Source organism: Canis lupus, chromosome 18, assembly GCF_011100685.1.
Source record: "Canis lupus familiaris isolate Mischka breed German Shepherd chromosome 18, alternate assembly UU_Cfam_GSD_1.0, whole genome shotgun sequence".
Classification (NCBI taxonomy): Eukaryota; Metazoa; Chordata; class Mammalia; order Carnivora; family Canidae; genus Canis; species Canis lupus.
Window position 1 is genome coordinate 10035259 of NC_049239.1, and position 60948 is coordinate 10096206.

The 60948-nt window shown below is 41.5% G+C and overlaps 1 long non-coding RNA gene and 2 pseudogenes across 3 annotated transcripts; 2 read left to right on the top strand and 1 right to left on the bottom strand.

Moving 5' to 3' along the window:
• The first annotated feature begins 23467 nt into the window (after window positions 1-23467).
• LOC102153278 lies at window positions 23468-42000 on the top strand. Of its 3 annotated transcripts, XR_005373120.1 has the most exons (9): window positions 23468-23626; window positions 25392-25477; window positions 26638-26765; window positions 28700-28810; window positions 30216-30729; window positions 32611-32764; window positions 39028-39166; window positions 39570-41484; window positions 41775-42000. It is a non-coding gene; the product is annotated as an uncharacterized LOC102153278 (long non-coding RNA). The 3 variants fall into 3 exon arrangements; XR_005373119.1 differs by lacking the exon at window positions 39028-39166; XR_005373121.1 differs by lacking the exon at window positions 39028-39166 and having other exon boundaries at window positions 30407-30729.
• Window positions 42001-44995: 2995 nt separating this feature from the next.
• LOC100682752 lies at window positions 44996-45512 on the top strand (annotated as a pseudogene).
• Window positions 45513-48723: 3211 nt separating this feature from the next.
• On the bottom strand, window positions 48724-49027 carry LOC100682904 (annotated as a pseudogene).
• Between the last annotated feature and the right edge of the window lie 11921 nt (window positions 49028-60948).

Genomic DNA, 60948 nt, shown 5'->3' on the forward strand with positions numbered 1-60948 from the left:
AATATATGATAGGGTTATTGTTATTTTAAATGAATACTTTTTTATTGTCTCCACTTTTACTTATAATATCAATAGATATAAGTAACATAAACAGAAACTCTGTGGTCCTCAAAATTTTTTAAGAGTATAGAAGGATCTTAGGACCAAAACCCTGGAGTACACAAAATCATTAAAATTCTGTTTCTCTGCTTCATTCATGCTTCTAATGATTTCTGCAGTATCTTTCAACCCTGTTCCTCTTCTGGAGAGGTTGATGGTTTGAGTTTCAATTAGGTTTTTCTCCACCTTGAAAAAAATTAAGCTCTTCTTATGTCAATCCACTACTCTTGATCATAAGGAAGATTATCAGCATATTATTGTTAGAAGGAAAAGCTGAAACAATGGAACAAAGTAGTGGCTACATTTACCTGAGCACTTGCTATGTATCAGGCCCTGTGCTAAGTGCTTTATTTTTTCATTTAATCCTCTCATCAGTATCTGTACCATAGTTCTGGGCTTATGCCACTTGTTCAAGCATGATTATTAATATTATCCCCTTTCCAGCACATTAAAGTTTTCCAGTTTGGACATAAATTATCTTATTCTACTTGTAAAAATTATTATCCACAGTTTACAAATGAGGAAACCAAGGCATCGATAGATTGAATGTCTTGCTCAAAGTACATAACTAGTAAATATAAGGGATCTGGGATCCTAACCCAAGTCTGTCTAGCTTTGTAGTCCAGTCTTTTAAGAATTACAAGATGTTGGGGATCCCTGGGTGGCTCAGGGATTTAGTGCCTGCCTTTGGCCCAGGGCGCAATCGTGGAGTCCCGGGAACGAGTCCTGCGTCGGGCTTCCTGCATGGAGCCTGCTTATCCCTCTGCTATGTCTGCCAATCTCTCTCTCACACACTCTCTCTCTATATCATAAATAAATTTTTTTTAAATCTTTTTAAAAAAAGAAGAATTACAAGATGTTTCTGGGGCACCTGAGTTGCTCTGTTGGTTAAGTGTCTGACTTGATTTTGCCTCAAGTCATGATCTCATGGGTTGTGAGATTGGACTCCTCCCTAGGCATGGAGTCTGCTTGGGATTCTCTCTTCCTATCCCTCGACCTTCTACCTCTCTAAGAAAAAAAAAAAGATTTACATGATGTTTCACAGTGATCTCAGTCCTGAGATTTATGTTGAACACAACTACAGTAATAAATTCCCCAATACAAGTATAACACAAGATTCATGATAAAATTTTAAGATCAATTTCACTAGTAAAATTCAGAAATGAAAGGTATGCCTCTCCCATGCCCATCTTTCACACAGTTCAGAACCCATACTGGCTGTCAATCCGTTGCAGAAGAGCAATGCTGCCTCTGTGTGAGTGCATGTGGGGATTTGGAGAGGGGTGTAGAATTCTTGCTGGTTCAATAAAGCTGAAGGAAGGGATCCCTGGGTGGCTCAGCGGTTTGGCACCTGCCTTTGGCCCGGGGCGCGATCCTGGAGTCCCAGGATCAAGTCCCACGTTGGGCCCCAGCATGGAGCCTGCTTCTGCCTCTCTCTCTCTCTCTCTCTCACTCTCTCTCTCTGTCTATCATGAATAAATAAATAAATCTTTAAAAAAATTTAAAAAATAAAGCTGAAGTACCTACTCATAGAACAGGAATTGTGGACTAAACTGCTAGAGGCCTTCCTATATTGGCTTCTCCCTGATTGTAAGTAACAGAACACTGGTTTTGTAGGGGGTATAAATATGCCCAGCTAAAAACTACATCCCCCAGCACTCCTTGCAGATGAAGGACACACACATATTTATGCAGTTCTGGCCAATGAAATGCAAGTGGAAATTCTTGGATGAGGCTTCTGTAAATGCTTCTTAAAATGAAGAGCAAATTTAAATGACCTGTGCCTTTTGCTCTTCACCCTTATTTTTCTTTACTACTGGAATTCAAATGCAATACTGGAGTTTGAGCAGCCGTCTTGTGACTACAAGGGAACAAGTGTGTGCTAAGGATTACTAGGTGAAGCAACGCCAGAGAGGCCTGTCTTCCTGAGGACACTGTGCATGTATCAAACCAAACCTTAGACAAAAAAGGCATAAAGGTGGTGATATGATAAAGCTACTGCTTTTTCCGATTTTATTACAGCCCCACTAAATTCCTAAATATTGCGGCATGACACCATGTTCATCCCACTTCCATGATGAATATCATTAATTAATTGGCAACAGCATTCCTTCCTGCACATTCTAAATATAACCTCAGGCTCCATCTCAAAATAAGTGCCTGAAACTCACACTAGAGTAGATCAGCCACATTGCCCAGCAGTTCCGGCTTAAGAAGGACATGGTCCAAGTGTGGTTCTGCAGCCCTCATCAGAAGGGCAAACGATTTAGCAGGAGCTATTCAGGATGAGAGGATTTTGAGGCTCCAAGTCTCCTATCAGGGCACCAGTATCCTTCTCTGTGGCACCAGGGCTTTATTTTGGTAGGCTAAGTCCCTCACTCCGCTAGGCTGTACTCCTTGATTCCTTTCCCTGAGTGTAAACCCTCTCCCTGTGTGTCTAACACTCTGGGCTCCCCCATATTCAAATTGAGGTGCCTGCCCCCTCCCGAGGACTGGGAGGAAAAGAGAGGGGAGAGCTAAGGAAAGAGAAAGCCGGGGTTTATACCAGGGCTTTTGGGAGTAAGTTCTTCATTCACTAAGAAAAAAATTGGAAACACAAAGTGTATGGGGACAGAGAATTTTGGGGAATTGGTTAGAGGGAAGGTGAAGTTCAGTGATACTCCTGAATTTAACCCATACATCACTCATCACTTTGTTCTGCGAGAGAGAGAGAGAGAGAGGTAATGTATTTCAGAATAAAAGGAAGTACAATGCAAAATTTGTGACATAATTTCAAGCTGAATTTCACTAGTAAAACTCTGAAGTGATAGATGCGCTGCTCTCATGCTCATCTTTTACATGGTTCAGAGACCCATTACCAATAGGTCAGAGAGATACTAGCAATTAAATCATTTTTTATGCCTGTCCTATAGCAACTTTTGTAATTATTTGAGGAATTGGTCTGAAAACTAGGATTCATACTTTGGCATAAAACTATGAACATTACAGTTATCTTATACCAGCTATGCCTTAGTTACATAGATGTGCTGCTCCCATGCTCATCTTTTACATGGTTATCTAGTTACATAGATAAATCAAATTTATACATTGAATTATGTCAGAATTTAAAGGGGACATAACTTACTGGATTTTTTGTTAATATTTACTCTCATAAGAATGTAGTCTTAGGAGATATTCAGGAATATTTGGAAGTTCAAGTACAGAACAAGAATACTTTTAAGTTTCTAATTACATCAACTAAGTTAATGGAGAAAGTATAAACAAACATGAACAATTCATCTATGTTGTGTTAAAAGTTCTCGTTAATGAGGTCATTATAATCTTAAAATACACCATTGGTGATAGAGGTCAAATGAAATTATTTCTCTTTTTTTTTAAGATTTTATTTATTTGTGCATTAGAAACACAGAGAGAGAGGGGCAGAGACACAGGCAGAGGGAGAAGCAGGCTCCATCCAGGAAGCCCAATGTGGGACTCGATCCCGGGACTCTGGGATCATGCCCTGAGCCAAAGGCAGATGCTCAACCGTTGAGCCACCCAGGTGTCCCAAAATGAAATGATTTCTACCAGAACTTTTTAACTGACAACATAAATCTCATTTTGTTCTCAGAGCATTACGATAAAAGTATTAGACTCAGAATTTAAGAATTGATTTACTTTTATATTTACGGTCAGATAGTTTTCAACAGGGGTGCCAAAACAATTCAGCCTTGGGGTGGGTAAGAATAGTCTTTTCAACAAAGGGTGATAGGATAACCAAATAGCCATATACGAAGGAATATAGATATACCCCAACCTCATCCCATATAAAAAATTAACACAAAATGGATCAGAGACCTAACATAAAAGATAAAACTATAAAACTCTGAGAGGTAAGCATAGGAATAAATATTTGCAATGTGGGTTACACAAAATGTCAGATGACATACCCAAGAGCACAAATAACAACAGGAAAATAATAAAGTTGTTCTTATCAGAATTAGAAAGCTTTGTGTTTCAAATGACAACATCAACAAAGTGAAACAGCCTATAAATATTTGTAAATACATATATGTTAAGGGACTTGTATCTAGAATATATAAGGAACTCCTACAATTCAATAGTGGAATGAAAATACCCAGTTTTAAGATGGTTAAAGATCTGAATAGACTTATCTCCAAAGAGCTAAAAAGGACATGAAACATCATTACTGATTAGGGAAATTCAGATAAAATGCACAATGAGATACCACTTCAAACACCAGGATAGCTATAATCAATAGACAAGTTTTGTTGAAAAATGTGAGGAAAATAGACCTCTCCTACATTGCTGATAAGAATGTGAAAATGGTATAGCTGCTTTGGAAAACAGTTTGGCAGTTCCTCAAAACGTTAAACGTAAAATTTCAATGTAACCTAGCAATTCTACCCCTAAGTATATATGCTTGAATTGTGAGAACATATTTCCATGGAAAAACTTGTACATGAATGTTTGTAGCAGCATAATTCATAATAGCCAAAGAATAGAAAGAGCCCAAATGTCCATCAATAGATGAACAGATAAACAACATGTTACATATCCATACAAAATAGTATTTGTCAGCAATAAAAGGGAATGCATTTCTCCCACAGCGAATATCATTTTCAATGGGGAAAAACTGAAAGCTTTTCCCCTAAAGTCAGGAACATGGCAGGGATGTCCATTCTCACCACTGTTGTTCAACATGGAACTAGAAGTCCTAGTCTCAGCAATCAGACAACAAAAAGAAATAAAAGGCACCCAAATCAGCAAAGAAGAACTCAAACTCTCACTCTTTGCAGACGACATGATATTCTACATGAAAAACCTGTAAAATACCTAGGAATAAACCTAACCAAAGAAGCAAAAAATCTGTACGCAGAAAACTGCAAAACACTCATGAAAGAAATTGAGGAAGATACAAAGAAATGGAAAAATATTCCATGCTCATGGATTGGAAGAACAAATAGTATTAAAATGTCTATGCAACCTAGATCAATCTATACATTTAGTGCAATCCTATCCAATTTGTTCCCATAATTTGTATAGAACCAGAAAAAGATCCTGAATAGTCAAAGGAATGTTGAAAAAGAATACCAAAAGTGGTGGCATCACAATGCTGGACCTCAAGCTGTATTATAAAGCTGTAATCAGGGGATCCCTGGATGGCTCAGCGGTTTCGCGCCTGCCTTTGGCCCAGGGCGCGATCCTGGAGTCCCGGGATCGAGTCCCGCGACGGGTTCTCGGCATGGAGCCTGCTTCTCCCTCTGCCTGTGCCTCTGCCTCTCTCTCTCTCTCTCTCTCTCTCTCTCTATGTCTATCATAAATAAATAAAAATAAATCTTTAAAAAAAAAGCTGTAATCATCAAATCAGTAAGGTACTGGCAAAAAAAAAAAAAAACCCACATAGATCAATGGAACAGAATAGAGGGTCTCAGTAGCTGTCTATCTTCGGCTCAGATCATGATCCTGAGTCCTGGGATCGAGCACCACATCGGGCTCCCTGCTCAGTGGGAAGCCTGTTTCTCCCTCTCCTCCCCTCTCGCAATATCTCTATCGCTATCTCTGTCTCTCTTTCAAATAAATAAGTAAAATCTTTTTTAAAAAAATAGAACAGAATTGAAAATCCAGAAATGGACTCACAACTATACAGTCAACTGATCTTCAACAAAGCAGGAAAAAATATCCGATAGAAAAAAGACAGCCTCTTCAACAAATGATGTTGGAAAATTCGGACAGCCACATGCAGAAGAATGAAACCAGACCATTTCCTCACACCACACACAAAAATAGACTCAAATTGGAGGAAAGATCCAAATGTGAGACAGGAACCCATCAAAATCCCAGAGAAGAACACAGGCAGCAACCTCTTTGACCTCAGCCACAGTAACTTCTTCCTAGACACCCCTCCAAAGGCAAGGGAAACAAAGGCAAAAATGAATTATTGGGACTTCATCCAGATAAAAAGCTTTTGCACAGCAAAGGAAACAGTTGACAAAACCAAAAGACAATTGACAGAATGGGAGAAGATATTTGCAAATGACCTATCAGATAGAGCTAGTATCCAAAATCTATAAAGAACTTATCAAACTCAACACCCAAAGAACAAATAATCCAAGAAATGGGCAAATGAACAGACATTTCTCCAAAGACATGCAAATGCCCAACAGACATATGAAAAAGATGCAACATCATTCAGCATCAGTGAAACAGAGATACCACCTCACACCAGTCAGAATGGCTAAGATGAACAAGTCAGGAAACCACAGATGTTGGCAAGGGTGCAGAAAAAGGGGAACCCTCATACACCGTTTGTGAGAATGCAAGCTGGTGCAGCCACTCTGGAAAACAGTATGGAGGTTCCTCAAAAAGTTGAAAATAGAGCTACCCTACAGCCCAGCAATTGCACTACTGGGTATTTACCCCAAAGATACAAATGTAGTGATCTGAAGGGGCACCTGCACCTGAATGTTTCTAGCAGCAATGTCCACAATAGCCAAACTGTGGAAAGAACCCAGATGTCCATTGACAGATGAATGGGTAAAGAAGATATGTGTATGTAGAATGGACTACTACTCAGCCATCAAAAAAATGAAGTCTTGCCATTTACAAGAACATCGATGGAACTAAAGGATATTATGAGAAGCAAGATAAGTCAATCAGTGAAAGATAATTATCATATGATCTCACTCAGACGTGGAATTTAAGAAACAAAACACAAGATCATAGGGGAAAAGAGGAAAAATAAAACAAGATAAAAATCAGAGAAGGAAACAAACCATAAGAGACTCTTAATCATAGGAAACAAACTGAGGATCGTTAGAGGGGAGGGGGGTGGGGGAACAAGGTAACTGGTGATGGACATTAAGAAGGGCATGTGATATAATGAGCACTGGGTAGTGTATAAGTCTGATGAATCACTGACCTCTACCTCTGAGCTCAATTATATAGCATATGTTAATTACTTGAATTTAAATAATTTTTTTAAAAAAGGAATGGATTTCTGATACATGCTACAACTGCAGGAATTTCATAAACATTAAGCCCAAATAAGCCTTAGTTTCTGTCTTTTAGTTGTCACTCAAATTACAAAGTAGATATATATATATATATATATATATATATATATATTATATATTTTTTTTTGTATTTAAGTAATCTCTACACCCAATGTGGAGCTTGAATTTACAACCCTGAGATCAAGAGTTGCATGCTCTATGGGCTCAGCCAGTCAGGGGTCCCAAGGTAGACAGTATTATTCTCATTTAACAGTTAAGGGAAGTACAGCCAAAAAGATTAAGTTGTCTATAGCCACATAAACAATAATGGGAAACTGGAATGTTTATGGAAAATGTAGTCTTTTTTTTTTTTTTAGATGTATTTACTTATTTGAGAGAGAGAGAGATGGAGCACGTGCATGGGGCGGGCAGGGGCAGAGGGAGAGGGAGCATCTCAAGCAGACTCCTCACTGTCAGGGGAGACAGAAGTGGGGCTCGATCTCACAGACCCATAAGATGCCAACCTAAGCCAAAATAAAGAGACCAAAGGTCAATCGACTGAGCCCTACAGCGAAATGTATTCTAAACACAAATAAAAACGCTCCTTAGGAAGTGTTTCTTGATGTATAGCCACATAATTCTTTCCTTTTCCTTTACCATGTACTCAGTGACCACAAATGTCATCCACCTCTTCTTCCTCCCCCCTGTTGGTGCCTGGCCTTCTTCTCAGTGACCTGATCATAGCTAAAAACTTCTAATGGAAATCAGGAGATTGAGGAGCTGGAAAGAATCTTTAAAGTTGAACTCAATCCCACGCCTTCCCCTCACTCTATTGAGAGAAACAGATTTACACAGGGACACTCTGGGTGGCTGGGTAGTTGAGGGCCTGCCTTTGGTTCAGGTCGTGATCCCAGGGTCCTGAGATCGAGTCCCACATCGGGCTCCCCATAGGGAGCCTGTCCCTCTGCCTGTGCCTCTGCCTCTCTCTGTGTGTCTCATGAAAAATAAATAAAATCTAAAAAAGAAAAAGAAACAGATTTACACAAATGAAATGTCTTGTTTAAGATCCTACTACTACTTTGTGTAAGAAATCAGTTTGTTTGTTTGTTTGTTTGTTTGTTTGTTTGTTTTGTCTCCCATCCAGTGCTCTTTTTACATTAGACTCACAGTTTTCAAACTCACTAGTGGAACTCAGAGACATTCCAAGGGGCACATAATGCTGGGAAAGGTTTGAGAAATTAGCGTTCAGATCCTTAACTTCCATACTTCTAAAATTGATCTGCTGGAGAATGTTCTTGTGGTCAAAGGTATCTTGCAGGTTCTCTTCCTCCCACTTTCCAGAAAAAAGATAACAACACTCACTCGTTCTCTAATCTTAATGACACATTTTCCAAAAGTGTGAGAATAAAGACAAACTAAGCCACAAATCAAAGCACTAGTGTGAGGAAGGCTTTTTAAATCCAGACAATAAATAAATAAATAAATAAATAAATAAATAAATAAATAAATAAATAAATAAATAAATAAAATTCAGACAAGCTGGGATGCCTGGGTGGCTCAGTGGTTGAGTGTCTGCTCAGGGTGTGATCCTGGGGTCCCCAGATAGATTCCCACATTGGGCTCCCCTCCAGGAGCCTGCCTTTCCCTCTACCTATGTCTCTGCCTCTCTGTGTGTGCCTCTCATGAATAAATAAATAAAATCTTTAAAAATAAATAAATAAATTCAGACAACCCGTCTCATGATAGTACATATTTCTGTGGACACAGAATTAATAGGGGGCATATGAACTAATGTCTAAAAATGATTAATCCAAACATGAAATATTTTTGCTGTTTTGATCAATTATATGTTAATGATAGTTGAAATTTAGCCTCACACTAGGAAAGAAATTTTAACATTCATAAATTTCCACTTATATACATATTTTTAGAGCAGCATGTGAGATAAGGTGACCAACTAAAGACTTTAAAGCAAAAATGTATGTTAGCATATTACACAAGGATAAAATTATGTGAGAAAAGTTGAATGCAAATAGAAATTTATAGAGAAAGGACCACTGTAAAATTCTGCCTATTGAAGGTTGATGTCATTTTTCTAAAAGAACAGGCGTGGGGGTGGCAACTGGCTGGCCTGCAACTCTTGATCTCAGGGTTGTAAATTCCAGCCCCACATTGGGTGTAAAGATTACTTGAAAATCTTACAAAACAAAGAAAGAAAAGAATGATAGTGGGTATCATATAGCTCCCGTTTGAGAGTCTTTTGGACACACACAAAGTGATCTAACAGTTTTATTTTTAAATATTAATATTTATAGGGGTGCCTGGGTGGCTTAGTCAGTTGAGCCTGACTCCTGGTTTCGGCTCAGGTCATGATCTCAGGGTCGTGAGATCAAGCAGCAGTTTGGACTCATGCTAGCGGGGAATCTGCTTGGGATTCTCTCTCTCCCTCTCCCTTTGCCTCTCTCCCCCCATCTCTCTCTCTTTCTTTCTTTCTCAAATAAATAAATCTTAAAAAATAAATAATTTTTATAATACAACAGAAAATTGCCTCCTTTGCAAGTATTTTAATTTATAATGAAGAGAATCTTAAATGTTAATATTAAAATGTGCAAAGGTGGGACTCCTGGGTGACTCATTGATTGAGCATCTGCCTTCAGCTCAGGGCATGATCCCGGGATCCTGAGATAGAGTCCTACACCAGGCTCCCCACAGGGAGCCTACTTCTCCCTCTGCCTATGACTCTGCTTCTCTCTCTGTGTCTCATGAAAAATAAAATATTTAAAAATAAATAAAATGTGCAAAAGTATTTATAGGCTTTCAAAATTATTTTAGGAAGTAGCAGAAAACCTGAAGGCTACTGTTTTAGACAATCTTCTATAGAATGTTGATGACATGTAAAAATCTATTACTATTATGGAGAAATTTCTCAATAAATCTGTCTGCTAGTTTCTAACTCCGTTTTATTATTTCCACACATAAAAGAAAGCACAGTAGCATTGGTCTTAAAAGAAAAAAAAGTTTTTGAAGTCTTGAAATAACAGAGATTTTTTTTGCTCCCACCCCTAAATTTTGCAACCTTTTCTTACACAATATTCCCAGGCAACGAGGCAGCAGGTAGCTATTGTATAATGAGATTTCTGCTTAAAACTCTTCTCCTTAAGACATACCGCTTATATGAGAAGGTGCTAACACTTTCATGGGATTCATATTACTTTTCATGATCTGAGTGCCATTTACTCCATATTTATCTTTTTATTTCTGTGCAGACTCTCCGCTTCAGTCACATATGCTTCTTCTCAGCTCTCTGAAGGTCCTGTAACTCTCTCAACTCTGGGCCTTCTCATGGGCTCTCCCCTCTATTTGGCATACTCACCCCACCTCCTATCTTTTAAGTGTCTCATGTTTACATATTCAAATTTCAATTTAAATATCCCTTGAAGCTTTCTCTGACAACCCCCTGCCACTACAATAACTAAGGTTGGATTCAGTGCTCCACGTTTGGGGTACCTGAATGGCTCAGTTGGTTAAGAAATCTGCCTTTGGCTCAGGGCATGATCTCAGAGTCCTGGGACTGAGTCCCACGTCAGGCACCCACCAGGAAGCCTGCTTCTCTTTCTGATATGTCTCTGCCCCTCTCATAAAAAAATAATAAATCTTTAAATAAAAATAACTCCACTGAAAATTAACAGTTACTCTACAAATCTTAAGTAAAAAAGGAACTTATTGGAGTTATGTAAAGGGCTCATGAATTGGCAGGAAGCTGTAATACCAGGGCTTGAAAAATAGGTAAAAGACCCAGGTAAGTCCAGATAGCAAGAAAACTGGAAAATGTTAGCAGGTATAGCTGAGGCAGGACACAACTACCTTTGTTGTAGGGCACTGCTGTTTGGCGATAATCTCCCTGCTGCTATGAATTAAGTCTCATCCCTTCTTTATCTTTGCAGTCAGTTGGTCAAGATTCAAATTTCTGAAAACAAATGGTCATTGGCTAAGCATCATGTGCCCATGCAGGCTGCTAGGGGCTATGGCCCCTTCCACGACCAGAGTGGGAAGGACAGCATGCCTCCCAACAAGACAGTAGGGGACTTCCCTCAAACAGGAAGAAGGGATGGTTACGGGGCAGCCAAGAAAGTCCAGCTGTCCATTACAGCTGTCTAGAACTAAAGCAAAGTATGTGTTCCCTCCCATACAGAGCAGTTTGTTTTGGTGCCATGTGTGAATTGAGGGCCTCTAGAATAGCTTAAAAAGTGATAAAACACATGAATCAAGCATAATGTTTTCAGAGAAAAAAATCTTTATTCTGTTGTCAAATGGAAAATTCAGTAATTCAGATGTGTTTATGCTAGAAGTTTTATTGAATGAAGAGCTCATTTAAGGATAAAAAGAGAAATTACAAAATAGACATTTAAAACATCAACTGCAAAGAACTTAAAATACTTTGGGTGGCATTATACATAAGTTATTTACAGCTACCTTCTCAGTTGTAGCACACAGTTCTACCTTTCTGGGGAAATAGGCATGAGCCCAGAAATCCAAAGGATTTTGGAAAATTGCTCAGCAAAATTAAAGATGTCTGTCTGAATTTTGAGGAAAACTTGCAGTAATTAATATTTACTGAGAACCAACCAGAATTCAGGCTCATTTAAACAAGATGAATGGCTTTTCTCAGATACAATGGAAACGAACCACTGAAGGAAAAAAAAAAAAACTTAGCATAAACCTGAAGAACCAGGGATGAAAAAGAAATATAAGTCCACACAAAACCCCGCACATCAGTATTTATAAGCAGCTTTATTCATAATTTCCAAAATTTGGAAGCAACTGAGACGTCCTTCAAAATGTGAATGGACAAACCAACTGTGGTACATCCATAAATAGAACATTACTCAGCAATGAAAAGAATTGAGTTATCAAGCTACAAAAGACATGAAGGAAACACAGGTGCATATAATTAAGTGAAAAAAGCCAATTTGAAAAAAGCTACCTAGGGGCACCTGAGTGGCTCAGTCAGTTAAGTGTCTACTTTCAGCTCAGGTCATGATCTCGAGGTCCTTGCATTGAGCCCCACATCAGGCTCTCTGCTCAGTGGGGAGTCTGCTTCTCCCTCTGCCTCTATATTCTCTTGCTTGTTCATAAATAAATAAATAAATAAATAAATAAATAAATAAACAAATAAATATTTAAAAAAGAAAGAAGGAAAAGGCTACCTATTGTAGGATTCTAACTATATGGCATTCTGGGAAAGACAAAACTAGAGATAGTAAAAAGATCAGAAGTTCTTGGGGGTGGGTGGCATGTAGATGGAGCAAGGAATATTTTTAAGAAAGTGAATATTGTGTCAAACTGAAAAGGTGTCATTATACATTTGTCAAAATCTGTAGATTGCAAACTATGAACTTCAGTTAATAATGAATCCATACTGCCTCACTAATTGTAATGAACATACCACAGAAATGCAAGATGTTAATAGAAGACGGTAGGAAGTGAAGAGTATATAGGAACTCTCTGTCTTGCTCAATTTTTCTGCTCAAAAAAAAAAAAACTCTAAAAGAGTTGCATACAATTGTAACTTTGAAATACTATAAATGTCTTATTATGTTTATTACAGTATCTATCATACTAATAAAAATTAACAGGTATTTTCCTCACAAGTGGCAGGTGAAACAAGCTAAGGAATATAGATGAACATAAACATACAAGAAAGTATTTACTGGGGCACCTGGGTGGCTCAGCTGTTAAGCGTCTGCCTTCGGCTCAGGTTGTGATCCTGGAGTCCTGGGATCAAGCCCCGAGTTGGGGTCCCTGTTCAGCGTAGTGTCTGCTTCTCCCTCTCCCTTCGCCCCTCCACCCTAGTCATGCTCTCTATTGATATCTCTCAAATAAATAAATAAAATCTAAAAAAAAAAGGAAAGAAAGTATTTACTTATGGAGTTAGCCAGCCCCCAAGATGAACCCCAATGATCCTTGGGTCCTTTTTGTTGTGGTTTCAAGCCCCCGAATTTTGCAACATTTGTTATGCTACAAGAGATAACAAATACAATGCATTTCAACTAGGATTAAATCAAAGGTACACATCACAGAGTAAAAATCCTAAGAACACATGAACAACTCTGGAATTGTAGGGTTTTGGAGAGGTTTCAGACTTGGGTATAGAAGTATTATAGAAGGAAAGAAAGAAGTGAGGCAGAATCAGAATGATCTCAAGGTGTATAAGGAACAGACTAGCTGTGAAAGAGAGTAGTTGCCAGCCAAGTGATTATACCTGGAGGTTGGGGAGGACAAGAGAATTCCTTTCTAGAGAATTGCCTAGAGAGAATTGGGGTTGCTAGGAAGGAGTCAGTACAGTAGAGAAAAGCTCTTCCTTCCGGCATGGGAAAAGTTTCCATCATAAAAACCAGCCTGTACTATCTGTACTCTCGAGGGAGCCCTATTAATTGAGAATCTCCTTCTTTGTGTCAAATCATCCCATCAGTCTTACTGTTGCCTCTTTAAAAAAAAAATTAAAAAACTTTATTATCAAATCAATTTAGACATGATATAGCGGCAAATGTATAAGGCATGTAACCACCACACAAAGAATATTTCATTCACAAAAACCAGAAAGTCCCTCCTGTCTCTTTGCAGTCAATCCCCATTACCACTACCACCACCCTGCTCCAGACAATGAATTTTCATTTCTAGAATTTCTGATGAATTGAATCATAAAGTATGCAGTATTGGCTTCTCTTGGAGATGTAATGTTTTAAGATTTGTCATGTTGTAGCTTCTATCAGTAACTTGTTTCCTCACATATCTACTCCTAGGCCTCATATAGAATGGCTTCACGGCCCTAAAAAATCTCCCATGATTCATCTATTTGAATCATTCCCTCTCAAGCCTCTGGCCACTCATGGATCTTTTTAACATTAATTTACCTTTTCCATAACATAATTATAAGTGTAATTATGCAGTAGTCTTTTCAGACAGGCATCTTGCACTCAATAGTATGTATTTAAGATTCATGTCTTAAATGTCTCTTTGTGCCTTGATAGCTCATTTCTTTTTATCACTGAAAAATATTCCAGTGTATGGATGTGCCACAATTTGCTTGTCTATTCACCTGTGAAAAGATATCTTTGTTGCTTCTGATTTTTAGTGATTATGAATAAAGCTGATGTTTGTGTGCAGGTTTCTATATAGACATAATTTTTCAAATCAATTGATTAAAAACTTAAGAGTACAATTGCTGGGCCATATAACAATAATATGTCTAGATTATTTTTAGCTTTAAGAAACTGTGAAAGCATTTGTACCATTTTCCATTTCCACTGGCAATGAATGAGTGTTCCTGTTCTGCACGTGCTCACCAGCAACAGGTATTATTAGTTTTTGGATTTTAGCAATTCTTTTTATTTATTTTTTAAAGATTTTTATTTATTTATTCATGAGAGACATAGAGAGGCAGAGACACAGGCCGAGAGAGAAGCAGGCTCCATGCAGGGAGCCCGATGTGGGACTTGATGCTGGGACTTGAGGATCACGCCCTGGGCCGAAGGCAGCCACCCAGGTGTCCCAGGATTTTAGCAATCTATTAACAAGCATATAGTAGTATCTCGTTTTAATTTGAAGATCCCTTATGTCAAATGCTACTGAGCATTTTTGGTATGCTTATTTGCCATCTTCTTTGATGTGTGTGGGGTTTTGTTTTGTTTTGCTTTTTAGATCAGGAGCACATTTTTATAGTTTGAGTTGTTATTGTTGATCTTTAAGCATTCTTTGTATATTTTTCATACAAGTCTTTTTATCAGATATATGTTTTCCAAATAATTTCTGCCCGTCTGAGGCTTGTCTTTTGATTATCTTCCCAGGACAGATGTTCTTAATTTTTGTAAAGTACAACTTATCAAATTCTCCTCTTATGGGTCATGCTTTTGATGTATCAAAAAATTCATCACCGGGATCCCTGGGTGGCGCAGTGGTTTGGCGCCTGCCTTTGGCCCAGGGCATGATCCTGGAGACCCGGGATCGAATCCCACATCGGGCTCCCGGTGCATGGAGCCTGCTTCTCCCTCTGCCTGTGTCTCTGCCTCTCTCTCTCTGTGACTATCATAAATAAATAAAAATTAAAAAAATTTAAAAAAAAAAAAAAAAAAAAATTCATCACCAAACCCAAGGTCAAATATATTTTCTCCTATGTTCCAACAGGAAATTTTATAGCTTTGCATTTTAATACTTGGTTTGTAATCCATTTTTAATTCTCATGAGAGATCTATAAAATGTTTTTAATATTGCATTTTCTTCAATTTATTACTAGTATTTAGAATTACAGCTGGTTTTGGCATATTGGCCTGCTATACTTTCAGCTTGCTCAATTCACATATTCTATTCAGTTTGTAGGTTCTTTAGGATTTTCCACAGATATGATTATGCTATCACTAATTAAGTGTTTTACTTCTTCCTTTTCCATCTACATTGGTTTTTATTGCCTTTTCTTATGTTTTTTAATAGGCTTGGACCTCTAGTTTTGAACAGAAGTGGTAAGAGCCAACTCATTACCTTGTTTCCCATCTTAGGTAAAAAAAAAAAATTCAGTCTTTCACTTAATTAATTCATTAATTTGTGATGTTAGATGTATATTTTTCACAGATATTCTTTATATTTTGGGTGAGGCTCAATTTTAATCCTGAGTTGATACATGTTTTTTGTGATTAATGAGTGCAAAGTTTCTCAATACTTTTTCTGCATTTATTGACAGAATGATGTGCTTTTTATCATTAATTTCATTAACATGGTGAAATACAGTGAGATAATCATACAGTTTTTCTTTTTTAGTCTGTTAATATGGTGAATTGTATTAGTTGCTCTTCAAATGGTAAACCAACCTTGCATTCCTTGAATAAACCCTGTTTGATCAGCATACATTATCATTTTTATGTATTATTATTTGACTTGCTAGTATTTATTTTATTTTTTATTAAAAAACATTTTTTTTTTTTGCTTGCTAGTATTTTCTTAAGGATTTTTGCACCTAGGATTGCCTGGGTCATGCTCAGAGCGTGACCCTGGGGTCCTGGAGACTGAGGATTGAGTCCCCACACTGAGCTTCCCATAGGGAGCCTGCCTCTCTCTCTGCCTATGTCTCCACATCTCTCTGGGTCTCTCATGAATAAATAACTAAAATCATTAAAGAATAAAAGGATTTTTTGCACCTAAGTAAATGAGGGATATTGGTCTATAAATTTATTTTTTTAATGTCTTTTTAGGTTTTGGTATATATGCCCTACCTTCTAAAGTGAGAGGAATTAACCCTCATTCTCCATTTTGGGAACTTGTATTATTTTTTTCCTTAAATGTTTGCAAAGGATTGCAATTGCTAATTGACTAGTGAAGTCATCTGGAACTAGAGCTTTTTTATGGGAATTTTTTAAATTACAAATTCAATTTCTTTATTTGTATTTATTTATTTATTCATAAGAGACATAGAGAGGCAGAGAGACATAGGAGAGAGTCACAGGCTCCCTGTGGGGAGCATGATTCAGGACTTGATCCTAGGACTCCAGGATCATGATCTGAGCCAAAGGCAGGTGCTCAACCACTGAGCCACCCAGGCTCCCCAAAATTCTATTTCTTTAATAGTTATTCTTATGCCAATTTTGGTTATTTTGTCCTTCAAGGAATTTGGCCATTTCATCTGAGTTGTAGGATTTATTGGCATAAAGTTTTTTATAGTATCATATTATTATCTTTCAGCATGTATGGTGATCTCCCCTATTTTCATCTTGTTATTTTTAATTTATGTCTTTTTTTAAAAAAAATCTGTTTAGCTGGTAAGCTTATTATTTTTATTGATATTTTACAAAGAGCCAGCTTTGGGTTATTCATATTTGTTTATCCATTTTCTATTTCATTGACTTCTACTCTTTACTATTTCTTTCCTTCTCCTTAACTTGGATTTAATTTACTCCTTTTTTACTAACTTCTTTTTTTTTATTTTTATTTATTTGTGATAGTCACAGAGAGAGAGAGAGAGAGGCAGAGACATAGGCAGAGGAAGAAGCAGGCTCCATGCACCGGGAGCCCAACGTGGAATTCGATCCAGGGTCTCCAGGATCGCGCCCGGGGCCAAAGGCAGGCGCTAAACCGCTGCACCACCCAGGGATCCCTTTTTTTACTAACTTCTTGAGATGAAGCATAGATTCTTGATTTTAGACTTCGTTTTTAAAAATATAAGCACTTAGGGGCATCTCGGCGGCTCAGTGATTGAGCGTCTGCCTTTGGCTCAGGTTGTGATCATGAGTCCTGTATCAGGCTCCCACAAGGAGCCTACTTCTCCCTCTGCCGATGTCTCTAACTCTCTCTATGTCTCTCATGAGTAAATAAATAAAATCTTAAAATATATATATATATATTATATATATATATATGCTTATATATATGTAAGCATTTAAGACTACACATTTTCTCCTAAGCTCTGCATTAGCTGCATCCCACAAATTTCATTATGTTGCAGTTTTATCAGTTCATTCAAAACATTTTAAAATTCCTTCTGTGATTTATTTTTTAATCCAGAAGTTAATGACAAAAGTGTTGATAATTCAGATAATTAGACTCTTATATATCCTTTGACTACTGGTTTCTAATTTAGTTCCATTATGGTCAGAGAACCTACTCACTATGATTTCAATATACCTGAAATGATCAAAACTTGTTTTGTGATCCTTTATATGGCCTATTTTACTGATTATTTTTAGTCTGTTGAAAAGAATGTGTATTCTGTTGTTGGGTAGAGTGTTCTATGATAAGGAAAAAGCTTTCTAAAACTGTCAATGGGTCAATGTGGCTTAGCGGTTTTGTATATACTTACTAGTTAATCTATTAATTACTGAGCTGAGTGAAACCTTTCAACTGCAATTATGGATTGTTATATTTCTCCTTTAATTCTATCAATTTGTGCTTTGTGTATTTTGAAATGCTGTTATTAGCTGCATATACATTTAGAAATTATATCATCCTGATGAATTTAACCCCCCTACCCTTTTTCATATTTTTATATGAAAATTTTTATATCATATTTATATCTGGCATATTTGTTGTTCTGATGTTTACCTTTTTCTTACTAGAGCCATTCTAGCTTTCTCATGATTATTTTTTGTATGTTTTATCTTTTTCTATCCTTTTGACCTATATGTGTCTTTATATTTAAAGCAAGTTTCTTCTATATAGCGTCTACTTTAGACTTGCTTTTTAAAAAATCCAGTTCAACAATCCTTCCTTTTTAGAGTGTTCAGTCTATTTCTATTCCATTTCTATTTCTATTTCATCACTATTCCATTTTATCTTCATTATTTACATGTTAACTATACCTCTTTTGTGTATGTGTGTGTTCTTCCTCTAGGGCTTACAATCTGCGCCTTTAACTTAGCAGAAGCTACCTTCAAATAATATTATACTACTTCAAGTTTATTGTAAGAACCACAAGGGGCAGCTGGGTGGCTCAATTGGTTAAATGTCTGCCTTCAGCTCATGTCATGATCCCTGGGTCCTGGAATCAAGTCCCATGTCTAGCTCCCTGCTCAGTGGGGAGTCTGCTTCTCCCTCTGCCCCTCCCCCTGCTTGTGCTCTCACTCTCTCTCTCTCTCTCTCAAATAAATAAATAAAATGTTTAAAAAGAAAAGTGTTCTCTTGTCACTGGTATCAGCAATTTAATTATCATGTGATTTGCGATTATTTTCTTTGTGTTTTCTGGCTCGACTCTCATTTATTTTTTTGGATCCCTGGAATTTTAATAATTTTAATCATATTTGGAAATGTTTTGACTATTACTTCAGATATTTTCTCCACATCTTTATTCTCCTCTGGGACCTCAATTGCATGTGTTTGGCTTCTTAAAATTGTCTCAAAGGTCATTGAGGCTCCATAAATTATTTTTCAGTTTTTTCCTACATATTTTTCCATACAGATGATTTCTATTGCTGTGTCTTCAAGGTCACTGATCTTTCCATCTGCAGTATTTAAACTGCTATTAAGTTCATCTAGTGAAATTTCCAATTCACATATTGTATTTTGTCTGTGGAAGTTTCCATTTAGTTCTTTTTATAGATTCCATTTTTCTTTATTTTTCTTCTCCTTTAAACATTTGAACATTTTTATAACAGCTGTTTTTAATTCCTTGCCTATTAATTCCATCACACCTGTCATTTCTGAGTCTGGAAATAGACAGCAGATCTTAGAAACTGGCTTAGGGGTACCTGGGTGGCTCAGTCAGTTAAGTGTTTTGACTCATGATTTTGGCTCAGTCATGATCTCATGAGTTGTGGGATCAAGCCTCACATCATGCTCCACATTCAGCCCAGAGTCTGCTTGTCCCTCTCCCTCTGCTCCTCCCCCTGCTCTCTCTCTCTCTTTCTGTCTCAAATAAATAATAGATGAAATCTTAAATTTTTTTTTCTTCTGGTTAAAGGTCATATTTTTACCTTCTTCACCTGTCTAGTGATTTTTGACTAGAAGCTGAACATCATGAGTATTATGATATTGAATATTAGTGTTCTGTTGTTTTCTTTTAATGAATGTTAAATTTCCTTGGAAGGCAATTTAGTTACTTGAGGATCAGCTTAATTATTTCAAGACCTCATTTAAAGCTTTGTTAAGGCAGATATAAAGTAATTTTTATTCTGGAGTGCCTGTGTGACTTGGTTGAGTGTCTGACTCTTGGTTTCAGCTAAGGTCATGCTATCGGGATTGTGGGATCAAGGATCATCTGCTTGGGGACTGTCTCCCTCTGTCCTTCCCCTCACTAGTGTTCTTTCCCAAATAAACAAGTCTTTAAAAAAACTGGCTTTTATCCTAATGCTTATTTAGTCCCTGTACAAAATATAACACTTCTTGGTTCTCTATCGAATGCATCAGGTTTTTCAGGTGTTTTCTTCACATAGTTAGGAGGCAATAAAGTGTCTCTTTGCCCCATTTGAGCTTCAAGACTTGCTTAGCTCCCAGCTCCCAGGTGGTGTTCTTTGCTTAGCACAAATGTAGTTTCACTTTACATAGGTTCAGATTACTATTCTAGCAAATAATAAGGGAATCTCCATGCAGGTTTTGGATCTCTTTCTCTGTATATTTCCTCCTTTGATATTCTGCCCCACAGAATGCAGCCATCCCACCCTCCCCAGGTCCTTATGTCTGGATCAGCAACTCAGGGGGATCATCTAGTGATGTGTGGGTTTTGCCTCCCAGGGCCAATTGTCCAAAAACTGCCTCCAGGGAGAAAGCTGTAACAATCAAAAGACACACCTTGTTGGTTTCCTTTCTTTCCATGACTGAAAATAAGTGGCTTCAAACATTTATGTCAGACATTTTGCTCAGTTTTCTGAGCAACAGAAATGTTTACAACAGGATGGCAAGCCCCATACTTGTGACCCCATCAAGAACAGAAGCTGAAGTCTGTTGCCCATTCTTAAATATGAATAGATAACTCTATTCATAGATCAACAAACGTTTGAGAAACATAGAACATAAGATAACTTTATGAGTAAAATATGAATGCTACAACATTGAATATGTATGTATATATATATAAATTATATATATGGTAATAATTTGTTAGGGCTGCTGTAACAAAGTACCACAAATTGGGGATCTAAATTTAGACAACAAATTTATTGTCTTACAGTTCTGAAGACTAGAAATTGGAGATCAAGATGTCAGCAGTGTTGGTTCCTTCTGAGGGCTGTGAAGGAGAATCTTTTCCATGCCTCTCCCCTAGATTCTGATGGTGTGCTGGCTGGCTTTGGCATTCCTTAGCTCCTGCTGTATCACCCCAATCTCTGCCTTCATCTTGACCTGGCATTCTCCCTGTGGATATGTCTGCCTCCAAATTTCCCCTTTTTAAGGACATCAGTCATATTGGATTAGGTACCCACCCTATTCAGTATGATCTCATCTTACCTAATTCTATTTCCAATCACCCTATCTCCAAATAAGGTCACATTCTTATTTACTGGGGATTAGAACCCCAGCATATGAATTGGCAGGGGGGCAAGCACAATTCAACTCATAACAGTAATTAAGGTGCTTCTGACAAATTCTGTGAAATGGAAAGGGAATAGAAGAGAAAGAGGAAAGTGGGAGAAACCTAGTATGTTGGTCTTACAAAACAAGAAGGGAGCTGTGAGATAGTGACAAAAACTTATGAACCATGAAATAGGAGTTTTGGTATATAATTTAAAAGTCATAGGCAGCCCGGGTGGCTCAGTTTAGCACCGCCTTCAGCCCAGGGCCTGATCCTGGAGACCCGGGATCGAGTCCTGCGTCGGGCTCCCTGCATGGAGCCTGCTTCTCCCTCTGCCTTTGTCTCTGCCTCTCTCTCTCTCTCTCTCTCTCTGTGTGTCTCTCATGAATAAATAAAATCTTAAAAAAATAAATAAACAAAGACATTAAAAAATAAAAGTCATAAAGGCAGGATGCCTGGGTGGCTCAGTGGTTGAGCATCTGCCTTTGGCTCAGGTTGTGATCCTGGGGTCCTGGGTCCCACATCAGGCTCCCTACAGGGAGCCTGTTTCTCCCTCTGCCTATGTCTCTGCCTCTCTGTGTGTCTCATGAATAAATAAATAAATAAAATCTTTTAAAAATAATAAAATTAAAAGTCATAAAGGGGGGTGCCTGACTGGCTCAGCTGGTTGAGCATGCAACTCTTGATCTCAGGATCACGAGTTCAAGCCCCCCGTTCGTCATGGAGCCTACCTAAAAATAGATAGATAGATAGATAGATAGATAGATAGATAGATAGATGATAGATAGATAGATAGATAGATAGATAGATAGATAGATAGAAGCTGTAAAGATAAGCAGTTGCAGTTAGTCAGCAGATGTTTACAGGAGCAAAGCAGGTAACATAAATGAGAGCCAGGGCTCAGGTATTGGTGTAAGGATTTATGTCATAGATGTGACGAGAGTTTTGGCATACTAGTGCATGCTTGCCCCACCTGGAGAGTTCAGCCACTGGACCAGCCTTGGTCAGTTCTTAGGACAGGGGGATATATGCCATGTACTGGGCTCGTGCCCCATCCCCCAAATTTGTGTCCTCTGGAACCTGAGAATGTGATCTTACTTGGAAATAGTGTCTTTGCAGATGTGATTAGTCAAGGTGAGGATCAGAGTGGGTCCTAAATCCAATGGCTGGTATTGTCACAAGAATGGGAGATTTGGACAAAGAGACTCAGACACAGAGAGAGGACAGCCACATGAAGACAGAGGCAGAAATTTGAGTGATAGACCTACAAACCAAGGAATCCCAAGGTTTGCTGGCATTTCCAGAAGCTCTGGAAGAGTCAAAGAAGGATTCCTTCCTAGGGCTTTCAGAGAGATTATGGCCCATGCCAACACCTTGATTCCAGACTTCTCACTTCCAGAACAGTGCGAAAATAAATTTCTGTTGTTTTAGGTCACCTAGTTTGTGATACTCTTTTGCAGCTGCCCTAGGAAACTAAAACATACCCCATCTGACTTTTTGTGAGAAGCTAAACATTTGGATTTTTTTTAATGTTAAATCTTCACAATTTTTCAATGCTGTGTTCTTTCTTTCTTCGCTTTTAGCTAATGGGAATCCAAACAAAACACATCAATGGTCAGATCAAGCCTCCAGGCCACCCATTTGTACCTCTGCAATAAAGAAACTAAACACAGTAAAGGGATATGACTAACAAGCATGAGAAGGGAGGTAAATGAACTGAGATGTAGCATAAAAGAGCTGAATCTTCATCTATCATAGCAGGAAATAATTGGAAAATGTCTAAAGTTGATAAATCAGGAAATGGTAAGAACACGATTCAAAGTAGTGGCTTCTGGAAAATGTACAGGAGTTTGGGCAGGTAACTTTTACTTTTCGTTATAAGTTCTTTTATATTCTTTGATTTTAAAAGGTTGATATTAGGAAGTTGGTCTAGAAGTGAGGGAATAAATTGTTCTGCCAGGAATAATAGAAGATGCCACTGGCTGAGAGATGTTTGGAGCTGTAACTAAATGCACCACCTCTCTCTGGAGAAAAATAGGTTCTAGTACTTTCGAAAGAATGGACAGAGTGTGTAGGTTTCCACACTTTTCTGGTTCCCAGAATATCTTTATGAAGATCACGAGCATCCTTCATCCCAAGCATGCTTTGAACTATGGAAATGAAACCACTGAGTAATGTAATCTGTTACATTTTACAATATTGGGAAACTAAATAATTAAAAATATATTCTGATTTTATTTTTAAAAACACTTATCTATTTATTTTATTTTATTTTTATCTATTTATTTTAGAGAGAGAGTGAGTGAGTTGGGTGAGCGGCAGAGGGAGAAGGAGAGAGAGAATCCACAAGCAAACTCCCCACTGAGTGCAGAGCCTGAGTAAGCTCAGATCCAGATCCACAGGGCTCCATCCCAGGACCCTGAGATCACAGACCTGAGTGGAAACCAAGAATCAGCTGCTCTACTGACTGAGCCACCCAGGCACCCCATTCTGATTTCATTTTTGAAATCACCTCTGAAAAACCTTGGAAGAACCATCTGTGTTTCATGTAAGTGTTTGTGCCCTTCAAGGAGGGAATATAGATCCCTAATTATACAACCATTCGTGACATCTGACATGACTAATGATTTTAAATGATAAGCCATAGAGATTGCACAAGGGGAAAATCATCTCCAGAACTACACCCAGCTTACCTTGAAATTCTTGTTTCTATGAAAACCTACCAACACATCAGCAGTGTATATTTATATGAAGTTTGCAAATTGAATTTATATATTCAGGTAGTTATTTGAGATCACTGGGTTGCTTCTCAGAACAACATTAAGAAATTAAAATTATATTAAACTTGAGAAACAGGTTTATTATGTCACTTTCTTCCCTCTGAAATACTGCAGGAAAAGTGGGCCAATAGCCACAATATGTCCATCTGTTCACACTAGACCCGAAGGTCCTTACTCAAAGGCAAATCTGCTTAAGGCCTTCCCCCAACCTAAATCCTTCACTGAATCTCCACCGCCTTCATGACTGTTAAGGTCTTTCATGATCTGACCTCTGCTCATCTTCCTGGCCTCATCCCTTAGCTCTCCAACCGCCCTGATGTGGAGGTTGCTAGTCCTTGGATCTGAACTCCTGGGCATACATAGTTCCTTCTTTCTCAGTCCTTTTTCCTATGGCTAACTCCTACTTATTCATGAAAGTTCAAGTTAGATCTATCCCTCCTCCAAGAAGAGGTCTTCTTCATCGCGTCACAGCTGGGTTGTATGCTATCCTGGATATTTCCACAGGATCTTATTGGATAATTCATCACAGCTTGACATGCTCACTCATTCTCTCCTGGCCCCAATTTTACTGGTGGACTTGTAACTTTATGACCATAAAAGTTGGGTTTAATGAGGAAGTTTCTTCTTTTGTTTCTAAATAACGGCTTCAGTTCTTAGTTCATGTGTAAAAAAGACAAATCTCAAGCCAGAGGAATAACCCAGTCCCTGCCTGTTCTGCCTAATCCGACCCCTAGATCCCTTCACTTCCAATTGTCCTCTTCCCACTCCCCACAGGGGGTATCCTAGTTTAATACCAGAATTATACAAATTCAAAGGGAAAAAAATAATAGACAAGAAAGAAAAAGAAAGAGCATTGTTTTTTCATAGTATAATGAATGCATTCATAATCAACTCTCCTGACTTTTCTTTTGAATGATTTGAATATAAGTTTCCTAGAGGTTTGAATCATGTCCTGTTGTATAGCATATTTGCATTAAATAGGAGAAAAATCACTAAATATTTATTGCTGATGACAATCTTGCAAATGACCTGATTTCCATCAATCTCTGGACTTATTAGCAGAAACATTGCATGAGGTTTTTTTTCTTGTACAAAATTCTAATTGAGAAAGACAGGATTCATGAAAGGTAAACAGTTTGCCCCATTTTACAAAAAAAAAAAAGTATAAAACAGATGATAAGAATGTATCAACTTAGAGCCAGACGGAAGCAGAAATTCTGCAGGAATTTTTTTCCTGATGACTTTTTGATATTTGCTCCAAAAATAATCCAGATGTATGAAGGTCTTTGATTTCAACAAAATTTTCCAAAAACAAAAGAAAACTCAAACTGCCCATATTTCAGCAAAAGCAGAACTAGCCTAAATCCGAGAAAAGTTTTTGGTCCTATGTCATTGACTTTCCTCAAAAGTACTTCCCAAAATCTCCTGCTCTAGTCTCTTTTCCTGCTGATATTCACATCAGAGTCCGAAGAGAAATTTTTATATCATCGGTAAAACTTAACTGTCATTTTTGCATGTTTGTTAATCCAATAGTGCTGTGAACAGCTACAGTGCAGAAGCATCCTTCTAAGGACATTCACAGACAATAGCTCATTCATTTTTCAGAACACTTCTGGGAGGTAGGTGTTATTTTTATTATTATTGTTATTGTTATTATTATGATTATAATTAGCATCCCTGCTTCACAAATGTAGAAATGTAAGATCAGAGAAATTATGTCATTTTCTCAACATCACACATCCAGCAAAGAGCAGAGCCTTAAGTGACATTTGTAAACACTGGATAAAAGAGAGATGAAATGAGAATTCGTTGAAAGAGGACAAATAGTTTTGAAGCATTTTTTTTTCACAGCTGTTTGTGAAATGACAGTGGGTTAATGCCTCACAAGATAATGTGAAGTCAAAGTGTACATGTTTTCGTCCCCTGACCACTGAGCAGGAAAGGCCAGAACAGGTTTTTAATTACTTTGGAAAGCCCAGGACAGTTTTTTTTTTTTTCCATCAGGCCTTTTTTTAATACCTGCATTGATGACAAAGATTTGTTGACTCCTCCTGTATCCCTGGAAGACCCCATTCTCGACCCAAAGCTGACTTGTTTTTTTCTCTGACAGCACACTTTCCATTTCTTCTGGTGGAAGGTTGATTTGAAATCTGTTTACAAAGCATTCTAGCACCCCCCAATACCCCCAATATAGTGGAGTTGAGACTCTTCTTCATTGTCACTAAAAAAGCCATTGCACCTTTTGCCTCTGTCACTTTCTGGCCTCAGGCTAAGGATGTAAGTGGGAGATGCAGAGTCCCTATTTGTCTCTCTCAGGATGGGGAGTCCCTAGGTGTCTAGGACACCTGACTCAGTCTCATATCTGCATGACCTTCTCATCCCTTCCAGCAATAGCTTCTCAGAGCAAGAACATGAGCTAACAGGCACCAATTTCTGTTTCCCTGGCCTTATGAACTCCATACAATGCACAGGAAAAGTCTTCCATTATGAAAGGGCCCATCTCTGCTGTGTGCTTCAGGGAACGGGCAGGGTTCTTTAAGGGCTCCGACTAGCTCCATCACATTAACGTCACTCCCGTATCACTTTTCTCAGAGAATTTGAAGGCTGGAAAGCAGTAACCCTGTTTTTAAGAGAGTCTTGACTTCCCTCTGTGTTTACATAAAGTGCAAAAAATGAAACAGTTCACAGCTCACGGTCATTGTTGGGTTTTACCCATAACAGCCTGGAGGATTTGTGCACAATTAATCTCCCCTCTGGTTTTCTTTGCCTTGGAACTAAGATCTGCAAGAGGTTTGCTGTGGTGGGAGCTGTGTGGCTGAGGCTCTAACAGTCTGAGAGGGCAGCTGGATCCAAGGGATTAGAGGTCATGATAGCTGAGCCTGTCACTTGGCAGGAGGAAACCCGAAGGTAGGTCTTGACAAGTCAGAGTGTGTGTGATCTCTCTGATAACTGTTCCCCTGCTGCGCTCGCCTGACCAATGAGACCGGTTCCCCTGAAAATTGTTTGGAACATCGAGTCTTATATTTAATGTTTCAACAGATGACTGCAATTCAATAGAAATAAATTAATTCAAAACAGACACTTTTTGGAGTACATCTAAAACTATACTTGTAAGCTGCTTTCAAGATATGTTCTACGTTATTCACATCAATTAAGAAATTTTAGGATTACATGTTGTCTGACACCCATTTTACCCTTTATAATAGCTGCACCCATGTATCACTTTGAATTCATTTTCATGCTTGAATCTTTCTCTCTCTTGGAGTTTTGAAATCCAGTCCTTTGATGAAATCTCGAGAAAGAAGCATCATACGGTGGCAAGAATGAGAGGCTGAGTCAGATCTACTCTGGTTCTGCCGCCAATAAGTATTTTCATTTAATCTCTCTTAGCCTCAATTTTCATTTCTGTGAAATGACAAGAATGATAGCTTCCTCACCTATTGTTACAAAGTTCTTATAATAATACTGAGTGATTCACATAAATAATATGAGTCAGCATGTGAGGTAGGTACTGTTGCCCATTGTGTAGAAGAGGGATCTAAGGTCTGAAATGCCAGATGACATCCCCAATGTCACTTATAATAATATACTGAATGGAGTTTATGCACCACCTCAGACCTCAGGTCAGGCTCCCTCTGAACCCACACCCCAATCTTGGTCTCTTGTTCAGTGAGCTTGCCTAATCTAATATCCCAGCTGACTCAGACTCCCCCAGGGTGAGAGCCTGGCTTTACCCTGACCTCCCTCCTACCCCCTCATGAACCAGCAGCAGCTTCAGCACCCAGGTCCAGGCTGACCCACTGACTCACTCCCCTCACTACTCCCAGATTAGATGAAGCCCTGCACCATTTTCCTGGCACAACTCATAGCAGGTGATTAATGCCATGTGAAGGGCACTGGACAGCAGAAGGGAGGAAATGGCAAGGAGTCAGGAGATGAGTGCATCTCCCTTCTTCCCCGTGATGGGCTATACCCACATTGGACAGTGCCACATGGCACCTTCAGAGACTTCCTCTGTGGCCAGGCCACCAGTGTGTTTGCTTGTGAAGCTGTGACCAGCTCAGTAATTCACCACATCTTGTTTGCTTCTCCTCCTCCCTTTTTCCTTTCCATCATTTTTGATGGAAAGCAGTCGATATGATCATACTCTAGACCCGTGCCATCTGATTCAGTAGCCACTGGCTTCGTGTGGCTATTTAAATGTGAATCAATTAAAATTGAATAAAATTTGAGATTCAGGGTCTCTATCACACTAGTCACATTTCAGGTGCTGGACAGCTCAGCCAAAGAATAATTCCAACATTGCAGAAAGTTCTGTGGAACTATAACCAATATTTCACACAGAATTTCTTTCTTTCTTTTTTGAAATTTTATTTATTTATTTGACTTCCAGAGAGAGAGAGCACAAGCAGGGGGAAGGGCAGTGGGACGGGGAGAAGCAGGCTCCAAGCTGAGCAGGGAGCCCAATGCAGGGCTTGATCCCACAACCCCGGATCATGACCTGAGCCGAAGGCAGATGTTCAACCAGCTGAGCCATCCAGGGCCCCCTCACACAGAATTTCTATTTTGAGCAGCTCCCTTCTCCAACAGGCACCTTCTATCTTTCCAACCAGCTCTAGTAACCTCACTTAATTACTCTGTAACCTCATTTGGACCATAGGTATAGGCCCTGAGTTCTCTCACTGCCTTCCTCCTCTTTGCATGTCCTCATCAACCCCCCTGCCCTGCTTAAGTGATTCTGAATTCTTAATTCTGAATTCTCTTAATTCACTTAATTCTGAATTCTCTCCTCCCTTTACTATATTCACCTGATGCAGGATATCTTTCATTTGCCCCTCTAGATGCAGATGTAGATGGTCTACAGTCTTCAACGAATTCATTGTTCTCTGGATTCCGTTGGGGCTCAGCCCATGGCAAACCCAGAAGGAAACCAAAGGGAGGAAGGGAAGCAGGTGAGGCTACTTACTCCTCTAGCTCCTCTAAGAAGTCACCATGGGCTGCATCCCTCATTGGAAAGACTCAGTTCAGGAAAGTCCGTCAACTCTTCTCTGTTTATTTATTTTTATTTATTTATTTTTATGATAGTCACAGAGAGAGAGAGAGAGGCAGAGACATAGGCAGAGGGAGAAGCAGGCCCCATGCACTGGGAGCCCGATGTGGGATTCGATCCCGGGTCTCCAGGATCACGCCCTGGGCCAAAGGCAGGCGCCAAACCGCTGCGCCACCCAGGGATCCCCAACTCTTCTCTGTTTAACAAACAAACAGAAAACTCCTGGATTACTATTGGGCCCTGGCAATCACCTATGACCTGAACTACCCACCATGAACTGGGTGTTATATATTCCATCAAGACATGCACAGCAGATTTCTTATAAAATAAAAATGGTAGGCTCAGTCTCATAAGCAGGTCTGGAAGCATAAGCAAGTGGCACAGACTCAAATGCTACTGCTCCAACTGCTCTGTTGCCTCTTTCTCAGTCTACGCCAGGGCCCTGTGAGGAGTTCCCCATAGCCAGTTAATAGAGGAAAAAACATAAGCTAGATTTATCACTGCATCTACCTGTTGCACCATCACCAGCTGGAAGTGGGTGGCTTCTACACTAACCCTCCGCCAAAGGGTGGCCCAGAAAGACAATGGTAAAGGAGAATCCCTATGCGCAGAACTCTAGATACTGCATCTCATTGTCCATTTCATGTGGGAGAAGAGATAGCCCGACGTACAGAACTGTACAGTGATACAGGGGCAGTGGCTCTATGGGTCAGAGACCTGGAAAGATTAATGTTGGAACATTGGTGGCATGATTTCAGTGCTTTTGCCAGTTCCACCAGTTTTTGGATTCTTGGAACACCTTATCCACCACCATCAAATCTCACACAGCATTGCCCAAGACTAGGCAGTGTATTTTATGGCAAAAGAAGTGGAACAATGGGCTCAGTGTCCCTGAATTTCATTGATCTTACCACATGCCCCATTACCTGAAAGTAGCTGGTTTGACACAACAGTGAGAGGGCCTGCTGAAGGCTTAGTCCTGACACCAGCTGGAGACATCACCCTTGAAGTTGCTCTGCTGACCTGTAAATTAAGGTACACTTTCAGCCAGTGACCTATGTATGGTGTCTTCTTTTTTTTTTTTTTTTTTTTTTTTAATTTATGATAGTCACAGAGAGAGAGAGAGAGAGAGAGAGGCAGAGACACAGGCAGAGGGAGAAGCAGAGGGAGAAGCAGGCTCCATGCACCGGGAGCCTGATGTGGGATTCGATCCCGGGTCTCCAGGATCGCGCCCTGGGCCAAAGGCAGGCGCCAAACCGCTGTGCCACCCAGGGATCCCTGTATGGTGTCTTCTTTTTCCTAACCAGGATGCACAGGCCTCAGAACCAAAGGTTGGAGCTGGAAGTGGTCTCTTACTATTACATGATACACTTGAAGAATATTTGCTTTTTGTCCCTGTGACCTTGGCCTCTGTGGATTTGAAGATCCTAGTGCCCAAGGGAACAAAGCGAAGAATGGGGCTATTGTGCTGACTGAGGTCATTGATCCCCATTACCAGGGAGAAATTGTGTTGCTGCTACAAGAGGATGGCAGAGAGCTGTGTGAAGAGCACAGAGGATTTGCTGGATGCCTCCTACTACTACTCAATTGTCCAATCATTCTTGTCAATGGGGAGTGGTAGCCACAGAATAAAATAAGACCACTAAGGATGCAAATCCCATAAGAATAAAGGTTTGAGTCCCTCCTACCAGGAAAAGAACTCCATCCAGCTGAGATGCTCCCAGAGGATAAGAGAAACACGAAGTGAATGTGGAAGAAAACAGATATGATCACCACCTACTTAGACCTCATGTGCAGTCACAGAAGCAGAGAGGGTAATAGGTATGTTTCATATCAATTACTTACTTTTCCATTAATTACTTACTTTTCCCTTATCCTAGCCCTCTGATATGAAGAACACCAGTGTTAACTAATATTTCAGGTTTCAGGTGGAACCATGACTGACCAGACGTTTTCCTGTAATGTGGACTCTAAATGTCTCCTGTAACAGGGAGACAAGTTTTCACCTGCATTAAGAGCAAAAGATGAGGGGCGCCTGGGTGGCTCAGTTAAGCATCTGCCTTTGGCTCATGTCATGTTCCCAGGGTCCTGGGATTGAGCCCCACGTCGGGTTCCCTGCTCAGTGGGGAGCCTGCTTCTCCCTATCCCTCTGCCTGCTGTGCCCCCTGCTTGTACTCATGCTTTCTCTCTCTGTCAAAAACAAAACAAAACAAAACAAAACAAAAACAAAACAAAAAAACAAAAACAAACAAAAAAACAGCAAAAGTTGATGCTGAAGGGGAAAGGGGCTGGACCCTGCTGAGTATCTTCTGTTCACCTCTCCAGATCCAATCTCCATTCTCCTCTTCCCCACTCTGTGCTCTGAGAGGATAGCCTTCCTGGGAAATGTGGAAGTCTCCCTTGCCTTCTGCTTCTGAATAGGTTCAAATTATGGGGACACCTACAAGGAGACTAGAGGGAGGGAGAAGAGGGAGGTTGGAATGTTGATTTCCAGGCACCCTCTCTGAGGAGGTTGCTGCCTGGTGGCTGTTTTAGTTAGCTATCAAAAAACTAACTGACTGGGACACCTGCGTGGCTCAGTTGGTTGCCTTCAGTTCTGGTCATGATCCCAGGGTTGGGCTTCCTGCTCAGGGGAAGTCTGTTTCTTGCTCTCCCTCTGCCTCTCCTCTTGCTCGTGCTCTCTCTGTCAAATAAATAACTAAAATCTTTTATTAAAAAAAAGAAACCTGACTGACATAGCAGTGCGTGGGTGCCCCAGTGGATTAAGCATCTGACTCTTGGTTTCAGCTCAGGTCATGATCTCCGGGTCATAAGATCAAGCCCCAAATTGGGCTCTGCACTCAGCAGGGAGTCTGCTTGAGACTTTCTCCCTCTGCCCCTCTCCCCACTTGTGTTTTCTCTCTGTGTCAAATAAATAAATAAATCCTTTAAAAAAAAAAAAAAACCGGGATCCCTGGGTGGCGCAGCGGTTTGGCGCCTGCCTTTGGCCCGGGGCGCAATCCTGGAGACCCGGGATCGAATCCCACGTCGGGCTCCCGGTGCATGGAGCCTGCTTCTCCTTCTGCCTGTGTCTCTGCCTCTCTCTCTCTCTGTGTGTGACTATCATAAAAAATAAATAAATAAATAAATAAATAAATAAATAAATAAATAAATAAAATCTTTAAAAAAAAAAAAAACCCACAAATGACTTAGAATCACCACCATTTTATTGTTTCCCATGATTCTGTGAGTTGACCAAAGTTCCACTGAATGATTTTTCCACTGGTCTCACAAGGAATCTCTCACAAAGCTGCAGTCACATGGTGTCTCACCAGACCGAGAGCAAGGATATGTCTGGTGGGGACAGCAAGAAGCCTGGGCCCAGACAGGGTTTTGGGAAGGTGAAACTTCTCTCTCTTCCCAAGTGTCAAGAGCCTCACCCTTTCCATATGGTTCACTACAAGCTCATTCCCTGTGGTATCTCCTGCAGAGGACCTGGTGACTCAAGGGCTCCCCAGATTGCAAAGGCAGAAGCTGACAGACCTTCTTAAGGTTCAAGACCTGGAATTGGCACAGGGTCATGTCCACCATCTTTTAAAAAGTCCCTTTATTAAACCAATCTAAAAAGATCCCAAATTGCATATGCCATCTCCTTCCTTTTGGGACCCAGGGTAGTTCCCACTTTATATGACTCTGCACTCTCTCCATGTCTGCACCCGGTAGAACTGAATTGCTTTGGTGAAAATCAATGGACTATACATATATGGATCAATTTCTGAAGTCTCCATCTGTTCCCATGGTCTATAAGTCCACCCCTACACCAATACTACATTGTCTTCTTTTTGAAGCTTTGTACTAAGTACTGAAGTCAGCTAATGTAAGTCCTCCAATTTTGTTCTCTTTCAAATTTGTTTTGGATATTCTATATTGTATGCATTTTTTGGGTAAATTTTAGAATCATCGTGGCACTTTCTATAGAAAAGCTTATTGGGATTTTCGTCAGGATTGCATTGAATCTATAGATCAATTTGGCAAGAATTAACATTTAACAAAATTGAGTTTTACAATTCATGAATATGGTATATAATTTTTTAATAAGTTGCATACTCCATAAGGCTTTACCCCTAAATTCTTCAATGTGTATTTCCCAAGAATATGAGTATTGTCATATATTTCCATAGTACCGCCATCAGCTTCAGCAAATTTAACATAGATACTTTTACCTTATCTGTTGTCTATATTTCAATTTTTCCAATTGACCCAATAATGTCCTTTATAGCATTATTTCCTCTAGTACTGAATCTAGACCAGGATCACATGTTGTATTAGTTGTCGTGTGTCTTTAGTTTCCTTTCACCTGGAACTGCCTTTGTCTTTCATGAAGTTGATAATTTTAAAGAATACATCCTTTTTTTTTCCCTTTCATAGTCCCTCTTTTTAAAGAATGCTATTTAAGTGTGAAACAACAGTATTGCTGAATTCCCACATTTAGTTTTTAAAAAGTGGATGTAATTAAAGGCAATTTTTGTAATAATTTTTACTTCTCAGAGCAGAGAAGCCCACTTTAACAAATAAATTACTGGGATGCCTTTTGTGTAACAGAGTTGTTTCCTTTACTTATACATGGAACAGGATAAGCATTGCTGGACTGATTACACAGACTTACACATTTTACACAGAAATATATGTATCACAGTGATAGAACTGACTGAAAGGATTTCTTACTTGGTTCTCCTCTCCTTTCCAGGCATAAGAAGAAACTGTACTTCCTAACTATGAGGCTAGAGGTGTGTTCAGTTCTTGCCAATGAAATGTGAATATAAGGTGGTTTGTGCTGCTTCTAGATGAAGGTGTTTAAGGGCTAGTATGCTGTCTCCATGTGTTCTTTTCCCCATCATGGTGACCTTAGAAGCCCCCGATTGAGAAGGGAGCATTGCTACTTAGAAGAAGCCTGGATTTTTGACTCCTAGGTGAAGGACAGCTTTGGCTCACCTACTGGTGAGAAATAAACTTTTTAATGTGTGCTAAGTGACTGAGATTTCAAGATTTGTTACTGCATGCTATTTTGACTAATACAATCATGTACCAGTTGATTTGTGTTGGGAAAGAGAACTAAAGAGTAGCTGATTTCTAAAATGTCTTTTTCAAATCACATCACCCCCGTGTCGGACAGTTGATGAAAAGTTGATCTTCAACCATCAAAAACATCCTAGGGCTATAAGGAAAGTAATAAATGGTTAAGAACAAGACATCTTCCCTGTTTTGGAGATATATCATGTGGATGTTTAAGTTGCAAGTGTCAAAGTCTAAATTGAATTGAATTAAGAATTAGAAAGTGCATTATCTTACATTAGTAAAAGTCTCTACTAAGGTAAGGAGTGCTTCAGGATTGATCAGTTCAACAGCTCAGTGTGCAGTCAAGGATCTGGATTCTTTCCATCATTCTCTTCTAAAGTCCTTGGTGTTGTCTTCATCCTCATGCTCTTAATAAAACAGGAGCAGCAAGTCCTCTGTCCACACTCTCACAAGGAATTGTCAAGCAGAATAGGGATGGCTTCTCTTCTAGCTGCCTCTCAGGATTAAGGGCAGTTTTTCCAGAAGCATCCTCATAGACCTCCCCTCATGTCTCATTGGCCAGAACTGAGTCTCAGGCTCATTCATAACTAATCATTGATAAGGCACAGCAGGATTATCTGTGGAAGAATCAGGTCTGTTCTTAGAATTGGGAGTATTGTGACCACAGGAGGGGGGTTTCCTTGTAAATAAAGTCTGGGTGCTGTTAGGAAGAAGGAAGAACGATGATTAACCCTGATTCACCTGTTCAATAATACCTTCATTCCAGGCTTTATTCCATCTTTCTGTATTGGCTTCATTTCCAGGCTTGTGGCAAGATACCTCAAGTGTTTCCATATGTCAAATTCTGAAATGACTATGTCCAGATGATAAAGGGAGGAAATGCCCGTTCTCATGGGTGGAGGAAAATTTTTCAGAGCTGTCTTCCTTCCAGCAGGATGCTCCTCACATCTCACTAGCCCAGTTTGGGTCACAAGCCATTCATGAACCAAACACTAGCAAGGAGTATAGAATTTGCACAATTCGCTGATGCTAATTACCTGGGGTCAAGCGGATATTTGAAAGCCAACCTTATAAGTGGGAAGCTAAAGCCAAAATGAGGTGTACAGTTTGTGTAGAAGATGAAGGAGGAGGAATAGAAGCAACACACGGTGAAGGCCAAGGTTCCTGAGATAGTCTGGGAATATAAGAAGAATGTCGTTAGCCTCTACACTCTCTCAAGTTTGCAGAGGACTCCAGTCATAACCCTACAGGGAATCAGGGGAAGACCATAATTTATCACAACTATGCCCCTAACAAAGTCACCTAGAGCAAGGCTGTCATACATTCATTCATTTTTTCACTCAACATTTATTGAGCACTGAGATAAATGCTAAGGATAAAAAATAATGATTTGTGGTCCCTTCCCTCAAGGATCACATATTCTGGTTGGGAAGTCTTTTTTTGTGTGTTTTTTAAAAGATTTTATTTATTTATTTATTTATTTATTTATTTATTTATTTATTTATTTATTTATGAGAGACACAGAGATAGGCAGAGACATAGGCAGAGGGAGAAGCAGGCTCCCTGCAGGGAACCCTATGTGGAACTCGATCCCAGGACCATGGCCCGAGCACGAAGAACTGAGTAGGAGTGTGAGCTGAGTCCCATGGCAGAGATAATGAGGTAAGGGGTGGAGGAATTCAGAGTTTGCCAGACAAATGAGGATAGGGAAAAACATTCTAGGCAACAGGAGCAGCATGTATGGAGACACTGGGGCCGGGAGGATATGACAGGACAGAGGAACAGGAAACTAGGCAGTGTGCCTGGTGAGTCAGAGTCGTCAGAGTTAAGATCAGTAATGCAGGCTTTGCATTGAAAGGTCTCCTAAGCATAAGACTGGCCTTGGGCAGTAAGGAGCCATGGAAGGATTTTAAGGAGGAGCAGGACCTAGTCCAGTTTGTATCTTCCAGAGATTACGCTGGCAGTAGGGGGAAGATGTTGCAGGGTTGAGGCCCAAATCCAGCACTCTTTAAGAAGGTAAATTCAGTGGGTGGTAGACTGGCATTAAACTAGGAGAGGCATCAGAGTGCCACCTCTAGCAAGGCCGGGCAAATGCTGTGTGTCAGGGGCTGCCCTCGACGGCTAGAACACATCCTGTCTCGAAGGTGGCCACAACGACTCAGCCCAAGCTATGCGTAGCTACGGACTTCGTGGTGTCAGATTTTCCAGTTAAAAATTTTTTTAAAAGCCCCAAAGCACTTACTGTGAAATCTCCCAACATTTATATGTTGGTAACTAATTCAAAATTCAAAAACCAACCCCAGCAGCAGCAGCAGTAGCAGCAGCAGGACTCTGCAGGCTAAATACATCTCCCAGCTGAATTTGAATGTTTACCAGCCTGGGGCCCTGCCTGGAACATGCAAAGGTCAAGGGCCTCTTTCAGCTCTGACCCTATAGAGTCCCTAATATCCCAGTGCTGTTTGTGCTACCCCGTTATTGGTCATTCGTGGGAAGCCATTGACGTGGATGAAAATCTTCAGTTCTGCTTTAACAAGCCTACCCAGGGATTTCCAGGGTTAGTGTTCACCCACTGATATTTTCATTCATTCATTCATTCATTCATTCATTCATTCATTCAACGAGCATTTGTAGAGTGCCGACTATACACAAAGCACTGTTAAATGGAGGTAATATTTAGAGAAATAAAAGAGAGAAGTGGACCTGGGGGCTCATGGAGGAGAAACTGGGATTTCCTTTCAAGAAGGAGAAATGGGTGGTTTCTAATCCATTGCCTCCACCGGCAGGTCTTAGGGGAGAGCTCTGCAGCCTGGACCAGAGTCTCAGTGGTCACCCTTTTCAGGGTGAGCAAACCTGTCCATCATGGGTCCCCCGGGGTACTCAGGATCTGACTGCTTCCTCTTTCACCCGAAGAAAAGACAAATGAAAATAAAGGAAATAAAAATAAAATGTAAAAAAAAAATCAAATAAATAAAGGAAAGGAAAGGAAAGGAAAGGAAAGGAAAGGAAAGGAAAGGAAATCGCTGCTTAAAATTATTCCTTTGGGGCACCTGGGTGGCTCAGGGGTTGAGCATCTGCCTTTGGCTCATGTCATAATCCTGGGGTCTCAGGATCAAGTCCCCCATCGAGCTCCCCACAGGGAGCTTGCTTCTCCCTCTGCCTGTGTTTTGCCTCTCTTTGTTCTGTCATGAATAAATAAATAACATCTTTTAAAAAAAAAAAAGACTGAGGTAACAGGTGACATTTGTTAAAGAGGGGTTTAAAAAAAGAAATATAAAAATGAGGGGTGTAGAAAAATGTGTACCCTATGGTAGCTTTGTGTGGAATGTGCGTAGAACTCCTCTAGAAGAAAGCCAGTGCACAGAAACTAACATTTGATCTCATTTCTAACATCAACAGAAAGGGAGCTTGAGCAGAGATTAAGTTGGAAACAAACTAAGAAAGGTAAACTACCATACACTAGAGCAAAGGAAAACAAAATGTACCATTTTAAACTAATTTTTAAACCATTTTCATGCAATGTTTTTAACAAAAATTACATAAGAATTACAAAGATTTCAAAAATGATGATACCCGATGGCATTCGTGTAATACAGAATGGTGTCAAAAGCTTTCAAGATTGTATCAGTACAAACTGATCCAAAGGAAATCATCTAGCATGTATAGAGATCTGACCATGAGGATGATTATCAGGACACAACTTTTGGAAACCGGAAAATCACTCAATAACTAGCAATAGGGAATCGGTTAAAGAAAAGGCATAAATTGTCGGTCTCTAATCATTAGGCATGACTCACTTATTCTCCTAGAAAGCTATCCCAGGGAAACATATTTCCGCTTATCTCTGAGAGAATCTTCTGATAGCTAGACTTGTGCGCTGAGCCACCTGGAGACTTCCAGCAAGGCTCGCCACCTGTCACGTGTCACCCAGCTCTGTGCACTTTAGTTTAGGGCCAGGCAGAAAGGCAAAAACTAGAAGGAACCAGACAGATCACGTAGCTCAGGGAAGTGGTGAAGTCCCAAAAGTTAGTGACGGTGGGGAACCATCAGGGCAATACCCCAGGTTCAGATCAGTGGGGTCTGAGCCATCGCATGTACTTTTAAACTGTCTGGTAGCCAAATTCGAAAAGGACAAAAAAGTAACTGAAATTCCTTTTATTTTATTTTTTAAAGATTTTATTTATTCATGAGAGACACGGAGAGAGAGAGGCAGAGACATAGGCAGAGGGAGAAGCAGGCTCCCTGCAGGGATCCCGATGCAGGATTCGATCCCAGGACCCCAGGATCACACCCTGGGCCGAAGGCAAGCATTAAACTGCTGAGCCACTCAGGGATCCCCTGAAATTCCTTTTAATAACCTATTTAACCCAGGATATCCAGAACAACAGCACTGCAACATGCCATCAATATTTATAATCACCAACGAGACGGTTTACACTCTGCTCAGTGCCTCCAGGATCCGGTGTGTGTTTCTAACTCAAAGCAACATTCGGCACGAGATGTATTTCAAGGGCCTGGTGGCCCCATGTGGCCTTGGCTATTGGACAGCACAGCCCCCGAGGCTGAGATGTGGGAACCAGTGCTCGTGATCCGAGGGACCAGGGTTAGGGAACAGGGAGGCGATTTTGTTCTCTGCCTCATTTGTGAGCCCTGTGGGGCCAGGAAACCCTTGGGTACACAGAGGGACCTGAAGGCCGGTCCGAGGACAGACAGCCACAGAAGTCTCCGCCAGTGTCCCACGGGTAAGTGAATGAGTAAGGGACGCCTGCCCTGACCCTATGGCCAGTCGCAGGTCCCTGACCTCACTGTAGAACAGAAACGGCAGATGTTCAATGTCAAGTGTGCAAAGTCAGTGCCATACCTACCATGGACAGAAAGACAGACACAGACACAACCAGAGCCACAAAGGGCCCCAGCTGAGCAGAGCTATCAAAATGCCAGACAGTGGTTGGGTAAGTAGGTTTATGGGCCGAAACGTGGAAAGGATCCTGAGTGTAAGTACATATCAGGTTACTATGCTTCTGTAACCTCTTAATCCTCCACATTTTATTTCCACCTGAGGCGCAGAACTTCAGGTTGCTCGGCCAAGAGTCTTGCTGCCACCTCACACTCACTGGCTTGATGGGCGAAAAATAAAGTCTGGGGAAGAGCAAGATTTCCTCCGACGGGAGCCTGCGCAGCCCGGGGGGGCCTCAGATCTAAGAAGGTGCAGACCTGTTGGCAGCGGGGTGGGCAAATGGCAGGAGAAATGCACACATTTGTTGGGTGGACCGAGCACAGCAGGACAATGAGTCACAAATCTATGAAGCAATTCCTAAACCGTGGCTTGCCTGATGATCACTTAGGGATCTGGTTTAAAAATAGATAATTCTCAGGCACCCCTGGGTGGCTCAGTAGTTAAGCACCTGCCTTCCGCCCAGGGCGTGATCCTTAGGAATCAAGTCCCGCATCGGGCTCCCTGCAGGGAGCCTGCTTCTCCTACGTCTCTGTCTCTCCCTCTGTGTCTATCATGAATAAATAAATAAAATATTTTTTTAAAAAAAGAAAAATGCATAATTCTCATCTCTACCTTCAGAGATTTTTTTTTTTAAGATTTATTTATTTTACAGGTACAGAGAAAGCATGAGCAGGAGGGGCAGAGGGAGAGAGGGTCTCCTTCAGCGCGGAGTCCCACACAGGCCTGGATCTCATGACCCTGAGATGAGGACCTGAGCTGAAACCAAGAGGCCGGCACTTAACCAACCGGGCCCCCCAGCCCCGCCCCCTACTTTCAGAGGTTTTAATGCAGCAGCAAATACAGAGCTGGCCCCGGGGAGTCTGAATGTGAGCAGCAGCCAGGAGACGCTGATGCAGGTGGTCCCAGGACGAATGTCAGTACTGCCGGCAACATCTCCAGGCACAAGGACCAGGACCTGGCCCCTCACTCACAGGACGCCCGGGAAGATGTTAGGGCCCCAAAGGAGCCAGCCTGTGAGGACCTGGGATCTGAAGCATGGAGTCAGGTGAGCCCAGAGAGGGAACGCGGAGGAGGTGGTGGGGGGGGTGCTCCAGAGAGCCGCGGGGAGCCTGCGAGGCTGCTCCCAGCCGCGCCCCCTGCCCTCTGGGACCCACCACCGGCTCCAGAAGGAGGTGGCTTTCCTACGAAATGAGCAACACCCAAGACGCGGGGTTCCTCGGAGTGATCTCAGGGCTTGTGCGCCGGGCTGGCTTGTGGCCCGTGTGGCCATCGTGGAGCCTCGTGACCGCTTCTTGGGAGGATCCTAGAGTTAGGATCCTAGGGTTAGGATCCCAGGGTTAGAACCCCAGGGTCAGGATCGTAGGGTTAGAACCCCAAGGTCAGGATCCCAGGGTAGGATCCCAAGGTCTGGATCTCAGGGTTAGGATTCCAAGGTTGGGATCCCAGGGTTAAGATCCTAGGGTTAGGATCCCAGGGTTAGAACCCCAAGGTTAGGATCCCAGGGTTAGAAACCCAGGGTTAGAACCTCAGGGTTAGGATCCTAGGGTTAGAACCCCAAGGTTAGAACCCCAGGGTTAGGATCACAGGGTTGGGATCCTAGGGTTAGGATCCCAGGGTTAGAACCCCAAAGTTAGGATCCCAGGGTTAGGATCCCAAGGTTGGGATCCCAGGGTTAAGATCCTAGGGTTAGGATCCCAGGATTAGAACCCCAAGGTTAGGATCCCAGGGTTAGAAACCCAGGGTTAGAACCTCAGGGTTAGGATCCCAGGGTTGGGATCCTAGGGTTAGGATCCCAGGGTTAGAACCCCAAGTTTAGAACCCCAGGGTTAGGATCCCAGGGTTAGAATCCTACGGTTAGGATCCTAGGGTTAGGATCCCAGGGTTAGAATCCCAGGGTTAGGATCCCAGGGTTAGAATCCTAGGGTTAGGATCCCAGGGTTAGGATCCCAGGGTTAGCTGCACAATGAGCGACCCAGAAACCCAGTGCCAGCGCTCCGCAGGCCGAAGCCGGATTTGGGGTGCGGGAGGCTGAGACCGAGGCGCTGCCAGGCGCGATGCCCTCCCCGGGGTGCGTCACCGGAGGGCGCCAGAGCATCCTTCTCCGAAAGGAATTTCCGTCCACGGAAACCCCGTTAGGCTTCGATTCCATCAACTACCCGCCCAAAGCCACCGTCTCCCCCGAAATGAGACAGAAGAGGGCGGACAGGTGGCCGCGTAAGGAGTCTCCCGAGGGGCCGCGAAGTCGTCGACGTCATCCGCTTTGTTAGACACGCACCTGCCTCCCCGCGCGCTCTCCCGGCCTCTACCAGCGCGCGGGATGGAGGCTCCAGGGGACGCCGGCCTCCCGGCCCGGCTCCTGCAGCCCCTGCGGACGCCCCGGCCTCGGACAGCTTCTCCTCCAGTGTTCCCGGTTCGAACAGGGGAAACTGAGGCTCGAGGGGGCACCGGGACCTGCGCAGAGTCGCCCTACAGCTCAGTCTTGCGGCCCAGGGGATACTTTCCTTTTAACCCATGAGCTGACCCCGGAGTCCCCCCGTAGGAAGGGCTCTCGGTCCACTGATGCAAGGGTAAGAGAGGGTCTGCGGCCCAGGAAACGGGGCTCAACGTGCAAAAAGCGAGCCTGAAAAAAAAAAAAAAAAAAAGCGAGCCTGATCTGGGAGGGGCGGGAGGGGGGCGGCTGGGAGCAGGAGACTCCGGCAACATCCCCGTGTGGTGCTGCCATCTTCTGTTCAGCTGGGAAATTAAACCCAAACTGGCGTCAAGCCGGCTTTTCCAACAAAACGGATTTTTGTAAAAGAACTGGCTACATTTCTTCTGTGATACTTTTCCCCTAATGCATTTGTTTGGTATTTGCAAGCTGCATGATCATCGCTAGAGAAATACGAGAAGACAGGAAGAGGCCTGAGAATTTGACAACCATCCACTAAGAAGTTAAATTAAAAACTTCAGTTTCAAACAAACAAACTCCAGTTTCTTCTAGACTCAGCTGGTTCACGTGTGAAAGGTCTGTGGCTCTGGCATATTTTATAATGGGCATTTGCAGCATGATCGCTGACTCACGAATTAAAATGATAGAGAACATTTGAGTGTGTACTGTATGCTGTATCTATATTTTATGTGGATAAAGGATTTTTGTGGATGAAATACGTCATGGACACATACCGTGTCCATACTTCATGTGGATTCGTTTATTTAATCCTCACCATAACCCCCTCCCCCAAAGCACATGCCATTATTATCCTCATTTTACATAGAAGGAAACCGAGGCATAGGATGTTGAATATCCCAAGGTCGCACACAGATGCTGAGCTGAGCGCCCACCCTGCTGGGTCTGACCTGGAAGCCCATGATCTTTTTTTATTTTTTATTTTTATTTATTATTTTTTTATTTTTTTAAAGATTTTATTTATTTATTCATGATAATCACAGAGAGAGAGAGAGAGAGGGGCAGAGACATAGGCAGAGGGAGAAGCAGGCTCCACACAGGGAGCCCGATGTGGGATACGATTCCGGGTCTCCAGGATCCTGCCCTGGGCCAAAGGCAGGCACTAAACCCCTGCGCCACCCAGGGATCCACTATTATTATTATTTTTTTTAAATTTGGAAGGCTATGATCTTAACCAAAAAGCCAGTGGTTCTCAAAGTGCAGCCCCTGGACCAGCAGCACCATCGCTACCTGGAAACTATATAGCACTGCAAGGGCTCAGACCCCACCCCAGACTTTTCTAATGGGGGGTCAGGGGTAGAGGGCAACCACCAGAGTTTTAACCAGCCTTCCAGGTGACTCTGCCACAGGCCAAAGCTTGTCAACCACTGATCTAGGCAATACCATCTCCAAACACTAGAATATTTTTAAAAAGCAACTCTGGGCCTTGACCTACCCTGGAATTCAGAATGTAGACATCATTACACTGTCTTTTATGTGACTTCCCGTAATTATGGCCTATTCAAAAGACACTATCCAGGAATTAAGTAAAAAAATTGTTTTTGAACATAATGCTCATATAATTAAGACCCTAAAAAATATTAGCTGCACTTCCCAACCTCCTCAAGAGCCGTGGTGACTAGATGGGATTTTCTGTTGATCATAACTGAGTTTTGACTTTCCTCTTCTCTGGGCAGAAGAGGCCCAAGGACAGGAGTTGCAGGTGGTTCTGAAGCGAAGCAAAGGACCCACCCAGGCATTCAGACCAGAGGCTGGCAGCAGGGAATAATCCCACCTTCGCTCTACAACAAAACACAGAGTGAATATTAAAGAGGCAATTCTGTAGGCACTTTTCCCCAACTCGGCTTTTTCTGACAGCCCTGGGCCTTGCCTGCCCTGCTGCCTTATCTGCGGGCTGCCGTGGTGTGGGCAGCCCCTGGGCTCACTGCCCTTCCAGCCCCCATGGGGCTTACTTCCATAGTGGAGGGCTTCACTGTTCCTCTAGGACACCCACTTCCTTCCGTGGGGTGGGGGGGGCTTTTGGAAAGAAACAAGTGGGTTGGTTCCAGCTTTATGGTTGTCAGTTTGTCTGTCCTTGCTCTACCCCACTTCACAAACATCTTCATCTCTACCTCTAGAGCACCTGCCTTGCAGACTTCAGGCCCCAGGACCAGCCTAACTAGCTTCCACCAAAAATATTGAGTGCCTGGAATAAGTTACCCCTATTGCAGATCACTCCCAGTGGTGGTGGGATTTGTCGCGTTGGACCCCGATTAATAGACCAGAACACAAAGAGGAGACCCCATCTGAGGCCAGACGATGGACAAGCTGGGAGGGGTTCAGGAATTGGGCCTGGCGGAGGAAAAAAATATATATATCCTGGAGACTCCAGGTGTCCCGGCCAGCTGAGTGAACCAGGGGATTGGTAGGATGACTCAGTTTTCAGGGGAAAAAAAGATCAATCAAAATGTGGTAATCCTGACTTCTTGTGCACAGGGTCACAGGAAAACCAATGTGGTGGTTTGATGAGAGAATGTTAGTGGGGCCGGCCTGGTCTGAGTGCAGCCCAACCACTCACCTGCTGAGGGACCCTGATTAATTTACTGAACCTTCTTTGCATTTGTAAAATGAAGAGGTTAATAGCACCGGCCTCATAGGTCGCTGGGAGGTTTACGTGAGTTAATATGTGTAAAGCCCCTAGAATAATCTGCAGCACACAGAAAGCACGATCTAAATTTCTTCTACTGATTTGTCGGGTATATTCATCATTACAGGTAACTGGGGTTTCACCTGGGCCCCTCTCCCTCTTTCCCAGTCCGCCTCCCCTCCCCGCGTGCCCTTGGCCCTGGTGCAAGCAGTCTCCTCCCTCACTTATAACCCCGCCCTCAGCCCTTGGGCAGTTTACCAACCCCTGCCTGGATCTTCTCCACCCTCCTTTTCAGAGAAACCAATCATCCACATCCAACAGCCAGCAGCAGATCATCCTGCGAAGCCTGAGCGGCTGGCTGTCGTGGGGGACGTGGGGAGGCAGCCAGTGGAGCCTTTTCCTGCCTTTCCGCTAGCTCGTGGGGCCCGGGCTGGGTACCACGCCATCCGGTGGGCACAGGGCATATAACGCTTCCTTCAGTCTTTCCACCCTGTTGGGTGATACCCCGGTGGTTTCATAGCAGAAGTAGCTGAGGCCAAGAGAGATTAGGAATCTCGAGCACCAAGATCATACAGCCAGAGTCATGGGGTCAAGGGCAGGAAAGCAGGCCCGGGAGTGGGGGGTGGGGCGCATGGTTCCTAGCCAGAGCTTTTGCTTTCCACTACAGCACCTGCCCTTCAACTCCTTAGTCATTGTTTGGAAATCTTTATTTTTTTTTCCTAAAGGTTTTATTCATTTATTCATGAGAGACACACAGAGAGAGGCAGAGACACAGGCAAAGGGAAAAGCAGGCTCCTCGCAGGGATCCCGATGTGGGACTCGATCCGGGGACCCCGGGGTCACGCCCTGAGCCAAAGGCAGACGCTCACCCACTTAGCCACTGTTAGGACATCTCGAAAGGCATATGCACAGCTCTAGGGATGGGAGAGAAGGGGAGAGATGAGGCTTAGTCCTAGAAGGACCTCGGATGAGTTCCTCCCCGGCTGCTTGAAGCTCGGCCACCATCATGAATGACACAGTAACTATCCAGACCAGGAAGTTCATGACCAACCCACTACTTCAGCAGAAACAGATGGTTATTGATGTTCTTCATCCCAGGAAGGCAACAGTACCTAAGACACAAATTCGGGAAAAACTAGCCAAAATGTACAAGACCACACCAGATGTCATATTTGTATTTGGATTCAGAACCCATTTTGGTGGTGGCAAGACAACTGGCTTTGGCATGATTTATGATTCCTTGGATTACGCAAAGAAAAAATGAACCCAAACATAGACTTGCAAGACATGGCCTGTATGAGAAGAAAAAGACTTCAAGAAAACAGCCACAAAGAGCACAAAAACAGAATGAAGAAAGTCAGGGGGACTGCAAAAGCCAATGTTGGTGCTGGCAAAAAAGAAGTGAGCTGGAGATTGGACAACAGAGGAAGTAAAGATTCTGCAGTGGCTTTATCTGTGGTGATTGTGCAGATTTTTCATGAGAGGCTTAATAAACTAAGAACGTTAATGTGAAAAAAAAAAATAGAAGGACCTCGGATGAGAGAACAGAAAGCTCAAGAGGTGTCCAGAGGAGCATGCCCATTAGCTGTCCTGCTTCCATTGCTTCCTGTCCCCTCACCCCCAGTTTTGGCCTTGGTCAAGAGCCACCAAGCTCAAACCGTGCAAAAACAATTGTCCAACACAACAGGGAGGGCAGGTGGCTCATCGCAAACCCCTAGAAGGGGTACGGTCATCATCTTCATTTCACATGTGAGCCAACTGAGGCAGAGTGGGTCAGTAAGGCCTGACTCGGCCTCCCCATTTCCCAACCGGGTGTCCCCTCTAGATTACAGGTCTTGGAACTCTCTAAAGAATTTTCTTAGCCAATGAGGAGGAACTACAGAAACCGCACAGAAAATACTTTGAGTATTCTGAGGGACCGTTTTCTCAATCATCCCGGGATGCGACATAACTGATCCTGGGCTGGATCCTTAGCAGCAAAAGTCATTCTTGCTTTTTTGGTACATACACAGAAACACAAAGAACAATGTACAGAACAGCGACACTAGCTGAAACCCTGTTTGCACACCACCCACCTGCAACAATTAGCCACAGTTTGTAGTTTTGTTTCATCTCTTCCCTGAGACCCCTGTGAAATTTCACCTGTAAATACTTGAGTACACATCTGTCACTGGAAAGGATCTTTTAAAACGTCGTTGCTCTGCCATTATTGCATCTAATGAACGTAATAATAAATTAGTAGCATCTAAACAAATAAACTGATATTCATAATAAATTAATAACAGGAAATATTCCGACCATATTTAAATTTCCTTGGTTATCTCAAAAGTGGCTTTTTATAAGTTTATGTGGCTAGCTTAGCCACAAGTACAGGCAAAAGATTTGGTTTTGATGAACATGTCTGTCCTCCCCGCCTGCCTTCCTTCCTTCATGCAACAAATACCAATTGACTGCCTACCATGTGCCAGGTGCTACTCAGGGCTGTTAAAAGCCGCAGGTCCTGTCCTCAAGGACTGATGGGTCACCTGCCCCCTTCGCTGCCCCCTCTTGCACTCCCACCCCCAGATCCCACCTAAGAACTTTTTTTAGGAGTTGAGCCCAAAGCAGAAACTCCAGTTACCAGATTGTTGAATCTCAGGATCTTTGGATAACTTCTAGTACAATGTTTCTCAAAGCACTTTCTCCAGCTATATTCATTCTTGGGTTATGAATATAGTGAATATATTCACTATTAAGAATATAGCTATAGGGGAACCTGAGTGGCTCAGTCGGTTAAGCATCTGCCTTTAGCTCAGGTCATAATCCCAGGTTCTGGGATCCAGCCCCAGTAGGGCTCCCTGCTCAGCAGGGAGTCTGCTTCTCCCTCTGCTCCTTCCCCTGCTCATATTCTCTCTCAAATAAATAAATAAAATCTGTAAAAAAGGAAGATAGCTATATAGAATGAAGCTAAGAATGTTCAGGCTGGGAGCACACTACCTCAAGAAATCAAAGGCGATCTATGAAACTTTCAGTTATGTATTATTACTAAAATATATGTTTTGGGGAGATCCCTGAGTGGCTCAGCGGTTTAGCACCTGCCTTTGGCCCAGGGCATGATCCTGGAGTCCGGGATCGAGTCCCACATCGAGTTCCCTGCATGGAGCCTGCTTCTCCCTTTGCCTGTGTCTCTGTCTCTCTCTGTCTCTGTCTCTCTCTCTCTCTCTGTGTTTCTCATGAAAAAATAAATAAAATATAAAAAAAAATATATGTTTTGTCTTTATCGCCAATAAAATGATTCCACTAAGAGAAAATCACAAATGCAGGGGGATTGTTTCAGTTTGACATTAGGGCCAACATTTCTTAAAATGAGGTCTATAGATCCAGGGGCGAGGGGTGCATATTTGGGGAAGACCATGTATTCTCCAGTTTGAGAAACCAACACAAAAATGGGTCCCAAAGCTGGATTTATGTTAGTCTTCTGAGGATTTCTGTAAAAATACACATGCTAGGCTCTATCCCAGACCTACTAAATCAGAATTTCTACAAGTGAGGCCAAGGAATCTGAATTTTAAGATGCCCTCCCTGCGATCTGATAATTGGCTATTTTGAGAACCGATGATCAAGGACTCTCTTTCCTTCTCTCCATCAATTAATGCTTAAATCCATTCTACAATTTCTTGAGAAATACTCATCTTGTGTTAGCTTGACTCCCCCAGTGAGGGACAGATTATTTCCTTCTGAGTCAACCCATTTGGGTTTTTTTTTAAAGATTTTTATTTATTTATTTATTTACTTTTTAAAGGTTTGTAATTATTTATTCATGAGAGACACAAAGAGAGAGAGGCACAGATGCAGGCAGAGAGAGAAACAGGCTCCTTGCAGGGAGCCTGACGTGGGACTCAATCCCGGGACTCCAGGATCATACCTTGGGCTGAAGGCAGGCACTTAACCGCTGAGCCACCCAGGCGTCCCAACCCATTCTGTTGTAGTCACTATTGTTGTTGATAATTTTTTTATATTGAGCTGAACTCCCTTCCCTCAAGTTTTACTGAAGGATCAGCCTGGTGATACAGAGAGCACATTTAGATCGGAACTTGTGAAATTATTATTAAACAATAATATGTGCATAATAACCTTCTTAAGACCTCCTATCTCCTAAAAGGCTGGTAATTCTTCAAAAAGAGATTTTTTTGACATAAAATCCCAGACTCAACATACTATGTCCTATATATAGATACTGGGACTGATTCTTATAGGCTTTATTTAATCATAATGACTCATAAACTGTGATCTGGCTGGACTACTAGGAAGTATCCATTATTTTCTTTAAGAAATTTTGGGGGAAAAATCTGTAAAAATATATGTACAAGGATTGGGTTTGAGGAATGGAATTTGTTAAGGAAGGAAGCTTTTATATTTTTCCTCATGATGAGTCTTTCTGTTTGTTTGTTTGGATACCATTAGTTGATTCTAAAGGACAGCCATGGGCACCTGGGTGGCTCAGTGGTTGAGCAGCTGCCTTTGGCTCAGGTCATGATCCCAGGTCCTGGGACTGAGTCCCACACCAGGCTCCCCACGGGGAGCCTGCTTCTCCCTCTGCCTATGTCTCTGTGTCTCTCATGACTAAATGAATATAATCTTTTAAAAATAAAAATACAAAATAAAGGAGAGCCATGAGAATTATTTACATGATGAAAGATTTCACGACTCCCCTGGAATGGGCAGCTTCACTTGATGCCATTTCGATGATTTATTTCAGTCTCCATACTTTCCAAGAATGTCACCATCTCTAAATAAGAAATAATCCTTGTCATCTAGAATTACTTTGGTGCCTCCATATTCTGGGAAAAGAACTTTATCTCCAACTTTCATGCTTTCTGGTTAAATCTCTCTACCCTTCCCTTTAGAGCCCAACCCAGTGGCTACTACTGTTGATTGTGATGCTTTCCTTGAGATTTTCCCTGGAAGTATAATGCCTCCTTTTGGTTACAGCTTTGGCTGCACTCCTTTCAACTCAAACCTGGTCAAAGAGGGAAAAAGGAACTTTCTGTCCTGCCATGACTCCAGCCTCTGCAGTTTGTACTCTGCTCTGGAGCTGCCAGGTCAAGGAGACCCATAGTCTGACCCTCGGACCATGTGAATATGGGGGGAAAAAAGTCTCATGATGAGTCTTGTGCTTTTATCTTTAAATTCTTGAAATTTTTCCAGTATTGTTTTCTTCCTACTGTCCCTCATCCTTCCCTCACTTCCTTCCTGCTTCTCTGGTGCTTGTCAACATGTGTTTAGTCTTTTTCCTATGGACCAAGGAAAGGCTGGAGGAGGAGAGCCAGTTTGGATTTGCTACAGCAATCTAGGACCCAATCGACAGAGGATAGGGTAGGGGCAATGGGGGATGGTGGTGAGGAGAACAGACAGAAAAGAGAGTCATGGAGGGACACATGCCAGGACAGAATCACCAAGTGGATACAGGGGCTCAGGAGGTGGAGGAGGGAAGATTCACTCCAAGATTTGGAGGCAAGCGGGGAGCAATTGGCAGAAATGGTAAGATCTAAAGGAGCAGCCCCAGAGGAGATAATAAAGTTGGACATACTGGCTTCGAGAACTGGTAGAGACTGTTTAATAGGCTCTTGTAATGTAGTGCTGGAATTTAGGACCAAGGTTAGGACAGGGGAAAAAGCCGTAAGTAAGCCCAGGTACCAAACCTCAAAGACTGAAATTGAAGGCATCAGTGACAAGGTCGGAGACAGAGGTAATCTTTCTTAGAACTTCTAGAACAAGAAGAGAGAGCCCATGCCTAGTGATCCCTGTTCAGTAATCCTTTGCTTATAATCTTATAACACCAATGTCTCAGGGTCAAATGCCCTTCTAGTTAAAGTTTTCCTGATTTTTTTTTTTTTTGCTACATTTTCTACATGGGTTTTTATCTTAGATTTTTAGAAGAAATTTTACTTTCCCTCAGGATTGATAAAGTTTTACTTTCTTTAGGTGATTTTTTTTACCATAGCCATTTTCTGTCCGAACTATGCTAAGTTGTTTAGTTTGTCCTACAGCAACTTCTTTGTTTCTATAACTCTTGTTTAAAAATATCATGGTAAAGTGTACATACCATAAAATTTACCATCTTTTTTTTTAAAAGAAAGATTTTATTTATTTATTCATGAGAGACACAGAGAGAGGCAGAGACACAGGCAGAGGGAGAAGCAGGCTCCCTGCGGGGAGCCCAAGGTGGGACTCGATCCCAGGACCCCAGGATCATGCCCTGAGCCTAAGGCGGATGCTTAACCACTGGGCCACCCAGATGACCCTAGAATTTACCATCTTAATCATTTAAAAATGTACATTTCAGTGGCCTTAGGTTCATCCATATTATTTGTGCAGCTGCCACCACCATCCATCCTTAGAACTGCTTTCATCTTGCAAAACTGAAACCTATTCCTCTTAAACACTCCATATTATCCCCTCCCACAGCCCCTGGCAAACCACCATTCTACTTTCTATGAACTTGACTACTTTAGGCACCTCATTTAAGTGGACTCACAAGGTATTTGTCCTCATGTGACCGACTCATTTCACTCAACACAATGTCCTCAAGGTTTATCCATGTTGTAGCATGTGTCAGACTTTCCTTCTTTTTTTTTTTTTTTTCTTAAGGTTGAGTAACATTTCGTTGTAGGGATATGACACACTGTGTTTGTTCATTTAGGGGTCAATGGATACTTGTGCTCTTTCCACTTTTTGGCCATTGTAAACAATGTTGCTACCGACATGGGTGTATAAATCCCTCTTCAAGATGCTGGGGTATATACTCTTCAATTACTCAATACTTCTTTAGTTATTTGGGGTAGATACTGGATCATATGGTAAATCTAGGTGCTCCTTGCAGGGGGTGGGGGTTGGGTGGGCGCACTGCTGTACTATTCTCTGTAGTGGCTGAACCACTCTCACCAACATTGCACAAGAATTCCAATTTCTTCACATCCTCACTGACACTTGTTATTTTGTTTGTTTACTTTTTAAATAGTAGCCATCCTAATACGCGTGAGGTGACATCTCATTGTGGTTTTGATGTGCACTTCCCTAATGATTCTTGATGTTGAGCATCTTTTCATATATCTATTGGCCGTTCTTCCTTAGAGAAATTTCCAGTTAAGTCCTTAGCTCATTTTTATTTATTTACATGTTTTTAAAGATTTTGTTTATTTATTTGAGAGAGACAGAGAGTGAGCACAAGTAGGGGGAGCAGGAGAGGGAGAAGCAGGCTCCCTACTGAGCAGGGAGCCTGACTTGGGGCTCCATCCCAGGACCCCAGGATCAGGACCTGAGCCAAAGGCAGATGCAGGGCAACCCCGGTGGCACAGCGGTTTAGCGCCCCCTGCAGCCCAGGGCGTGATCCTGGAAACCCGGGATCGAGTCCCACGTTGGACTCCCTGCATGTAGCCTGCTTCTCCCTCTGCCTGTGTCTCTGCCTCTCTCTCTCTGTGTCTCTATGAATAAATAAATAAAAACAAACAAACAAACAAACAAAAACAAAGGCAGATGCATAACTGACTGAGCCACCCAGGAGCCCCTTAGCTCATTTTTGAATCAAATTATTTGCTTTTCTGTTGCTAAGTTGTCCATGTAATTCTTGATGGTTGTGTTTCTCTGGTAATTTCTGTCCCTCTCTTCCTTCTTTTTAGTTTTTCATACTCGGCAGGGTGAGGTTCCTTTGAACTCTGTTGTGTAGTTTCAGTGTTTATTTAGGCATGAAAACAACTTAAACAATAAAAATAGAGGAAAACAAAAGAAATGCAGTAGCTTCTAACTGGAATCTGGTGAATTATTACATATTTCACAAGCAAGTCTTATGAAAAGGAATCATTTGACTCATGTAAGCTGAAAAGTATAGGGGAAGATCTAACTAATTTAAAGCTTAGGGCAGGGTTCCAGCAAAGTCACCCGGATCCACCTCCTGGCTCTCCTTCCTCTGGGTCTATTCCATTCTGAGACAGCCTTTCTCAGTGTGGTTTTAACACGGTTGCCAATGGCAACTCTCTTCTTTTTCCTCCTCCTCTTCCACCACTTCCTCCTCCCCCTCCCGGGCTTTTTCTTCAGTATACTTTATTTTGAACTAATTACAGGTTTACAGAAGGTTTATGAGAATAGTAAAGAATCCCTTTCTATCTTCTGCAAAGGAAAACTCACTTCCTGTGTCTCATCAGAGATAGTATCAGATCCCACATGTCAGGGCTCAGTAGGCGAGATTGTGTCTCTGTTTCCAGGTATCAACCACAATCCACCTGTTTATGACCAACCAGCTATAAATCAAAGGTTCCCATGATCCCCTTCTTGAGATTTTTTTAATTTTTATTTATTTATGATAGTCACAGAGAGAGAGAGAGGCAGAGACACAGGCGGAGGGAGAAGCAGGCTCCATGCACCGGGAGCCTGATGTGGGATTCAATCCCGGGTCTCCAGGATCGCGCCCTGGGCCAAAGGCAGGTGCCAAACCGCTGCGCCACCCAGGGATCTCTCTTCTTGAGCTTAATGACCTTGTTGGAGTCACTCTCTCAGAACTCAGAGAAACATTTGCCTCTATTTACTAGTTTAGGATAAAGGATATTATAGAGGATTTAAGCAAATAGTTGGATGAAGAGGTATGTAGGATGAGGTCTGGAGGGGTCCCAAGGATAAGTGCTTCTGTCCCTGTGGAACTAGAACAGTTCCCACTATGTGGATGCTTTCACCAATGCTGAAGCTCATCAAACCTTGTTGTTCAAGAGGTTGTGTTTTTTTTAAAGATTTTATTTACTTATCATGAGATATACACACAGAGAGGCAGAGACATAGGCAGAGGGAGAAGCAGGCTCCATGCGGGGGAGCCCGATGTGGGACTCGATCCCAGGACCTTGGGATCACGCCTTGAGCCTAAGGCAGATGCTCAACCACTGAGCCACCCAGGTGCCTGGACAATTTTTATAGAGCTTAATCTTCCACCCCTTCACCTTTCCAGAGGTTGGTGGGTGTGGCTGAAATTTCCAACCCTCTAATTACATGATCTTTCTGGTGACTAGCTCCATCCTGAGGCTAACCATGGGGCCCAACATATGTCATCTCATTAGCATAAACTCGTATGCTCCACGGGGGGCCTGTCACAAGTGACAAAATGCCAAGAGTTTTAGTAACTCTGTTCCAGAAACCACAGGCAAAGACCACATATATCTCTTCTTATACCACACCCTTTAACCAGGGTCCTCTGCTGCTAACTTTTTATCCCATTTGCTTTACCCTGTTCTTCAGTATATTATCTCTGTGTATGACTATATGTGTATAATGTAATTTTTCCTGAACCAGGCGCAAAGGAGTTACAGATGTGATGACCCTTTATGTCAATATACTTTAGTGCATATTACCTAAAAATAAGGATATCGACCACAATACAGTTATCAAAATACAGGTATTAATGTTGATGTGGGGCACCTGGGTGGCTCAGTTGGTTAAGCATCTGCCTTCAGCTCAGGTCATGATCCCAGAGTCCTGGGATCAAGTCCCATATCAGGCTCCCTGCTCCGCAGGAAAATAAATAAATTTCTCACTGTCAAATAAATAATAATAAAGTCTTAAAAAGAAAATAAAGTTGATACAGTACCAGCTTATCCACACACCTTATTCCAATTTTTCGCTAATTGTCCCCGGTAACGTCTTTTATGGGAAAAGAAAACCACAGATGATAAAATTGCATTCTGTTGTCAGCCTCTCCAGATGTTGCTGAATTCACCTCTGTGAGGCTGTAACATTTTGCATTCCCACCAGCAACGCATGGTAGCAGTAGCTCTGTCCCTATGCACATCTTCTGAGAGAGTCCAGTAAGGTCCAGGTCACTGGCCAATTTTTTTTGAATTGAGTCTTTTATGCCCTTTTGGTCCAATTTGGGCCACGTGTTCTTTCCTGAACCAATTACTGTTGTCAGGGGAAATAGAAGGTGCTGGTTCTCTTAGCCTGGGGCGCACACCTTGTCCTGGGAGCCCACAGCTGGATTCAGGTTCACAGGCAGCACTGGGTTCAGACTCGGGAGAGGGCTGGTTTTCCACAGCAGAATTAGAATACTGTTTCTACAGATTTGAACAGGAAGAAAGCACCAGAAACAAACAAGGAATACCCGATGCATGCTCCTCTTGATGGGTGCCCGACATTCACAGGTACCAAAACAGCAAATGCCTACTGTGTGTAGCAAAAGTGAGAGAGACTAAAACCAGAACATAGGTAGGCCCCCACCTAATTTTTCATTTTCATGCAGTAAATATTTTACGATCTCTTCTTTTATTCATAGCACCACTTATTCTGAGAGATATTTTGGTCTGTCTAATTTTATTTTTCAATTGAACTCTCAGCTCTAGGTAGCAGCAGGAAGTTGCATACTTATCCTACTTTTGCAAAGTATGTACTAAAAAATAAGTCTGTCCTCAAAATAATTTCACTAAATGTTACTCAAGTAGATAAATGGAAGTTCAATTTTTGCTCTGGTTGTTCCAACCTATGGGAGATTGTAATCTGTCTAAAAGAACTTGGGTACTATTTTCCTCCCAATTTCTCCAACAAACAAACTTTCATTGTTAGTATGTTTATTTTTCTGCCTTTTCAAATGACAGAGAATTTTCATCTTGCACAGAAACTAAAGGGTTTCTTGGTGCAGGGTCATGATTTGTGGCCGGTTCACATTTCTTCTCATTCTTGTTTTTCTGTGGATTGTAAAGCTTCTAAATGATCAATTGCCATCATGAGAGCCCTCAGATGGGTTGTGTTCCCCTGGGGCAGTCTCTTCAAGCCCAGAGGCATTAACCCTCCCAGATATATCTGTGCCAGGACAAACTGATCTCTTGTTTTACATTCAAAGAGTATTTTGGGAAAATATTTTCTGAACCTAAGTGCTTAGTGTACTTTGAAGAACATACATTTTATTCTTATAGTCATCAAATCTCAAAAAGTCCTACCATTCCTTGATGTAGGAATGTACTCGTTTTTATTTTCCACTCAATGGAGCCCAGAAGTACCTTTAAAACAAAGAATCCAATTTAAACCAGCCTCTCTCACTTCTTAATCAACAATTAGACAAATATGAAACAGAGGAAACCCAATGATGGTCTGCCTGCATCTTTTCCTTCAAGTGGATCTGAAGGAGAAAAATGCAGGGGAGTGTTTTGAGGAGGTGCTGGAGGACGTAGGAAAGGGACATGAATGAGCCCTTGGAGATGGAAACAGGACACTTGGGTCATAAGGTGGCTGTGTAGCCATGGCCAAGCCACATATATTTTCTGGAGGTTAGAGGATGATACATATAAAAAAAAAAAACCCACAAAAAAACAAGAACTTCAGAATTTAATACCAAAGCCATAATTTGCCCAAAAGTGACAAGGTGTATCTTCCTGAAAAAAACCACTATAACTTTGTGATCTCATAATTCAGATTGCCCAGATAGATGTTACTTGTATAATTTTCCCTAACATAATGATAAAATCTGTCCTTTCAGAGGGATACTTTTATTCTATTTGAGAGTGGAAGGGTGATTCCGGTGACCATGCTCTCTTCACCCAACACAAGGTCAACTTGAGGCCATTTCTTAATATGGAAGATAAGCCCTAGGGAAAGAAAGGAAAGGCAGATAGATGATCTATTCCTTTAAAAACAACTGATCTGACTTCAGATTGAAGGGGCATGGGAAGATCAGTTGAGGCTCTTGAGTGATGCTGGAAATTTCTTATCCCAAATTAAACAGCAATTATGTCTTGGAACCCATTTTGGGGGCCTATATTCTATTTTCTGTAAAATTGGATTAAAATGAGGAAGAATTTTGAAATAAAAGAGAACCAGAATGGGACAAAATAGTCCCAAAAACCTCTTTAAAATAAAACAAGTGGTTAAAATCAATTTCTAGGATGCCAACTGGCAACTCTGGATATTCTCTTTACATGCCAGAGGAATTGTTTTGATAAACATCCACCATGTCTGAAGGCTTTGTCTCCAGGTCTTAATTGAAAAATTATCCCACAATGTATGTTCTTTATTTTTTAAGGCAAACTGTATCTCAACTTTTCTCTCTGTTACCATCACTGAGTCTAGACACTTAAAAATAATAATAATAAAAAGAAATGACACTTAACTGACCCCTGTCCCTCCAAAAATAAAATAATTTAATCACCAGGAAATGCCCTGGGAGGGATTCTTATTAGACAATATTTATTCATTTATTTAAATGTTGATGAAGAGCATCTGGGCAGGTGGTAATGAACCAAAACAAAGGCTCTGATCTCATGAAGCTGGATTCTAACGAGGAGACACCTACAATAAACAAATAAATATATAACATCAGCTGAAGATGAGTGCTACCAAGAAAAAGAAAACATCATATATGGTTGCGAAAAGCAGGTGTGGGAGGGGGAATGACATGTGTTTTATTTAAGTAGGGTGGTCCAGGAAGAGGTGGCATTTGAGCAGAGAGCTGAATGAAGCGAGGGAGGGAAAAGTGAGGTTATTTAGAGTAAGAGTCTGCAATTTTTGTCCGTGAGGGGACAGACAGTAACCTGTTTTTGGCTTTGCAGGCCATCCGGTCTCCACTGCAACTGTCTGACTTCACCCTTGGCACTAGAAAGCAGCCAACGGACAACGTGAATGAGCGGGTGAGGCCATGCTCCACTAAGCCCGTAGTTATGGATGGCAAAATGTAAATTTCATGTATTTTTCATGTGTCACAAAATATTAGTTTTCTTTCTTTCTAACCATTTAAATATATATATATATATATATATATATATATAAACCATTGTTGGTTCAGAGGCCATACAAAAATAAGCCATGGGCTATGTTTGCTGACCTCTGATCTGTGATCACAGATAAACACATTCCAGAAGAGGGAAGAATCAGGCCTTGAAGCAGGAGCATGCACAACCTGATTGAAAGCAAAGCAAAGTGCCATCCAGAGGCATCAATTAGTAGTCATCATGGGAGAGAGCCCCCTACACTCATTCCTATTTTTACCTGGATATATCAAGCTTCTAACTGTTAACTGTCTTTAGGATGAAGATTTGTTCTGTTGGTCTCCCTTCAGAAGAGAGAGCTCATGTTTCAGAGGGGTGGATGGATCTGGGGAAATTTCTCAGAGGAAGTAGGTTTTTTTGTTTTTTTCTTTTAAATATTTTTTTAAAATTATTTGACACAAAGAGAGAGAGCACAAGCAAGGGGAGTGGCAGACAGAGGGAGAGGGAGAAGCAGGCTCCCCGCTGAGCAGGCACCCGATGTAGGGGTCGATCCTAGGACTCCAGGACCATGATCTGAGCCGAAGGCAGAAGCTTAATGGACTTAGCCACCCAGGTGCCCCAAGGAAGTAGGTTTTGCACTGCCTTGACTTTGAAAAATGAGTAATGTTTTAACAGAGAAGCCTGGACAAGGAGAGAGAAAGAATATTCTAGGTAGAGAAACAACCTGAATAAAGACCTGAAAGTAGAAGTAGTGTGTTGTGGTTTACAAGTCCTGTCTCAAGTATTCTTTGTGTGTGTGTGTGTGTGTGTGCTGCATATCCCTCTACCTTGAAATGCAAGCCTCCATACAGTGGCTCTCAAATTCTGGCCTGCATCTGAATCACCTGGAGGGCTTATGAAAACCCACTGCTGGTCCCTACCTGTGGGTCTCTGATTCAGCAGGTCTGGAGAGGAGCCCGAACATGAGCATTCCTGGTGAGTTTACAGTGATGCTGATGCTGCTGGTCCTAGGACACCAGTTGGAAAACCACTGCCCTGCAGGGTCGTCTGCTACAGGGAAAGGGTGGGGTCTGGCAATTGTCTATTGCGTGGCTTTCACAATGGGGCAGTGTCTGGGCAGCTATGGATCCCAAGCCCATCATGGATTTCCTGAGGCGTGCATCCTGTTCTGCTCCTGACTTCTTTCCTGCGACTATCCAGAGGGTTTAAAATTTGTACGTGTGTTTCATGTGGTGCTTCTGCTTCCAGACTCTGTGTGTGTGTGTGTAATATATATATATATTATCATCTGTAGAGACATGTTTTTTACTACCAACAACAGACAAAGCAATAACATGGAGTAGCACACAATACACTGAACATTTGGAGACTCTTAGGGTGTCTCCAGAGACAAAGGAAACTGGAGACATTTTGGAATTGACTAACACAGGGAGTTTGTGTATCTTTCTCACCAATTAAAGGCCAAGATGAAAATGAAATTCTCCAGCATCTAAGAATATAATTAAACTTCTTATTATGCATACTATTGATTCTTCTGTCATCACCATTCTTTAAGACTGACAGGTAGCAAAACTAAGCAACACATTATTTCTTTGAATGCATTCACTTGCACCAAATTTCCAATGATTTGCAAAAAAATCAAGAAGGTGGGCAATTGGAAGATCGATACACTCCAAAAGAAAGATGTTTTTTTAAAATGGAAAATGCCAAAAATAAAAATTTTCTTTTGTGTTCCAAAATTAAACAAATTTTGGGAAGTGAAGTGAAATACCCACACGTATTTGGAAGTGGCACTTCAAAAATTATCAAGTTAAGGGGCACCTGGGTGGCTCAGTCAGTTGAGTGACTCCTGATTTTGGCTCAGGTCGTGATCGCAGCGTCATAGGATTGAGCCCCATGTCGGGTTCTGTGCTCTGTATAGTCTGCTTGAGACTCTCTCTTCTCTCCCTCTGCCCCTCCCCTTTTACCCCCTCTATCTTTAAAATAAATAAATATATTTTTTAAAGAAATAATCAATTTAAAGTCTAATTAAGAATATGGAACAAAAACTCAAAGTTTGAATGACCAGTTTCTGCTAAGGAATAAAGTCTTATTTACAGATTCCATGTCCTTCCCTGCTGAGGCTTGTGTTTCACGATCCAGTCACATACCCCCAGCTGTGGCTTACTGGGCATTTAATCCAAAGGTGACCCAACTCAGGCAGGCCACCAACCTTGATGTTGGAGAGACTGGGGTTGGCTAGCTGTGAGAGCCAAGTAAGGGCCCACTGTGGACCAGAGCCAAAGTGAGGGTATGAAGAAACCCAGTGGTAAAAAGAGGAGGACAGAGTGGACAGACTCACAGGGAAGAAGTAGAGAGGCCATTAGTGAGAGCTCATGTGGCCTTATTGGAGAAAGGGACAGACTTGCTCTGGATGGTTCTCTAGTCCCAGGACATGTGTATCCTTAGAGTCAGCTACCTTTTCCTTGAGATAACCAACTCAAGTGGATTTCTTTAAAGGGATGTAATGCAAACAGCAGCTGTGTTTCTAATTACTACTATTATTTCTAACTAGGAAAGGACAGTTTTGTTATTTTAAAAAGTTTTAGCACATCTACTGGAAAAAATGGTTTTAGAAGTAGGCATGAATCTAGATTTTGTGTGGTCTGAAGCTTGTACAGATTAGGTGGCTATTTTTAAGAAAAATAATTCCAGATGACTCATACAAAATAGGTACAGAGCCCTAGAAGAGGAGACCCATGTAGGTGAGGAGACTTAAAGCCTGAGCTTCATTAACTTTACAGTAACTTCAACTCCATTTAGGAATGAACACATGATCCAAAGGGGCAGTTTGAGCTTAGATACTTTTGTCTCCATCAACAACCATGTTTAATTTAAGTAAAAAATGCCCCCCTGCCAAAAATTACACTGCATCATCCTCATGCTTTATTTCAATGTTTTTAAGCTTTAGCAAAAGAACTATTCGTGGGCATGACTGGTACTTTTTAAAGGATGAAATAGATTAAGAAAGAGAAGAAAACATCAGGGTGCATCACAATAACATCAGGAAACTATTGTTCTGTGAGACTTTTCTTTCAGTTTTATACATATAATGCCAGTGATTCTCAGAATCTCTTCAATAAATAGCCTTAAAAAATAGATAGGACCTCCCAAAGTTTTTGCTTATGTGGAATATATCTGTTGATATTTGCTGTATTAGAAATTAAAACTGAAGGCAGCTCGGTTGGCTCAGTAGTTTAGCACCACCTTCAGCCCAAGGCATGATCCTTTGAGACCCAGGATTGAATCCCACATCAGGCTCCCTGCATGGAGCTTGCTTCTCCCTCTGCCTGTGTCTCTGCCTCTCTCGCTCTCTCTTTCTCTCTCACTCTTTTCTGTATCTCTCATGAATAAATGAGTGGAGTCTTAAAAAAAAAAGAAATTAGAACTGAGGATTTAAAAAATTATATAAAATGAAATAATTATTAAATTATTTTAATAATAAATAAATATATAAAGTAAAAATAAATAGATGTATATATGAATAAAATATAAATATATAAAATAAAATAATAAATAAATATAAAATAAAATAAAAAATTATATCTATCTATATCTAGTGTAGTGAGAGGGAGGAAAGAGTAGAACAAAAAGTTCAATCTGTAACTGACAGTGAACAATCATCTGAGATAACTCACTACCTTCGGGCCAGCCTGGAATATATTAGCTTATTGGAACGCCTGGGTGGCTCAGTGGTTGAGTGTCTGCCTTTGACCCAGGGCGTGATCCTGGAGTCTGGGGATTGAGTCCCACATTGGGCTCCCTGCATGGAGCCTTTTTCTCTCTCTGCTATGTCTCTGCCTCTCCCTCTGTGTCTCTCATGAATAAATAAATAAAAATAAAAATATATATTAGTTTATTAATTTTTATATTAATAGCTGTTGTGGTCACTCCAAGGAAGAAGGATGAGCCCAACAGTTGTCACAATGAATGGGGTGTTTAGGTGGTGACTACCATTGAGAGTCTCTCTTCTCTTGCTTTGGCTTGCAAGCTGGCTCTGCCGCCCACTGCCCAGCACGTATTTTGAGCTGCTGCCAGCTGAGGAGATTGCCCTTTGAACTGTGCTACTTTGTGCTGCATTTGCTTGTCCTATCAAGCCTCTGTTATATAGATGTGACCAACCCAAGTGGAAAGTTTTGATAATTAGTGTTTAGGGCCTGGATTGAGGCCCTCTTTGAAGTAGGCCCGGATCATATGTCTCACCCTTTGC